Source organism: Schistocerca gregaria, chromosome 3 (assembly GCF_023897955.1).
Source record: "Schistocerca gregaria isolate iqSchGreg1 chromosome 3, iqSchGreg1.2, whole genome shotgun sequence".
Taxonomy (NCBI): Eukaryota; Metazoa; Arthropoda; class Insecta; order Orthoptera; family Acrididae; genus Schistocerca; species Schistocerca gregaria.
This window is the reverse complement of record NC_064922.1, coordinates 641,721,656-641,792,724: the sequence shown is the minus strand read 5'-3', so window position 1 is coordinate 641,792,724 and position 71,069 is coordinate 641,721,656. Positions and strand designations below refer to the sequence as shown.

Below are 71,069 nucleotides of genomic sequence, written 5' to 3'. Positions count from 1 at the left end.
CGCATTTGTCTCTGGGTTGACGTTAAGTCTACAGCCAACCAATAAACTCTCATTGATACTTACCCACTGCCACACCCAAAAGATCTGATGGACAGATTAGGCACTGGGAGCTACTTTTAAAAAACTGATTTGCGCGACGTGTATCTTGAAATACCTCTCGATGAAGAATCTCCAAAAGTGTGTGTGGTAAACACTCATTTGGGCTTGTTTAAATATTCGCGTTTTTCTCTTTTGGGAGTGCTTCTGCACTTGCCATTTTCCAACGGTATTTCGAACAGCTGACTGCACAAGTGCCAAACTGTTCAAACTATTTGGACGATATTGCCGTAGCAAGTATTACACCTGAAGATTATCTGAGACAGGACTTAAGTGATGTTTTTAAACCTGAGTTGGAGTATCTTGGTGATGTCACAAAGAGTAAAGGTGTACATCCTCTTCAGTCGCAATTGTTAGCTACACGCGATTTGCCAGTTCCAAGGCATAACACAGAATTGCAGTCAGTTTTAGGGAAAATGAACTATTATATTTCGTTCATACTGATGGTGAACAAATCGTAGCTCCATTGCATCGACTGCGTCGCAAGGATGTCCCCTTTGTTCAGACAATGAGTGCGAAGCCGCTTGTTAAACACTTAAAGATGAATTGCTCAGTGATCGATTATGAGTTCAGTTTGATCCCGGCAAACCAGTTGTATTGCGAGTTGACGCTTCCTCTTACGGTATCGGGGCAGTGCTTTCGCACAGGATTGGCGCTGAAGCAAATCTATTGCTTTCGCATCAAAAGTGTTGTCCAAAGCTCAGTGTAATTATTCACAAATTGAGAAAGAGGCTTTGGCTATTGCGTATGGTGTCACCAAATTCGACCACTATTTGTATGGCAGCCTTTGCAGTTCTTGTTGCGTCCGACGAAACCTGTTCCTGCGCGAACTGCCAAAAATTGCAACGTTGGGCTTTGTTGTTGTCTCAGTACCAGTACGAGATTGTGTATCGTCCGACAACTCACCATGGTAATGCGGACGCCCTTTCATGTCTTCCGACTGGCCCTGACGCAGACTTTGACGCTTCTACTGCATCTTGTTGTCACATCGATGCTCAGGATTCTCAATTAATTCAGTCTTTTCAGCTTAACTATAGGGAAATTGGACAGGCCACGGAAGATGATCCAGGTTTGGCCATTTTGTTCAACTACATTCGCACATCTTGGCCTTGTTCCTTGGATAGCAGAAAGAGCTCTGACGTGCGCCAATACTTTGCACGTCGGCATGGCCTCGTTGTACAGAAAGATGAGATCCTTGTTCAGAATGACAGTCGACAGTCACGTGTGTTGATCCTAAAGCTTTGCAAAAATAAGTGTTGCAGTTACTTTACCAAGGACACTGGGGGATTGTTCGTACGAGAGAGTTAGCGCGTCGACATTGTACTTGGCAGGGTATGGACGCCCATATGAAACAGATGAAATCACAGTGTCACTCATGTGCAGAAAATCGGTCCGCTCCGCCACAAAAATTCTCTGGTTGGCCTAAATCGCAATCGCCATGGCAACGTGTGTACATTGCGGGACCTTTTTGGAAAACCCGTTGGTTGATTGTGGTTGACTCGTATAACAAATTTCCTTTTGTTGTGCCAATCCGCTTGAAAACTTTCCGTAGCTCAATTCAGATGTGGTCATCGATTTTTTGCGTCGAAGGCTTACCTGAAGTAATAGTGTCAGACAGTGGACCATAGTTCACGTCAAATGAATTTGGAACATTCTGTGAACACAATGGCATATAGAATCTAACTAGTGCACCGTTTCATCCACAGTCGAAAGTCGAAGTCGTGGATCGTTTTGTCAGAACCTTCAAGCAGCAGATGCCCAAACGTCGCTTCATTCTTCACAAACTTCACCTCATGTCGTTTGCACCCACGAGATGGACCATTGCCGGCTGAACTGATTCACAGCCGCCGCAGTCGGACACTGCTCCACCTGCTCCATCCTATTCAGCAACTGGCGTCGAAGGAAGGCCGCAAGTATCGATTCGTGCCGTATGATATTGTCTTTAACAGGGTTTTTAACAGCAGCAGACGGTGACACGAGGCGGGATCGTCCGTCGACTTGGCGCTTGCATGTATCTTCTTTCAGATCCAGATGGCTTGCAGCGTCGCAATCAAAATCAACTTCACCTCTGTCGTGTGCATGATGATGTTTCAGTCTCTCTTGCCCCAAATTCACGGGTTCAGAGGACAGTGCGGCCACAGCAGCCGCCAGAGGGTGTCCTCACGACACTCACAATGGAGACGGAGCCTTCACCTCCTCCGCCTCCTCTCGTCCTACCGATGGAGCTGGTCCTTCTCACACCGCAGCAGTCGTCGCCTTCATCTGGTTCACGGCAGCAGAACGTGGACTCTTACCCTTCTGGTCGTTTACCGGGAGATGTTTCTGCGAGAACGCAGGCTGGATGGTGGGGTACTGCCGGAAGCTTGATGTCCTCTGCAGCCACAGCTTCGGTCTCGACATTGCGCCCGTACTCCTGCCTCCGCCGCCGTGGTCGCACTCCCTACAGGAAGACTGTCCGTCGCTTTGGAGGGGAGGAATGTTCTGGTTTAGCCACAAGCGCCGGAACGAAGATGGAAAACGCAAGAGAAGAGAAGGAGGTGAAATGACGTCGACCAGTGGGGCCCTGATTACGACTGCACGACGACAGGAGTAGCCTCTACAAGAGGAGAATATAAGCGCTGCTCCTGCCAACTTCGATCGGCTCAGTAAACGGACAATTGTAGAACGGTTTTCACAGAACAGTTATTAGTGATCCATATCCATTGTTTGTTTGAACATATTCCATAGCGAACAGAATTACTGTTTGCATGTCGTCCACCGCTTGAGACACTTGTTGCAAATACAAGTTTAATATTGTCATTCTTCCTATTTGTATTAAGAACTACTAATGTGATTTGCTTGAATTGTAGAGCATTCCAAGAACGCAGCATCCTTTAGGCATCCTATAGACGCATGGGCGAGACCCCACAATTCTAAAATATTTCCGTTTGTTTAAGACAGTAGCTTGGTAATAAAGGATGTTGTAGGCATTGTTTAATATAGTGCAGTTAATGACATAAGTTCATGGCTTGTAGAAAACATGGAGTAGGTGATAGTTCGACACGAGAACTTTGCTTGTTTATATTCTGGGGGTAACTCTTCCCATCCTCAAAAGATATTTTTGGCTCAGAAGTGGGCGGTTCAGGCAATAAGTGTTGTAAGTTGGTGAACCTCTTGTCGACCCTTGTTCATTAGCCTGGGTATTCTCATATTGGCCTCTCGATTTATGTATCATTTACTGTCGTTTCTTGTTAACAATATCAGCTTATTCCCAAGAAGTAGAAGCTTTTACTCAGTTAACAGTAGGCATAAATCCAATCTGCATTTGATAGCACTTCCTTGACTCTAGTGCAGAAAGGCTTGCAGTATACTGCTCATGGGTCACTCCTATTCTGTCAAGGAGTTCCTTGAAAAATTAAGCTGATTCCTGTGTTATACTGTTGACTGCGTATACACAAATTTACAGCATGTCATTTTTCTCGGATTCACAAACATTTGATTTTATCTGTTATTACATTTCCGTTGTAATTTCATGTACTGACATGTTCCACGACCTTGGAGATTTGCTACTCAGTTTAATCCCACGAATCCAGACGTGAGAAAGGGGAAATGTGTACGTTGTTTGGAATATGTGGACAAATATTTATATAAAAATATTAGACAGGTGCTTGTGTCATGTCATGGATAAGAACTACCATCCACATAGGGAGACGTGCTCCCTATAGACTAGCTGCTTCAGTGTGAACTTACAATGTAGGAGAAACCGTATCCTCTTATTCTTTGCTTTCCCCCGTGTCTCGACGAGATCGTCATTGGTACGTGCATTTGGTAATGTTAGTGATAGTTAGTGGGTGGGTATCATTCCTGGCGGCACTGCTAATCCCTCTCCCCCTCTCTCCCCCGCCCTCCCACCACCCACAGGGAAGAAATATGCGTACCCCTCCTCTTTACGCCTAGAGTAAATAGAAACTTCAGCTGAGAAAAGTTTCCTAAATGTTTGCAAAATGTGGGTACCAGCCCAGTATTTACTTAGTTGAATGTGAGGAACCGCATAAAAACCATATCCTGTATGGTAATTCTTTGCCGAGGTGAATTCGATCCAGGGAAGGGTAGACTACTCCTCTGATCCTGGAAGAACTTTAGACTATCCAAATAGGTCGCAAGAGAAATAGTATGGTAAAAGATAGGATTCCGCGACTGCCTAAATATTCCGTTATTTACACTCCTGGAAATTGAAATAAGAACACCGTGAATTCATTGTTCCAGGAAGGGGAAACTTTATTGACACATTTCTGGGGTCAGATACATCACATGATCACACTGACAGAACCACAGGCACATAGACACAGGCAACAGAGCATGCACAATGTCGGCACTAGTACAGTGTATATCCACCTTTCGCAGCAATGCAGGCTTCTATTCTCCCATGGAGACGATCAGAGGTGCTGGATATAGTCCTGTGGAACGGCTTGCCATGCCATTTCCACCTGGCGCCTCAGTTGGACCAGCGTTCGTGCTGGACGTGCAGACCGCGTGAGACGACGCTTCATCCAGTCCCAAACATGCTCAATGGGGGACAGATCCGGAGATCTTGCTGGCCAGGGTAGTTGACTTACACCTTCTAGAGCACGTTGGGTGGCACGGGATACATGCGGACCTGCATTGTCCTGTTGGAACAGCAAGTTCCCTTGCCGGTCTAGGAATGGTAGAACGATGGGTTCGATGACGGTTTGGATGTACCGTGCACTATTCAGTGTCCCCTCGACGATCACCAGAGGTGTACGGCCAGTGTAGGAGATCGCTCCCCACACCATGATGCCCTGTGTGCCTCGGACGTATGCAGTCCTGATTGTGACGCTCACCTGCACGGAGCCAAACACGCATACGACCATCATTGGCACCAAGGCAGAAGCGACTCTCATCGCTGAAGACGTCTCCATTCGTCCCTCCATTCACGCCTGTCGCGACACCACTGGAGGCGGGCTGCACGATGTTGGGGCGTGAGCGGAAGACGGCCTAACGGTGTGCGGGACCGTAGCCCAGCTTCATGGAGACGGTTGCGAATGGTCCTCGCCGATACCCCAGGAGCAAAAGTGTCCCTAATTTGCTGGGAAATGGCAGTGCGGTCCCCTACGGCACTGCGTAGTATCCTACGGTCTTGGCGTGCATCCGTGCGTCGCTGCGGTCCGGTCCCAGGTCGACGGGCACGTGCACCTTCCGCCGACCACTGGCGACAACATCGATGTACTGTGGAGACCTCACGCCCCACGTGTTGAGCAATTCGGCGGTACGTCCACCCGGCCTCCCGCATGCCCACTATACGCCCTCGCTCAAAGTCCGTCAACTGCACATACGGTTCACGTCCACGCTGTCGCGGCATGCTACCAGTGTTAAAGACTGCGATGGAGCTCCGTATGCCACGGCAAACTGGCTGACACTGACGGCGGCGGTGCACAAATGCTGCGCAGCTAGCGCCATTCGACGGCCAACACCACGGTTCCTGGTGTGTCCGCTGTGCCGTGCGTGTGATCATTGCTTGTACAGCCCTTTCGCAGTGTCCGGAGCAAGTATGGTGGGTCTGACACACCGGTGTCAATGTGTTCTTTTTTCCATTTCCAGGAGTGTATCATACCGGACAGAGTACATTAATCCGCCACCAGTGACTGCATACACTCTCGTGAATAAAACTAAGTGACAAATAACTACTGTTAGCTGACAGAAGACAGAAATGTCGTCTACACTGAAAAACTGTAGCTGTCGAACTATATGAACAATCAATAACAATTGTCATTAGACCACTGTAACAGTTAACGCTAAAATATGAACAGCAGTATACCCTATTAGCACTGCAGCCAAAATTAACACACACAGTCGAGCCATATTATTGTGACCACTGACTGTGTTGAAAAACCACTCACAGACTGCTGGAGCGTATATAAAGCATATCGGAGGGATGCGGATAACAGTGTAGTCTTTGTGGCAATGCGGAAACGGAGCTATCTGACATCGAAACGGGCATGATCGTTGACTGTCGGGCCAAGTGTGGAAGCATTTCCGGAATGGCTAAGTTTGTAAATTGTTCGAGTACCGCAGTGGTTAAAGTATACCGCATGTGGCAAAATGCCGCTATTCAAAACCGGTGACAACGCAGCTTTGAGGCTCGATGGGTCAAGGACGAGAGGGGAGAACAACGGCTGCAGGAATGTGGTATGTTCGAATAGACGTGTAACTGTTGAGAAACTGGCAACCGTGATGAACAGAGGGACTACCAACACCGTCTCCTCGACAACCGTTCAGTGAACGTTGCTGCCTCCGCAGCAGACACGTGATTCATGCACCCATGCTGTCTGCTGTTAATTTACTACGTAGATAATAGTTAAATGAGCGACACATCTCCATTTTTAACATTACAGACCGTCCTCTTTCTACTTGCTCACAGATTTTAATCGCCATAATGTTATCGCAAAACGGTTCTGAAATAGGTGTAAGCACATATACATTCTTCTTGCGAAGTAGATTACCATTTTCGGTGTTCTGGGGGCGGGGTTGGGCGTGGCCGAGGGCGTGATTGGGCGGGGATGTGTGGGGGCGGGGGGGATTAATTGATAAATTTAATTATTTTTCATATCAATTTGATATCAAAATTCCACCGAGGGCTCAACTACCCTACTGCTAACAGAGCAATGAGTCACGTAGCTCGCAATGCATTTGTGTGGTTCGAAGATCAGCAGGATGATTTTACCATACTCCCCTGGCCACCAAACTCTCCGGATTTAAAGCCAGTCGAGAATCAGTGAGATCATTTCGATAGAGCTGTAGGCGCCATGGATCCTCAACAGATAAATCTGGAGCATGAATCGCTCCGCGTCCCTGTCGGTACCGGCGAACCGTTTTACCAGAATTTCATATCACTACATTCAGTGCATGTCATTTTCTTGACCTATAGACACAATTACAGCACCTAGGCCAGCAGGAGTGGCCAAGCGGTTCTAGGCGCTACAGTCTGGAACCGCGCGATCGTTGCGGTCGCAGGTTCGAATCCTGCCTCGGGCGTGGATGTGTGTGATGTCCTAGTTAAGTAGTTCTAAGTTCTAGGGGACTGATGACCTCAGAAGTTGAGCCTCATAGTGCTCAGAGCAATTTGAACCATTTCATTTTTACATGATCTCATGCCTGAGCGTGCCGCGGTAGAACCATGGGTACAAGTCAGTTCTAGCTGTTTGTTACGAAGTATGCGCGCACTTATAGTTGAATGATTCTCCGGACTGCTGACATACATTTGAACCTGTCTCTTAACCTTGAGATTTTATTATTTCCACTCGTTGTTTTCTAGTTGTACGGTGAATGATGCTACATGGTAATGGCAAGTTACGAATATGTCCGAAACACTCGAGGTTGCTCGAATTGTCACGGTGGTTTCCAGAGGTCTCCAGGTGCATGACGGTGCGTGGTAGCACCCCTTCCCTCCCACACTTTCCCCCTGTCATCTCCATTCAAAAAGGGCTGTTCGCACTTGGGACTTCGCCGATGTATAGATGTGCTCACCTTGGACCAAGCTCTGTAGGTGATGGAGATCGTGGAAGGTTTGTGCTGTTGGTTTGCTATATCTGCACAACACTTCTGGTGTCACGTGAGCGTCTTAAACTATTTGTGGTTGTTATTGTGAGAAAAGGGAGGATGGTACGTACTACTATCAGGCCTATATAATTCATTTTTACAAGAACGCGATTAAAATATTTCAACGAATACTCTGGTTGGTAATGTTCCTAATTACTATGTGGACCACTCTAACTGATTCTCGCTGTCACGTAAATGCCCAGCATATAAAAATAGTTCTATAATATTTATATGGCGTCCATTGTTAAAAACAGAAGTAAGATAACAGCACAGCAGCTAAGGAACTCTACCAGATCCTGTGTTTGGCTTATCCACAGCAAAAAAATATCCATTACCTTGTACTCCAATAAAACAGGCAAATATTCATAAATATCATAATATGCTAAAATAGGAGCTACGTGCGAATCATCGACAGCTAAAATGAAGGGCTAGTAAGCTAGCAAATAAATTTTACACTCTCCTGTGTTGATAAACATTACAAAGTAGTCTGCACATCAAATTCACAGCAGCAAGGAGAGTCCTCTCGTCAAAGGAGGAATCCTTCAGTTAGAGGGCAGCCCTATCTGGAGGTGAGTTCAAAGCGCTTCAGCTTACCTCAGTGGTAAGTGGGATGAGCGTCCCGGTAGAATCTTTGACTTGATTGCCCTCTGCTTGTTATCCTAAACCCTTGAAGTTGATCCCCCGTTCGAGAGTAATGCGACAGCTTTTAGAGGCACAGTAAATTATAACACAGTATTTCTCAAGTGAGCAGCCGTTTAGGTGCTTAATCTTCATTTTCGTTATATCCCACTTGCCTGGTATCCAGAACAACGACACCTTTTACCCTAGCTTTATAAGGCTAAAGCCAGTCTTGTAACGTTTCGATATATTTATTTGTTGGTTACGAACCAATGATAGCGTGCAAGAGTCAAGCGGAGGTCAGAACCGGAGAGGAGTTCAGGAACACAGACCAGCTTCATCTGCTGTAGTGCTATTAAGATTGCCTATAATTTAGCATGCAACACCGTAAATCCACTTGTCGAGTGGCTTTTGAAGAAACATTCAGGTAAGACTGAGAAGACAGCTAATGTCCTCTGGATTCAACCTGTGTCTAATCGCAATTGCGGTTCTCGGATACCATTTTTTAGGACATGAACCATCTTCTGAGACTGAGTTCTTTATGTATTCAACTGAATTTAGTCGTCGGTTATGTACACATTGTCGGTATCGTCACTTGGCCTTGCTTAGCGTGAATCTCAAACATCTTCATTTCCCATAGTCGATTCTTGAATATTCTGTCCATTGCATTTGGAATGCCAATGACTGCAAAGTTTATAATATGCTCCGTGAATGACCCATCATAGTGACTTCCTGCATCTTAGAAGCGGCAGCTCAACACAAAGGCTATGCGATACTATTAAGGTTTATAGTAGGCCACATGAAAACCCACTCACCATCAAGAGATGCCGCTGTATTGCAAACAGCTGCTCGTTAAGCTGCAGATTGGGAGTAAGGCTGGCCTCACAAGTCCTTGTTGTCTATCTACAACTCTCAAACGTTGTGTCTGAAACACAAGCCATGCAGCAAAGTTGGACAAAGACGGTATGAAAGCCGTGATGAAATGATATTGTTCAGTGTATTCCCTGCGTCGAGTGGCTGAGGAACATTAATATACTGAACATTACACCGAGAACGTCGAAGAATTCTAGAGGATCTCTGTAAGCCCATCTTTGTAGAAGATTGTTGAGGGACTTCGGCTGTTCGGCGTAAAATGTAAAACTAAAAAAACCTGCAACCGTCTATATTTTGAATGTAATTTATTTATGCGATCGGTTTCGGAGTGTCACTACGCCATTTGCAGAGGTAGGGGGGGGGGGGGGGGGAATCTAACGTCATGAGGACATATTTTACTCGAAGTTTGTCTGTATCGTTTTGTTAAATCCTATGTACAACGTCTTTAGACAATTGTTCTTCATATTATATACGTTTGGTAACCATGCAAACCTTCTATCGAAATTAAGACCGAGAAAGGAAATTTCAAAATATGGGATAGTGGCATTCATCTACAGCAGGGGTATTAAAAAAAGGCAGCTGTGAAAATTACAACTGATGCGGTCACGTTAGTACGACAAGCTTTGAAGCCAATGAAATCAGACCGCTTGCACTACTGTCATATCGTCAGTCGCAACTGACGAGCAGTTGTCGCAAGGGTGCAAGAAGAGCAGAATACACCAACGGAAACAGCAAATGTTAAACAGCAGCTTTGACACTGGAAATATCTGCGAAGAATTGAGGAATATACGAGGCTGTTCGGAAAATAAGGTCCAATTGGTTACGAAAGGAAAACCACTAGGAAAACCTAAATATTTTATTCGCAACAGTTATCTACAGCTTCCAACTACTACTCTACATAATCGCCGCTCGGATTTGGACGTTTGTCGTACGTTGTACCAACTTTCCAATATCCTCGTCGCAGAAGGTAGCCCCCTGTGGTTACCGTCAATTCTGTACGCTGATCTGCAGCTCCTTGCCTGTGCCAAGATGTTGATATCATAGCCAACGGTTCATGAGAACAGAGACGAATCTCAAGGGGAGCCAGTTGCGAGCTGTATCGAGGGTAGCCAAACGACGTTTCCGACTGGAAACGGTGCAGGAGCATTTTCATTGCCCCTGCAGAGTGTAGCCAAAAACTGTCATGAGGGAGATCACACGTGACAGTTATGTTATATGGGCTGCATGACGTTAGGCAAAATCTTTCACCAGGCACTCCTACTAAGCGTGAGACCCTATTTTCTAGGAATCTGTACGTTCTTACAGTGCGCTCAGAATTGAAAAGAGCAACATGACACGACAGACGGGTACGTTAGAGATATTGCCCAACACATCTCTGCAATGTTTCATCGGATTCTCTCTGTGGTTTCCATTTCGCTCCCGATCGGACGTTACGTTTCGAATAGCCCTTGTATTACAATATGATTGCATAGTTCACATTGTTTCTCTTAAAAAGATCTAATATGATTGTGGTATGTTACCCCACAATTTATGTGCAGTTACTGAACTTACCATATGCTTTCAGTGAGATCTTGTAAGATTCTCGAGCTTATTTTAAGGCTACGACGAATGTAAGTATGTTTCAAATGTTCAAATGTGTGTGAAATCTTATGGGACTTAACTGCTAAGGTCATCAGTCTCTAAGCTTACACACTACTGAATCTAAATTATCTTAAGGACAAACACACACACCCATGCCCGAGGGAGGACTCGAACCTCCGCCGGGACCAGAGACACAGTCCAAGACTGCAGCGCCCAAGACCCGCGCGGCATACGTGTGTTTCTAACTTACTTGATAAAGATGGTTGCTAACAAGCTACATTTAATTCTGGAGACAGATCTAAAACAATATGATTTTGCCTGTTTTAGGTATACTGCTGCTTCTGTTAACGGTCGTAATTAAAAAGATAGCTTCTACTTGGAAGAAAACCCGCAAACTGGAACAATGTAGTTTCGCTGCTTTGTATACGCAGCCTGTATGAAACTGTCGTCATAAATGATTTCTATCGTCGTCTATCCCGCACCTTAGGAAATACTTCCACGACAGGCAGTCAGAGAACATTGTCCACTAGCGTCAACACGCATCAGCAAACAACCTCTATTCTCACAACCTCTATTCTCACCGCTGTTGTTCCTGCAGAGAATTTCTCTCCACACCGATCTAGTCATAAAGACAGGATTATTCATATGTACCTCCGGGGCTCTAGAAAACGACCCAGAGAAAACTACATAACATTGTAAAAATGACACGTATCAGTGGGTAGAGAATCTTCGACAGTTCAGATTCGTAATAAGCGCCGTGGAAAAGTAACACCAGGAAGGAGGAGAATTCAAATTGGTTCAAATTGCTCTGAGCACTATAGGACTTAACGGCTATGGTCATCAATACCGTAAAACTTAGAACTACTTAAACCCAACTAACTTAAGGACAGCACACAACACCCAGTCATCACGAGGCAGAAAAAATCCCTCACCACGCCGGGAATCGAACCCGGGTGCGGGAAGCGAGAACGCTACCGCACGACCACGAGCTGCGGACTGGAAGGGAGTCACAGCGCTTCATATTGTCGCAATGAATTAGTTTGTGTCTGGAGACAGGCAACCCAGAAACAGGTACCTGAAGTGGCCTGCATTCTCTCCTTCCAGAGCAGCTCGCGTCAGCGACTTCGATTAATTCCACATACTTATTGACGTTTGCCTCGTCAAAATATTGAGCGTATACAATGTGAGAAGTTTCAAAGTGGCAGGGAAAATAGAAAATCTGCAAAGGGAAATGCAAAGGCTCAGTCTAGATATAGTGGGGTTAGTGAAGTGGAATGAAAAGAAGATAAAGGTTTCTGGTGAAACGACTATAGAGTAATAGCAACAGTAGTAGAAAATCGCAATCAGAAGATGAAGGGATAGAGATAATTTATGTTGGCATTAAAAGTGTATTTCAATATGTAAGAGGAGATGAAAATTTAATAGTCATGGGGGACTGGAACGCAGTTGTAGGGCAATCAATAGAAGAAAGAGTTATGGGAGAATGTTGACTCAGTAGCACAAAGATGAAATGAAAAAATAAGAAGAGAAGGAGACACATTTCGAAAAGTAACAGAAATCACGTTTGTAGCACAGAATTGTATGGTAGCAACGTTTGAGATGGAGCTAGAGAAAAACATTGGAAATCTGGTGAATTGATAACGTTAGGTCTGAGGAGATTTTTGAGAATAGCCCGAAGAAAGGTAGGTGTGGGAGACACTGGAAAGAAGAAGGGCCAGGATGAGATATAAGGGGATAACTTCCATGGTACTAGATGGAGCTGCGGATGGTAAAAAGCAGTAGAAGAAGCCATATATTGGAACACGCCCAAGAAATAACTCAGAACGTTTGGTTCAAGTGCTGCTCTAAGATGAAGTGGTTGGCTCAGTATAGAAAATATTGGCGGACCTAATCAAGCCAGTCATAAGGCTGATGTCTCAAAAAGAAGTAAAAATTTTCTTATGTGTCTATTTTCTGTATATGTTAAATTTTCATGCAGTCGTCAGTCAAAACAGGGATGTACTGTCAGATAACCATGTATCTACAGTCTAAGGGAATCATTATTTTAGATTTCCACCAAGTGATTTGTAAACGGTCATCCAAATGATTTATATTAATATTGTGATATATATTGTTTACTGGGTAAAAATTAATTATGCTTGATTGCTTTGTTGCTATGTTTCTCTCCATTTCAACATGTATTTGTAGGTATAGCATAAATTGTGTTTGTTGTAAACTGAATAAAATACTGAGGAGCACTACTTAAGTCTGTCTTCTTGGCGCATTGGTTACAACCTTTCGTAATTGCGACTATTTCTTTAAAGAACAGAACAACAGCGTTATTTTAACGACTCGGTGAAGTGATATAATTAAATAATAATAATTATTTCGCTTAGAAACGATATTAAAGTTTTGACTAGGAAATAAAAGACACTAAAAGTGTTCATTTCTTTTATTGTTTAACAATATAAATAAGTTAAGATTACTCGAACAATTAAGTTTCAATACACACTATACATTAATAGATAAATAAATGCGCAGACTGTTGATTCTCAGGAGAGACCACACGGGCCCCCCTTCGTGGCGCTGGCCTGTCTCACTTTGTACTGTTCTGTTTTGCCGCCGCGGGTGACCCACCGCTTTTGCGGACCGCCTCTGCAGTCGCTTCACCCGTAGCCACCATGCCGTCTCCACTGTCGAACAGTGACGATTATGAACGTGGTTTGGAAGAGGAGCACCTCCTTGCCATGTCACGTAGTCTATCAGTCGTACCGCATCGTGTTCAGCGTCTTTCTGTTCCGTCAGTTCGTCGTGCTACGTACAGAGAATCTGTCCATGTCTATTGGCTGCCCACAAGTCTTTGTCCTTACCGAGATATTTTTTTTTTATCTGTTGTGAAAGTTACTTTTGTCGACAGTGTTTTGAGTCACTACATTTGTTTTAAGGTCCTGGATGTGACTAAAGTCATCGATGTTCGAAATATATGGTCAGGTCATTTACTTCTTTTTTCTTACTTTCTTACTGTACGAAGTAAACAAGGGATTGCTGATGTGCTACAAAGCTGTCAGTTGTCAAAATTTCGTATTAATGTCGAAAAGATTAATTTCTCTTCTTCCTGTCTTCAAGAGAGAGTGCTGTGTGGGCGGCCAGCAGGGAGAGTGAGGATGTGGGTGAGGAGTGTGTGGTGGCAAATTTGATGTCAACATTAATTCATGATATTTAAGATACGCACGCAGATTCTGACTGTCACTTGTACTCGTCCAGGCAAGTAGGTTCTGTCCTTGTCAGAGGGCACCTACGACGAGGGCAGTCTGTATGTCGCAGAGTGGAGCTCGATGGAAGGAAAGTGGATGATGCGAATGAATTGCTTTCTCTGTAAAAGGACATGGGCGATGTAGGCGGGAACCTGATATACGGGGAGTTCGCCTACGGATCGTGAGTGGAGTGTGACGTACGCGTGTAACGGCCGCCACTGGTCAGGTGAAGCTCTGGAGGCCGCGCGTGTAGGAGCGGCCTACTCCGCCTTGGCGTAGGCGCTGTACGCCATCTGGTGGGCGTCGGCGGCGGCTGCGCCGTCGTCGGGCAGCGACCGGCCGTAGTGGCCGTGCTCGTCGCCGTAGGAGGAGACGTGCGAGTGCGAGTAGTGTGGGTGCGCCACCACCTCGTAGGTCTGCGTGCCCTGGCGCGAGGCCAGCAGCTTCTGCAGCGCGATCAGGCCGGCCAGCACGAGCGCCAGCTTGCCCACGATCAGCGCCTTGAGCGCCAGCAGCGCCAGCGCGCCCAGGGCCAGCGGGATGATGGCCGCCGCCTTCAGCTTCATCAGCAGCAGCAGCGGCAGCAGCATCTTCAGCTTCTTCTTCTTACCGCGAGCTGCAACAGCCGAGGCGGATATCAGACTCTATCACCCAGACAATAACAATGTGCAGGAACGACAGTGTAATTCCGACACTGCGATTGCATACGGGACCATTTTCCTCTCACTTCCAAAGACTCCGTCATCATTTGTGACAGTGACTAAATTGCATTGTGAAAAAAAATGGACTGGGTAAAAATTTACGCTGATAACCGCACAGTTGAGCGCCCCACAAACCGAGCATCATCAGCAACATCCAAAGACTCCATTCATTTTCGTAACATTACTCCGATTTTATCACCTGACTATAAAATAAATACACTTTAATACACACTAAGACGAGAAGTCATGGGTTAACGATATACACGTAATCGACATACCGGGTGACCGAGCGAGGTGGCGCAGTGGTTAGACATTGGACTCGCACTCTGATTTAGGTTTTCCGTGATTTCCCTAAAACACTCCAGGCAAATACCGGGATGGTTCCTCTGTAAGGGCACAGCCGACTTCCTCCCTATCCTTCCCTAATCCGATGAGACCGATGATTTCGCTGTCTGATCTCCTTCCCCAAACAACACAATCTCCCCTCCCCCGGGTAATCAAAAAGTCACTACAAATTTGAAAACTGAATAAATCACGGAATAATGTAGATAGAGAGGTACAAACTGACACACATGCTTGGAATGACATGTGGTATTATTAGAACCAAAAATATACATAAGTACAAAAAATGTCTTACAGGTGGCGCTTCATCTAATCAGAATAGCAATAATTTGCATAACAAAGTAAGACAAAGCAAAGATTATGTTCTTTACAGAAAATGCTCAATATGTACACCACCATTCCTCAACAATAGCTGTAGTCGAGGAATAATGTTGTGAACAGCGCTGTAAACAATGTCAGGAGTTGTGGTAGGCATTGGCGTCGGATGTTGTCTTTCAGCATCCCTAGAGATGTCGGTCGATCACGATACACTTGCGAGTTCAGGTAACCCCAAAGCCAATAATCGCTCGGACTGAGGTCCTCTGGATCAGCTGAACCGATCATTGACTGGAAATTGTTAGGTTCAGCTCCCTGGAGACCGCTTGCAGTCATTTATGGAATTCATGCTCGCAAAATGGTTCAAATGGCTCTGAGCACTATGCGACTTAACTTCTGAGGTCATCTGTCCCCCAGAACTTAGAACTAATTAAACCTAACTAACCCTAAGGAAATCACACACATCCATGCCCGAGGCAGGATTCGAACCTGAGACCGTAGCGGTCGCTCGGTTCCAGACTGTAGCGCCTAGAACCGCACGGCCACTCTGACCGGCCATGTTCGCAAAGAAAGATGTAATGTCACAGTCGTGAGAAAACCGGCAAAGGATAAAGATGTCGTGGAGCACAGCAGGTCAGGTGAAGCAGCCACACGAGGCGGTAGTTGCGTTGTTTAACATTAGTTACGGTTTAAACAATACCGGCCGTAAACGAGTCGGTCCGATGTTGGACAGGCAATTCTCTCCAGTCCACAGTTGTTCGCGACTGGTTTGGGAAATTTTCTGGACAATTTGAGCGAATGATTTGGCCACCCAGATCGCCCAACATGAATTCCAACGAACATTTATGGGACATAATCGAGACACCAGTTCGTGCACCAAATGCTGCACCGGTAACACATCCACAGTTACTGACAGCCGTAGTGGCGCGTGGCTCAGTATTTCTGCAGGGGATTTCCAACGACTTGTTGAGAACATTCCACCTCGTGTTGCTTTACCACGCCGGGCAACAGGAGGTCCGACACGATATTAGGATGCATCTCATGTCTTTTATCCCTCTGCTTAAAGGGTACCTGAAAGTCTTTGCGACAGATATCTAAGGGTTGTAGATTACCTCATGTGGAGCAACTTTTGTTACATAGGAGATGTCGTCTGACACTATCTGGTGGCTCTGGGCGTCATTTAAGACTGCCTGTGCCCCTGAGAAACGGCAGGACGAAGGCACTTTGCGGTGTTCGCATGCAAAGAGTGTTGGGAACTATCCAGTTATCTGCTAGCATGAGAAGCAGTAGGCCAGGCCTATTAAAGCTCCTGATTTGCTGAATAAAATATTTTTCTCCGCTTAGTGACTCTCATTGTAATGGTTTTCTTGTTAAAAACCGCTATCAGTTTACTAGTTAGCGGATCCTGTTAGTTCGGTGAAATCTCGTCGTCCTAGGGACGCGAGAAACGGAAGGATTACTGGCGTCACTGGGAAGCGTCAGCCAACAATCTTTTAAGTGAACGAACTTAAGCCCTTCACTGTTTTACAAGATGTGTTGAACTAGATTCATCTGTCACGTGGCTGTCGTAATGTACTTTACTGCGCAGTTTATTGGATGATTTGATAATGAGTTTAGGCCCCTCGCTACTCATCAACAAATAAGGAAAATTCATATCGCTTCTTCAACTGTACTGTGCAGTTCATTTTTTAAGTTGGTAAACCACACACTTACTGACGTCATACCTTCCTGAAAGCGGGACATTAGAAAACATTTTGTGTCTAACGAAAGTTGTTCCCCACGACGTGGTCTACCACCTGTAGAAGTTTGTCGTAAAGGCTTTGAAACACGTTGCGTAAAAGTTTTGTTCTCTCCTTGCAGTGTACATTCGAACTGTCTGTCTTTTGAACAACCGACACTAGCTCAACTTAACAGATGTAAACCACATTTACTAAGTTGTCGTACTCCAGAGATTTCAGCTGTGGCAACGACAAACATTTCGAATGCATACCGAAAGAACAGAACCAAACTTTTATTTATTACACAGAAATTATTTTACAATCACATCATAAAGACCCTGGCAATGGCTCAAAAATGAACAGACTCATTCTAAACTAGCTACAATTAAGGAATGTGAAAGCAACTGTGACAGGAAACTAAATAAATAATGAGAATAGTGTTGGAGCCAGATGATTTTTCGCTCTGCTGTGGAGCGTGCGGTGATACGAATCTCCGTGGGTGGATCGGAGCCCTAAACTTGCTCCTTTTCGTTTCACTGGTTTGTGCTCGCCGACTGATCTTTCCGAGCACAACTCAAGACCTGCCCTCACAGCTTCATTTCCGCCAGTTCCTCATCTCCCACCTTCCAAACTTTATAATTCTCCTGCAAGTTTTGTGGGACTAGGACTCCTGCGAGAAAGGATATTGCGGAGAATAGCTTAACCACAGCCTAGTGGTTTGTTTACAAAACAAATTTTGATATTGTAGGGGAATGTGCACACACTTGAAACTTCCTGGTAGATCAGTGTGCTGGAGAAGAACTCGTACCTGAGACCAGGTTCCGCACACAGTTTTAATCTGCCAGTAAGTCTCGATAACATATGAGATTCCGTGAGTCTAGTCGCTGACTTTTAAAGGTTTCATTTCCACAATAGTGCCGCAAAATACAGGAAAATATACAGAGGATCGAAGAATGGTATAGAGGTTGACAGTTGACACTGAACGTAAATACATATTGTGTATACCCCGTAAATAGGTGAAGACATCCATTACTCTTCGAGTAGACTATTGGCGACAAACCACTGGAGAGGCTAAACTACCGTAAAGTACCTAGGAGTAATCATCCGGAGCGACACAGAATGGAATCATTACACAAAATCAGTAGTGGGAGAACTAGATGCCAAACTCAAATTTACTGCAAGGATCTCAAGAAAATGCAACGCGTCCACGATGGAAGTGGCCTACAGAATATTTGGTCGAGGAATTCCTGCGTAGTCCCCATCAGTATGAGATCCTTTTCATGTAAGATTAATACAGGATATACAGAAGATGCCACCAAGAGTACCAAGTTCGATATAGAGATTCATAATCAACAAACTCCATCAGCATTTGTTACAAACGAGGCATGCCTCGCAGAGAGGTTTACCGTTGAAGTTTCGAGAGCGTACTATCCAAGGAGCGTCGGGAAATTATAATTTCCACATACATCTTACGAAACGACCACGATGAGACAACCAGAGAAATTTGAGATTACCAGCAATAATTCTTCTCAAGAAGCCATCGTGAATCGATGAGGGAAAGCACAAGGAAAATAGTGCTCAAAGAACTTTCGGAGTATAGACACAGATGCGGTTATTACACTAATGACATAACACCTATGATTTAGACACGTTTTCATCAGCTTTGCCATCATCGCGATATGGTGGTTAGCGTCGCCGGATACTAACCCGGAAGTCCCTAGCTTTTCTCCCAAGTACCATTTCAGATTTTGCAGTCATGAAAAGGTCTTGGTCGGGATCCACAGTCTCGTGTTGCCAAATGAGAAGCCGCTTCACAAAATAAGGGGCGAGGTGGACACACAATCATCTACGTAGCGTCGAATACAATAGGACTGTACCACGCAGGTACACGCGCAACATTAAACATATTCAAAGCACGAAAAACTAGCCACTTGGAGGCACGAACGTATGCAGGTGGTGAAAATAGACATGCAGACTTTTGCCGTGTAATATGCAATATGTGGCAGCGTCACTGCCACTTTCAAGCCACAATAAACGAGGATTGTCCAGTTAAGCTTCTTCCATGTCGTTAATGCGTAAGTCATACCGTCAGAGATAGGGATCAAAGCAGGGATTGGCTGCTGATATTATCAATCAAAAGCACTTCTACGATCTCACGTTCGTTACTGCTCATATCTAGCTACATACAAGCTAGTAAACAAATGTCTAGTAGTGGGATTAAAACTCTGAACGAATGGGTATTAATGATAAGATTCACTCCTGATATTTCTGTTAATTATTTGTTGCACTTACTCCAACCTTTGCTTTTCCTTACAGTTTTTACACTCTAGAGCGGCATTTAGTAACATGGAATTTATCTCTGATCTCCTAACATATCTTTCATCATCCTGCCTGTTCTACGTATATTTGATTTAACGTATTTCTTTCCCCACTTATTCCACGGAGAATCTCCTCTCACTTCTTATTTTATATCCACCTAATTTTCCAAGTCTTTGTGTAGCAACACATCTCAAACCTTCTGAGTCTCTTATTACTGGATTTAACACAACCCATAATTTAGTTCCAAATAATGCTGTGTTCCAAACGAACATTCTCAGCAACTTCTTCCCCAAATTAAGACATATTTCGATACTAGTAGACCACTGTTATCGGGCTCCTTATAGTCTGATACTTATAACTTTCCTTGCTTTGTCCGTCATGCGTAATTTTACTACCAAGGTATTTTAATTTCTTTACTTCGTTTACTTCAATGCCCTAATTCATAAACTAAGTCAATGAGCTAATGTCATTTCTGCTACTCTTTATCACTTTCATTTTACTTTGGTTTACTCCCTAACCCTACTCTGTTCTCATTAGACTACTCCCTATATTTATAGGTCCCTTATCTCTCTCTCACACTAGCACAGAGGATAGTAATGTCATCATCGAATCTTATTTTTGATAGCTTCTCACTCTGGACCTTAAGCCAGAATTTTATAAGTAATTTGCATTTAGGCTGTTCTAATTTACTAGCCAATAAATCTCCTAGTCCATGTATTCTTGCTGCATGGTCGCTTACTCGCAGTCTTGGGATAGTAACCAAAGTGGTATAGTAACCAAAAGAGTAACCACAAAAGTTCAAACCCGAACGCTATAACGATACTTTCCCTAGTATGACCACTGTGAATATGACATTGTATCTTTTTTCTTATTAGGTCGCTTAGCTCACTAAGGACTCAATATTCAATATTGGCTTTCAAATAAGTCTGTTTAACCGTCTCTCGATTTACATAGGAGTAATGCAGTTAATATAAATGAGCTCAGCCATCACCCCATCCGAAGATGGAGTGAGCGTCAGAGGGCAATGAGTAATAAGTAGCAAATGGTACTACATGTGTGTAAGAAGTTCATGGAGACTAGTGCATTACAGGTATAATTGGAAGAACTAACACTCCTACAAAAAGACCAGTAAGAACTGTGAGGGTCATACGTAAGCATCAAAGCTCTTGCTATTATGAAGTTACGTTTCAATTCAGATTGAAATAAATGGTTTTAAAAGCCATTCGATTTTAAATATTGCCGTGCAGGGAATGGATCTTTTATAAGTTCTCGGACTTCATTGGATAATACTCTATTTCACAATCTTCTTCCATCTCATGTAACGTATGGTTGTAAATGCGTGTGACGAATAATCGATCCACTACTCTCCAGGCAGTGAAGATAAATATGTGGCAACAGAAGGATGGAAAAACTGGTAGAAGCCGACGTCGAGGGAGTTCAGTTTGGATTCCGAAGAAATGTAGGAACACGCGAGACAATACTCAAACTACGAATTCTCATAGAAGATGTGTTAAGGAAAGACAAACCTACGTTTATAGCATTTGTCTAGAGCAAACTTTTTGCAATGTTGACTGGAATAGTCCTTTCAAATTGTGAACTTGGGAATGGTAAAATATAGCGAGCGAAGGCTATTTACAATTTGTAGAGACACGAGAAGGCAGTAATAAGTGTCGAGGGACACGAAAAGGAAACAGTGGTTGGCAAGGGATTGAGAGAGGGTTGTAGCCTATCCCAGACGTTATTCAATCTGTATACTGAGCAAGTAGCAAATGAAACAAAACACAAACTTGGAGTAGGAAACAGAATCCATTGGGAAGAAATGAAAACTTTGAGGTTTGCCGATTACATTGTAATTCTGTCAGAGACAGCAAAGGACTTGGAACAGCACTTGAACGGAATAGACGGTGTCTTGAAAGGAGGATATAAGATGAACATAAAAAAGCAAAACATGGATAGTGGAATGTAGTCTAACTGAATCCGGTAATGCTGAGGAATTACATTAGGAAATGAGACACATAAAGCAGTAAATGAGTTCTGCTATTTGGGAAGCAAAATAACGGATGATGGTCGAAGTGCGTGGGATACAAAATGTAGACAACGGCAAGAAAAGTGTTTCTGAAGAAGAAAAACTTTGTTAACATCGAGTGCAGGTGCAAATAAGTCCTTTCTGAAAGTATTTGGATGGACTGTAGCCTTGTATGGAAGTGAAATATGGACGATAAACAGATTAGACAAGAAGAGAACAGAAGCTTTCGAAATGTTGTGCTACAGAACAATGCATAAGATTAGATGGGTAGACCACTTAAATGAGGAGGTACTGAATAAAACTGAGGTGATTTGGTGCAATCTGACTAGACGAAGGAAGTGGTTGTTAGGACGCATTCTAAGGCAGCAGGGGATCAGTAGTTTAGTACTGCAGGAAAGTATGTGGGGCAAAAATCGTTGAGGGAGACCAAAAGATGAATACATTAAGCAGATTCAGAAAGACTGGGTTGCTGTAGTCTCTCGGAGATAAAGAGGCTTGCGCTGAGTAGAGTATCATGAAGAGTTGCTTGAAACCACACTCCGCACAGAAGACCACAACAAAAACAAGCAGCATATAGGTCGTTAACAAACTGAAACTTGCCCCAGAAGTTTTTACAATTGCTGGTGGAAATATAACACATGCAGCACATAGGTCATTAGGAACCGGAAGTCATGCAGTTCGTTATGAAACCCCTAAAGAACAATTCTCCTGTTTCTAAAGTACGAGGGCTATTCGTTAATTAAGGTCCGATCGGTCGCGAAATGGAAACCACTGTTAGAATAAGAAATGTTTTATTTCTAACAGTTAGCTACATCTTCCATCTGCTTCCCTTCATAGCCGCCGCTCCGACTTAAACATATATGGTAGCGATTTTCAATAGCCCCGTGATAGAAGGCGCCCATCTGTGTTTTCCAACAATTCTCTATGCTGGTTTTCAGCTCGTTGTCTGTGCCAAAATGTTGTCTTCATAGCTAGCAGTTCATGTGATCAGACAAGTAACTCACAGGGAGCCCATTGCGGGCTATATTATGGATGATCAAACGCCTCCCATCGAAAACGCTACAGGAGCGTCTCCATTGCCCCTGCAGCATGCGGCCGATAATTTTCATGAAAAAAAAAGCATGACAGTTGTGTTACGTGGGCTGCTTGAAATCAGGCGAAGTCTTTGAACAGTCACTCATACTTGGCGGGAGACGCTATTTTTTTGCGTGTTTACGTGCTCACTGTGCTCTCAAAAATGAAAAGGGCGACGTCACGTGATCGACGTGCACAATATAGACACAGTCCAACACCCCTGTGCAGAAGTTCATCAGATTTGCCCTGTGGATCCCTATCGCGAACGATCGGACTTTAAAACCCAAACAGTCTTCTATTTTTAACTCAGATTTATTCACATTTTCCTGGTCAGTCTTATTTCGATGATATTGTGCTGTATGAAAATGAAATGATTCTTGTCTACCATTTTCTGTGATGACACTGTGTTATCATTTACCTAAACATCAACACTCCAGATGGATCAGAGAAAACAGAGAGCCTCACCTGTATGAAGATGTGGACCATGGAATTTTCTAATTTGCGTAAATGTCGCCACATATTATAAAAGTGTACATATGTATGTACAAGGTGAGATCAACAAGTAATGCAATTTTTTTCCCTGCACAATTTCAGTTGAAAAAGTTAGGAATTTGCTGTCAAACATTGTGGAATATTACCGCTTCAGCCGTTACAGCTTTATGAACTTCCAAAGGGTGGAGCCGCTATACATAGTCGTCAAAATGGCATCTGTAAAGGAGGTGCGTCCCTAGCAGAAGTCTATCTCTGAGTTTATTCTGACGGAAAACAGAGCTTCGCAGATATTCACAGGGGCTTGCAGAATCTCTGCGGAGACCGGTAATTGAACAAAAGTATTGTGGGTCGTCGGGTGACTCTGTCATGATCGCAACAAGGTCGCGAAAACCTTTCATATCTTCCATGTGCCGGCCAGACGCACACAGCTGCGATACCTTCAATGATAGAACGGGCGAACACTCTCATTCGAAGCGATCCTTCTCATTCTTCTCCTATTCCTCCTTCTGCATGACCACACAAGGCCTTACAGAAATCCGCGCGACAGAGAGAAGCTCGCAAAACTTCAGTGGACTGTTATTCCCCATCCACCCTTCAGCCCGGATCTCGCACCTTTCGACTTCCATCTGTTTGGCCCAATGAAGGGTGCACTCCACGGGGAACAGTACGTAGATGGTGAGAAGGTTATCGATGGAGGAAGGCGTCGGGTCCCAGAAAGGTGGCGTAAGGCCATCGTATTGAATGCAGGTAATGTTGAAAAACAGCGTTTTCTAGCCAAAAGTGTTGAGAATAATATATTGCGTTTGAACACTGATTTAAAGCAACTTGCTTTCTGAAAAAAAGTGACGCATTACTTATTGAACGCCCCTCGTATGTGTGCATGTATGTATGTTCAACGTTTCCTCTTAAACCAGTGAACCACATGTGGTATACATATCCCTTACTATCAGGCAACAATCGTTATCGGGGTAAGAACCATCTAGCGATCGTAATTTAGGGGATATGACGTCATAAACAATATGTGGAAAGCTGCGGCATTGTGCATGGCATTTAAATTTATTACTTCATTGCTACTAACTCATTTTGAGACAGTATCCGAATATAAAGCGCTGTATGTACCTACAGAGTTATATCTTTGCGTCGCACATGGATCAGGAGATACGACGTCGTAAACATTGAGATGCTTGGGCATGCATGACGTTTAAATTGGTTATTCATTAGCTACGAACTCTGTTCACGACAGACTTCGCATACAGTATCCACATATGCCGCTGGGTTTATCTACAAATGTATATGTCTGTACGATACCGAAATAAGGAAATATTACATCGTAAACACCGAGACACGTAAAAAAATTACGAATCGTGCATGAAGCTTTAATACATTCATTATTTACGCAATTACAGTCGAATCAACGTAAGGAAATACCTGAGACCTGGCAGTGGTTCTGACAGATTTCAATTACGAAGCGCAAACGGCTGTAGACCAAAACAAGTAGCAATTAAGGAGCTATGAAGACGCTTTACCATAGATACGTTTACAAAATAGCGTTGTAGAAACCCGAAGCTGCGCCCAGCGTACAGAAACTGTCGGGTGTCACATTGCATCGTGTCTACTGCAGAAGTACAGATAAGTTTAAATTTCCAACAGAAAACTGGTAAAATGGGTACTCGAGCAATGCTGGTTTTGTCAACTGGTGCCTCTGTATGGGCTGGCAATGGCAAGAAGAGAAGGTTTTGATGTGCGGTGCAACAGAATGAAACTGAAAAGTAGATGGGTAGGTCATATGACTAATGAGGAGGTACTGAATAGAAGCGGGGAAATTAAAGAAATTGTTGCGCAACTTGACTGAAAGAAGGGATCGGCTGGTAGGATACGTTGACACACTCTCTGATTGAGTAGTGGAGGGAGGCGTGTGCGTCTGTGTGTGTGTGTGTGTGTGCGTGTGTGTGTGTGTGTGTGTGTGTGTGTGTGTGTATTCGGTTGTAAATTACAGGTAAAGTTTGTTGCCGGAAGTATATAGGGACCTAGGTCATTGCAACTAGGCCAGCGTCAAGCTTGCCGTCAAAGCGGATCAAGTGAAATAAACAAACACAGCATTGTCCATAGTTAGAAGCCGTCTCGACACACTAGAGTGAGCTGTGATTTCGTCATGTACAGGCTAGCGAACTTCAATAAAAGTCGTCAGCACCTGCCCGGCAACGTGAGGGCAGTAAGCGTATCCGGAGCTGGCGGCAGTGGAGGTGCGGCGCCCGCATACCAGTAGCCGTAGCGGTCAGGCGGCATCTCTGCCCAGATCACGTTTCCAGGCTGGACGTCTCCGCTTCCGGAAGAGCCGCCGCCGCCGCAGCAGCAGCAAGTAGGTCAGTCCGCTGCCCTTGAACCGGAGCACCGTCCCGATCACTGACTTCTCGGAAACCTGTCTTAGCCCCGCTTCGTCTCGGCTGAACCATCCGAGGCCGTCAGTGCTCCCACATCAGAACATGATACTCTACATTTCCAGGTCAGACGGAAACCTCGTGAACTTTCGCGTAATTGATGACTACCTTATGGAACATCATGTTCTCTATTTATACAAAAACCTTTTTTAAAATCCAAACGAGTTTCGGCACATTTAATCTGTCATCAGTGAGTATATTTTTCCAAGTCTTACTTTCTACAATCTGGATTGTGTAGGACCTTTTACCGGTTTACACAGAACCCAACATTCTAAACAAAAGATACAGTAGGCCTTTCTTTACATTATTATATGGAACCTAACGATCCGTGGAAAAAGAATTCAATAAATATATCCATTAGTTGCACGAAGCTCCCGAAAGACGATTAGACATTAAATAACAGGTGGAACCGAATTCATATAATTTAGTGAGCAGACACGGCTGCTGTTGGAGATTCAAAACAGGACGACGACTGTTTGCCATAACTGGGAGACTGATATCAATACGTACCAAGAATTACAAAATTCTTGGTTGTAATTGTATTTTATTATTAATGTGATAACATCCTGTCCTTTTTTCAGAGCCAACGCTTTCAAATTCTAGTTGTTCTTCCGCACATGTCTTACATCGATTTATTTCAAGGATTCCTTGAACTGGGTCAGGGGCTAATTTTAGTCCGTCTTTTCCAGTTCATAGACTAAGCCTTAGTTTGTAGTCCAAGAGAGAAAAAAAAAACCTTCTGAATTTTGTACTTAATTTCAAAGTGGAATAGTAAGATTCTGACACCAGAATAACGGTGTCGACTATGTTGTAGTATCCACGTGATATGTCGGTCTTAAGTATCACAATGTGGGGAGTATCCTAATCCCCACCCTGTTCTTTTGCATCAGTGGCCATAAAACTGGCAGTTCTCTGACTGAGGCGGTTCACAATCTTCTTAACAGTAAATCAACTTCTTCGTAGATGTTTCCCTTTTACTTCTCGCTTTGCCACTAACCCACTGTGTGTACATCTACCTATAATGTCGCCCGTTCTTCCCCACTACTTTCCTTTCTATCATATTCTATCACTACATTGTTATCTTCTTAACTAGAAGTGTTCTGCTACGTTTATTTTCCACTAATCGTGAAACTAATCAATGAAAAGCACCCAAGGTTTGTGATCCCACACTGTCATCATGTATGGCGCTACATCACTATCCTTGTTATTTACCACAAGCTCCAATTCCCTGTGGCTCATCAATTTCGCTGTCTTAGTTTGTCTTTCTCATTTCGTTTCTCTCTTTCCTATCCATTAATGAAATTTTAATCCTCTGTTTCCTTTTATGAAATGCTGATTTGCTTCTTTATGGGTAAATCCAAATGTCAGTCACCATAACAACATAATTTACTTTCACTGTGTTTTACCTTCTTACGAATTTTTTCCTTGCTCCAATTCCCTGTCGCTCATCAATTTCGCTGACTTACTTTATTTGGCTTTCTCATTTCCTTTCTCTCTTTCCTCTCCACTAATGAAATTTTAATCCTTCGTTTCTTTTTATGCAATGCTGATTTGCTTGTATATGGGTAAATCGAACTGGCAGTTACCGTAAGAACATAATTTATTTTCACTGTGTTTTACTTTCTTACGAATGTTTTCTTTGCTGTTTTCACAACTTAACGCAGTATAGATTTCAATACTTATTGTTTCAGTATTTTTTTATTAGTAGACTATTGATTGAAGCGAGAAGTTTTTTGGTATGGTAGAAATGTCTCGTCATCTGTTCTTGTTGGTATTTTTATTGAACAGAGTAGTGCAACGCACGTGACCGACGAGTGTATTAAGTATTACAGAACTTAATCTCTGACTACACATGAAACACCAGCTTGCTGTTCTGGCTCTGTTGCGCTGGTTATGATCGGAGTCCAGATCCTTTATATTGAAATATTACCCACATGATCAAGTGTCGGTCCGTTATTTGATATTGGTAGGCGCAGAACACTTTCCCTTTCCATTCGTAATATGCCATTATTCGAAACTTGAGGTCAACTTGTTTCCTTTCTGAACCAAGTGATTCTTTTGCCTCGACGACCACGTACGCTATTTTACTTTGACCTATTAGCAATTGGAGCCTGTATCTCTAGGTTTGCATCATGTCAGAGCTATGACATTCAAGATTTATGACGACGTCGGTAATTTTTCTAATTTACCTCCACATTTTGCACTTATGGCTTGCAGTCAGTCCATGATCGTAACTGTATATATGAATTTTAATTTTTCTAACTCAGTCTGGACTGGACTGCTGTCTATTTTGCACCTTTTTGTCAACAGCTGTCTTCAGAATGAAAAAAAAAAAAAACAGATTCAAAATATCTCATATAAATAGAACATATCTTCCATCCATTGGTTTCTTTTTGGTTCCGATTTCGATGTTGACTGAATCACGCGATATGTTTAAGTGTTTTCAATGAACTGCGTTGCCGTTGTGTGAGTCAGGATTTATGACACAGCACAGTCTGGGCCGTGGCCGGTACGTTAAGGAGAGAGGCAGCACGGCGCTTCTTTGGCACCAGCGCCATTCAGCAGTAGTCAAAGGCTCTGGCGTGAAACATCCTCTGTTTTTCAGACGTCCTTCGACGTCAGAAGCTCAACAGTGCCGGCTGAGTGCAAGTGCTAGCTGGATGAAAGTGCAGCTAATCCACTTGCGTAAGGCGACTGTTCCCTCTCGACACGATGTTTATACACGGTTCGTCACGCCGAGCAGTACCGTACATCGCAAAACGGATGACTCTGCATAAATACGTTCAAGAACGAGACGCGTATTTTCTCTCTGGAAGTAGGCTAATCGGAAGGGAAACTGTGGTCTAGGACACAAGCCTACTCTGACAAACATCGCAGAACGAAAACTATGAACGAGTCATTTGATGTGTAGTAATTATTCTGTTTCAAATGTCTCTGAGCACTACGGGACTTAACTTCTGCGGTCATCAGTTCCCTAGAACTTAGATCTACTTAAACCTAACTAACCTAACGACATCACACACATCCATGCCCGTGGCAGGACTCGAACCTGCGACCGTAGCGAGCTCGTGGTTCCAGACTGTAGCGCCTAGAACCGATCGGCCACTCCGGCCGGGGTAATTATTCTGGATTCAGTAGTAAGAGGACTTCAAATTTATGTTATTTCAGAATCTGAATTTCCGCTTGGAATTTTTCTAATATACACGCGAGAAGAGAACTAATGAAGTATTTACTCTTTACATACGTACTAACTGATAAATGTTCTAATAAGAGAGAACAGCACATTCATTTTTGTAATGTTTGAAAAAAATTGGTTGTTGAAACTCAGGTTCTTACTTCACAGTATCGTTTCACTTGGTGTTCCTAGAGAAATAATTAAGTTACACTGTTATGACACTTTAGTAGTCTGTAACTATCTGAATTGATTGTCAAATTCTGCGTCTCCCAGTTACCGGTGGCGCACATGAGCACGGACAAAAAGTTAACTGTTCTTTGGCGATGCTGCACACAGATGTTCCTGTAGCAGTCTACTCACCAGAGAACTGAGTATCCGGCTTGCCATTCCTTTAGTATTTTCATGCTTTGATGGAAGATAATTTGCAAGACAACCGATGTAAAATGATTATTGAATCAAATGAATGGTAATAAGTTATATTCTCAGGACGGGTGTACGTGCAGACAGCCGATGAACACGGCACTAAGAAATTGATATGGAACAATTTCTAAAATGGCTGTTCCCTAAATGAAAGTCTTATAGAGTATTCAGTGGAAAAAAGATATCCAGTAGCTATCAGATTACCGGCCGCTTGTATTCCTTACCGATCGTGAGCGTCATATGATACAAAGTTTATTAATGAGCTTGTGTAAGGTGGTATAATTTTTATAAGACTCTTCCCTGTGACGCAGATGAAATGTCCACTGTGTGTGTGTGTGTGTGTGTGTGTGTGTGTGTCTTTGTGTATGTATGTATGTATGTGTGTGTGTGTGTGTGTGTGTGAGAGAGAGAGAGAGAGAGAGAGAGAGAGAGAGAGAGAGAGAGAGATTGTTTCTCTTATATTTGTGAAACATTACAAAACAGGTATTTACGTCATCTCGATGTAAGATTTCTACTGCTGTTGTTGCACAGAATATCAGTGACGTTATTACGTATAGTTGGTATTAGAAGGTGTAGAAGTTGGATCTATCTAATAGTGTATCACTAGTCTAGTGAAACTAAGTGTAAGACCACAAAAATTATCGAGTTCATTACATAGACAGAACAACATTAAACTGCAATCCCTAACTCAATGAAACTCCTCGTACCTATTGATAAAGAGATTGGAGTAACAGAATGGGATTTGGACCGTATCAGCTGTAGTCAAATGAGAATAAGACAGATAAGAAACAGTAAGTAAATTGTTCGTTATTCAAAAGTAATCACCATAACTATGGACACTTTTCAGAAATTGAAGAGCACCATCAAGTCCAAACGCCCTAAAAAGTTGACGGACGGCATCATTGTGTTGCATGATACTGTCCGCCGACATGTGCACCTGGTTTTCGACTACGCTGTCGACGTTTTGCTGGGAAGCCCTTATACATCCTCCATACCGACCCATCTGACTCCATGCGATTTTCATACTACTGGAACCCTCAAGAAAGGCATCCGTGGCCGCCGAATTACTTCGGACACAGAGGTACCGACTGGGTATATTTTCGCAGGCATCCGAAAACATTTTCGTATTAAGGCATTTATCGTCTTGAAGCAAGTGTCACAAATATATTAAAATTTATAGGATTACTTTTGAAACTATAAACAGTTTACTTACTTTTCTCCGTCTCGGTCTCATTTGACAGCCCCTTATAGCTGTAATAGATAACTTGTAATATATAATCAAATGATCGTTACATAGAGCTATGAGTTTACTATTCTGTGCCCAAAACAAAGAAACAGTATTGCAATATTTGACAGTTCCATTCGTGGAGATAGCTCTAGCAATTATTTGTTTAACAGATTTGATACTCAGCTTTAAGACGCATTATATTTTGTGCCTTTGATAATCAGATTGTTCTGATCAATAGTGGTATTAACCAACAACTTGAAGGTTTTTGTTAGATACCAGTCGATGAGTTACATACATAAAGACATCGACTATGAGGATTTAATAATTACCATAGAATGACAAAATCGTCTTGAAACTAGATACTAATCCAGTGGATATCGGTGATGCGACAGTCTAATATTCATATGTAAAGAGGAACAGCAGTCATTCACATAATCCGTATTTTTTTCAGTTCTAGAATTCAACTATAACAAAGACATCATCTGTGCCTTACCAGAAGAGTCATATAGACATAACCATGTCTGGTCAAAACGTCTGACAGTTGACTCTAGCAGAAACAAATGAAACCGTAATCTGCAATAAATTACGGATTCTGCGAGTGACTGCTTTTCTTCTTCACTTTTGTATCGTCTATAAAGCTGAATATTTATTGAGCTATTAGGAGGAGTAATCACTAGTGATTTGCTGGTCGGACCAAACGTACAAGACAGGTTAAAACCGCGTTGTAGCTCACGCCTGAGTGGATGGTACAAACTGATACGTGCAAAACTGGAGGAAGTTTGAAAATTTTCTTCGATATGGAGAAGAGGTAGTAAGAATATATTTTCAGAGCACAAGAACTGACTGAGAGATGGAAAGGAGTTTTAACGTGTCACGAACGTTCAAAATGCAGCTTGTTACAGCACTAGTGAAATGCATGCGGTATATAAGTAATAAAGAACAAGAGGGCTCCTTGTCGTACCTTCGTCGAGTGTCCTGCGGACTTCGGAGATGGCGGAGTCGGGCACCTTGAGCTGCAGCGTATGGCTCTGCAGGAAACGCGCCACCCGGTCGACGAGCATCGTCTCCACCTGGGCGTCCTTTTCGTCGGCGTCGCGCGGCAGCGTCGCGTCCAGCTCCTCCTGGGTGAGCGCCCTGCCGGTGGCGGCGCCGGAGACGGCCGTCGACCGCACCAGCGCCACGCCCTCCAACAGCGGCAGGTCGCCCGGCTGCCTCAGGGCGCGGTCCATCAGCGTGAGGGCGCGCATCTTGAGGCAGGCGGTCAGCGGCCGCTCGCCGCAGTCTTTGACCAGGCGGTAGGCGCCCTCGATTCCCTCCTCCAGCAGCGACGTCGCCGAGGCGGACGCGTCGGCGTCGGTGTCGGCTTCGCCGGGGCCGACCGGGTAGGACGCGGGTTCCTCGTCCGCCGCGGGGAAGGCGCGGCTGCCGGCCACGGCCAACAGGATCAGCAACCACCTGGCCAGCATGGCTGTCGCTCGCATTGTGGGCGCGGAAGGCGTGTGTGTGTCACGTCGGGCCCTCACCGGCTCTGTTCGCTCGACGCTGGGCCCCGTCTGCTGCTGCTCAGTGACGTCCCTAGCCGCTCGGCTGTGAATGACCTCCCAGGAAGGCGCGTCTCCGTCTTTTATTTGTAGCGGGACCGCCGCGCTGGCCGAGAGCTTTGGCTGCGGAGGAAACGCGGATACGTGAAAGACAACGTAAAATGTGTCAGCAAAGTAGAGGTGATATATATATATATACGTATATACGTGTCGTCTACTAGAAAAAAAAGAGCCACGGGCCGGGGCGAAATGTGTGTTTGGCGGGGGGAGTCTCGGCTTGGAGGGGGAACATCTGGGCCGGCGAGGTACTCGGCATTCCGTTCGTTCGGCAGTTCACTCCAGACGCGAGGTGGAAGGGACACAGGAGTGAGTAAACGGACGATCCAGCCAGCGTGGTAGGGGAAGGCGGCCACGCTGCGGTCTGGTATATGGGTTGGTCAAACTGGTCTGGATGTGTGCCCGAGGCCTACGCCTCCCTCCCTCCCTTCCGCACTCCCTCCCTGCCCGAGCGTCTCACGTCGCTTTCTGCGCGCCGGACAGCCGTCCTGCTCTTTCACTCTTAAGGTCAGCCGTGGCTGGCGGCCACGACCAAAACCCACCTGCTTGCACCGCAAGTGCCTCACATCTACGGAAACGAAAACTGCCATGTTTCGTTACTTGTTTCGCTGTCTACAGCAACATAAAGTGGTGCTTCCAAACCATCAGAAAACATTGTTCACTTTCAATCGTACGTCTATAGCCCGAGAAAAAAATGAAGAGAAAACCAAGAGTGGAGAGCACACTTAGGTAACACTGTCGAATTCACGTTAAGCCTGCGGCAAACCTAAGTCTTAAGACAGCTTTAATTCCTTTAGAAGATTAACGACTAGATGAATCTATCAGACAAGGCCAATACCTTCTCCGTCCTTAGCTGAGGGAGTCACACAAAACTTTGGGCTCACTCCTATTCGTTGTACATGTGAATGACATTCTACTTAACGTTCATCGAGCCGAATTCGTACTTTTTGCAGACCATACTAGTATCTTAATGAATCTCATCAGAGAGACAACAAATTGTTAATAATATCTTTCAAAGAATTACTAAGCGAGCTTCTGAAAATGGACTCTCCCTTAATATTAGAAAACACATTATTTTATTTAGTACAACAATTTACGTGGCACGTCAACTGGAGGCATTAAACACATTAGAATTCTCGAAATTAGGGGATGTACAAATTACAGAAAACGTGAGGACGCATATTAGTGACGTGCTCAGACAATTAAGTTAAGCTGTTTTTCCTGTTCGTATAATAGTTTCTGCTGGAAGCAAACAAGTCAATTTCCTAAACTATTTTCAATCCTTTCGTTGAATAATGTCTAATAGAATATTTGTTTTGGAGGCTTCATCATTTAGAAAGAAAACACTGATTTCACAAAAGTTAATAGTGGTAACTATTTATTTACAGCTCATAAAAAACAGATATGTGTTTCAAAGTTTTACTGACCTTCGAAGTAGCATTGGGTGTATAACCCTTTGCCAGCCATGTGGAAGTTGTTGGATACTCTTAGCACTGCAATTGTGTTGACAGTTCGAGCGGCGCGGTCTGCTGCCCGACGAATTTGTAGCAGTTCTGAAGTGAATGCCGTGAAGTGCTTCCTTCAGTTTAAAAATCGAGTTGAACTCACTTGGGCTTAAGACAGGGGAATGCAGTGGTTGTTATAGCACTTAGCACCCCCATCAGTCAAACAAATCTGTAACAGCTTGCACTGTACATGCTTGAGCATTTTCCTGCTAAATGATGCTCAGGTCCTGCAGAAAGTGTCATCACTTTTGTCTCTAAGCTGTTAATTTTTGGAACAAAAGCTACGACCTAAAAGAGACACTTTCTGCATGACCTGACAGAGCTCAAGCTCGTACAGTGCAAGCTGTTACTGATTTGTTTGACTGATGGGGCTGCTGAGCGCCATACGATCTACTGCACTCTGCTGACTTAAGCCCTCGTAAGTTTAACTCGATTTTTAAACTGAAGGAAACACTTCATGGCATTCACTTGAAAACTGCCACAAATTTGTCGGACAATAGACCGCACCGCACGAACTGTCAACACAACTAGCACTGCTAACAGTATCCTACGACTTCCACATCGCTGGCAGCGGGTTATACACAATGTTGGTGACTTCTTTGAAGGTCAGTAAAACTTTGAAACACGTATTTATTTTGTACGAGCGGTAAATAAATAGTTGCTACAGTTAAAGTTCCAACCCTCATATATATTGTCACTAATGAAATTCGCCACATCGATTGCAGTTTAATAGAAATAGTGATATCCATTTCAACAACACTAGAAGAAAAATGTCCTTTATTACCCTTATTAAAACTGTCAGTGGCGCAACACCCACAAAAATTTATTTTGATCATTTTCCCAGTGACATAAAATATCTGACAGGTGGCAAACCTGGTTTTAAATTTAACCTAACATCATTTCTTCTGGACAATTCCTAAGCAATGAATGACATTTTGTTTCAAAGCTACTGGCTGGTAAAAAACTATAAAACTATTTTTAAGTATAACTGCATTAGCAGGACTAGAAATAATATGTTCATTAATATTAACAATTAATTACAGGAAATCTAATCATGTACACATCTCCTGTAAACTTTCTCGTTCCACTTCATTTAGATAAGAATCGCTTAAATGATCTATGAAACATTTACTTTCTAATTAACTAAGTAAGTAGCTTCATGAAAAGCGACCTCTGTCGACGAGAGCTTACACGATGTCCTTCGTTCCAGCCTTCCACTTTGGACTCTCATTTCTTACTTCGTTATTAAAAAAATTGCTCTGAGCACTATGGGACTCAACTTCTGAGGTCATTAGCCCCCTAGAACCTAGAACTAGTTAAACCTAACTAACCTAAGGATATCACACACATCCATGCCCGAGGCAGGATTCGAACCGGCGACCGTAGCGGTCTCACGGTTCCAGACTGCAGCGCCTAGAACCGCACGGCCACTTCGGCCGGCGCTTCGTTATTAGACTCCTTCAAGAGAATTATGTTGATACTGGGTCAATAGTGTAGTGATGTCGCTGTCAATGGTATTAGAGCTTTTACAGTGGTCACACAGAATAGTCATGGGGCTACCAGCATGTTTGTCTCCATCTTTAGACATTAAACTCATATTTTCCCAAAAATTTAATACTTAGCCATAGATGACACGATGCGTTTGTATGATGATTCTTTCCTAGATTAGCAGTGTTTGTCAGGACTTAAGTACCAAGTCACTGTCTCTCCAATTTCCACATTGCAGCACTGGTCGCAACCATTTCCAAATAGCAGATTGAAGTGTTTGCTTGGGAGATGTCTTAAACTTCACAAAGCCATCAAGCTATTCTGATTACTGATTTGGAACGCAATTATATAGGTTTCTTTCATCGATTATATTCACAAACGATGATATCATTTTGCAGATGAGACAAATACTGCAATAAGCAGCAGTTCGAGTACATTTTCATACAGATTTGCTAATCAAATCTACATTGGCATTAAATGTGTTCTTTATTTAGTTATCAAAGCTTGAAAAAGGTTTTTTTTATAAAACATCAGGATTTAAGATACATGATACTGAAAGCTTTAATTTCCTAATGATATGAGCTTACAGTTTTCTGAAATGTGAATGTGTTCAGCCGTAGATGTCACAGAAGTAAATGACCTCGTCTAATTTTCTCGGTTGCATTACATTACGTGTATGCTTCAAATTTTGGGGTAACCCCCCCCCCCCCCAAGTTAAGTTTTCCAATACCGGAAGTTAGGTGAAAGTAATGTACCTGGGGGACAGCAGCAGCTTTTGATGTTCCCTGGTCGCTGTTTCAGTCTAGTGACTCTTTTAGAATACCACGAAGAATGCTCACTAGACACTGCCATAAGAAGTACTTGACCTTTCCTAGTGTATTTGTTGTTATGCAACATGAGGTTATAAATATTGCAACTTCCCCATGTTTAAGGGCTGTATAATATACGCATTAAAACGGTTTGGAAGGTATTCTCAATTCTTCAGTTACAGAGTCGTACTGTGAGTAAAATTCTGTACTTTTTAAAACAAGTTGCAAATTTTGTGTAGTGTAAAGCCAAACTTCGTAAATCGGGCACCATTTTGTACCTTGAAATTGTTTGTCTCCTAACATAGAATACGTGATGTTTTTTTAAGTGAACTGAGTTTCTTTGATGTCTTAACAGTTTCTCCGTCATGAAAATGAAAATTTTCCTTAGTTTCCAGTCGATTCCAATTCAAAACGTTTTTAATACAAGTACCTGGTGTTCGATAATACGTCTTTAAATTCGAATTCAGTAATCTGTGTAACACATACACTATTAAAGTGGTAATAAGGTTCTCTCGAGTGCAACACTTTAAAATTTCTGTATAATATTTATTCTTAGGTATATGACCATTTTAACGCTGACAGTTTTTCACATTTGAAGAAACCTCACTTTTCTTACTTTTTCGTACTTTTACGGAACAATTTTTGTAGTTTCAAAAAAAAAGGAATACTCCATACATGAACTAGTAGTCTATCATTTCAAGATGGAGTAAGAAAGCATATCAACCTGGTATTACAGGGCTGACGAGAGGTGAAAGATTGGAAAGTGCTCCCAGGTACAGGATTCTCCCCTATAACATGAATTACATGTGGAAATTGAAGAAGGTGGAAAGCATTTGTTCCATAAATATTGCCTCCCAGTATATATGATTCGTAGTGATATCTGTAGATTTGCTCTAACACCACACGCTTCCTTCCAATCAACCCCCACGAATAAGAACACTGGAAACAATGCGTTTCGAGAAACGTATCAATTTCAAATAAAGAAAAGGGGGGTGACCCCTTCTAATGCACAGTTTAAGAGGAACCTCGAGGACTTTTACTAATGGCTGGCCGCTTCTGCTTTAGCGATAAAAATCGTGGCGGAGCTTCCTCGTAATAGATGTATATATGTCATTAATAATGTCACACGCTGCTAATGCTATTTTATATTGATTTGTAATGTTTATGACCATTGTAATCTTATGTTCATTGACTTCTGCAGCCTAGAAATCATCTTATGTACATATTTAGATTAAATTGACAACTAAACTATAAATCTACAAATAATTATTAATTTTAAGGACATTAACATGAACCACATTGGTGAGGGATCAAAACGTGAAAATCTATAGATTAACCTTTAAATCTATAATTTCTTGTGTGAAATATGCATCTCTTACACTATGTTTTCCTGACATTGTACACCACTTGACATCGCGCCGAGAAAATTGAGAAGAATAACTTGTCATAAAGGATATGATTTCAAAATAACACGATTCCCCTTTGCTGACAGTAAGTGTAATGACGATTCCGTTAGGGGAAAGTTATTTCATTGGTTATGTTTGACCGGAGCGTTTGTTTTCACTGGCGCGGTTACTGCAGCGGCTGACTTTCGCCGCTTTCTCGCGCTTGACCCGTAATTTCGCGGCGACCGGTTTTCTTTTCTTTTCACGAGGCCACCGCCCCCGCCCCGCCCCACCCCCGCCTCCAGCTGCCCAGTGACACGCACACACGAGGGACCTTCAGCTGAACAAGTCTCGCTGTGTCGGCTCATGTGGTTGGCTCTCTGCAGTTTCTCTCTCGCTGGTGCACTTGTTGCTGATGCCACAAGCTTCCAGTTGCTGAAACTTTTCAGTTTTAATGTTTAGATCGCTACATTTTATTTTTATATGGTGCCCTGTTTCCAACGCATTTCGCTGGCATCTTCAGGGCATTTCAGTGTGGAAAGTTGTGATATACTCTACAGACAAATTACTGGGGTAAAGACTGTTTGACCTGAAGATAGTAAGAATTGTGATTGAAGCCACGTTATACGTGGTGTAAAGAGAATAATTACTTAGATTAGTGTTGGTGACTGCGGACGGCGTACTGGAAAACACTACATCAGTATTTATTTCATTTGTACACAGATAATTAGCTATTAATTAGCAATTGGTGATTGAGGATGGCGTACTGGAAAACACTACATCAGTATTTATTTCATTTGTACACAGATAATTAGCTATTATAAGTTTTAAGGCTGGGTAGTACCTCTAAGTACAGGGTGACAATTAATGAACAATGTGAAGAAAAGTAAATTAGTGACATACTAAGATGTGCACGCGCTTCATTCAACTCGTAAACGTCACTACACATATTCGGACTTGGATTATGAGATTCCTGATGTACCAGCCGACAATGGCGATGATGTGGCGCAGCCGAGTAGCGAAATTGTGCATGACCAGCTGAAGTGACGGAATATCGATGGTGTCGATAAAATCTCGAATGGCTGTTTTCAGCTCAGCAACGATTTTGAAGTTTTTGCTGTACACCTTTTCTTTAATGCAAAAAATGGTTCAAATGGCTCTGAGCACTATCCGACTGAACGTCTGAGATCATCAGTCGCCTAGAACTTAGAACTAATTAAACCTAACTAACCTAAGGACATCACACACATCCATGCCCGAGGCAGGATTCGAACCTGCCACCGTTGCGGTCGCTCGGTTCCAGACTGTAGCGCCTAGAACCGATCGGCAACTCCGGCCGGCTCTTTAATGCAGTCCTTCACAAAGGAGTTGCTTGTGTTCAGATCCGGAGAATATGGCGGCCAATCGAGGCTCTTACCAGTGGCCTCTGGGTAACCCAGAGCCAGAATGCAGTTCCCAGAGTGCTTCTCCAGGACATCAGACACTCTGTTGTTTCGACGCAGTCGATATCCGTATTGCATGAATCACATCATGTCGAAATCAGAGTCACTTTGGATAACATAGAGCCGGCCGTTGTATCCGAGCGGTTCTAGGCGCTACAACGAATTGCAAAATCATTAGACAAGATATCTGTATGGTACGAAAAGTGGCAGTTGAGGCTGAATAAAGGCCGCTCGTTGTGACCGTGAGGTTCTAGGCGTTTCAGTCTGGAACCGCGTGACAGCTACGGTCGCAGGTTCGAATCCTGCCTCGGGCATGGATGTGTGTGATGTCCTTAGGTTAGTTAGGTTTAAGTAGTTCTAAGTTCTAGGGGACTGATGACCACAGATGTTAAGTCCCATAGTGCTCAGAGCCATTTGAACCATTTTTGAACCTAGCTGCGCCAGTTTTGCTTATTGACGAATAATGCGCATATTAATTCCCTCATACCCCGCGGCCAACTGTGCAGTTTAGAAATCCTAACGCAACCCTTCAGAAGTTATGACAATTATATTTCATGTAGTTCAATAATGCTCACCCTGTACATGTGACAAGGGAAAGCAATTAACGCCTATATGCGCCTGAGCAACAGGTCAGTGGACGCAAAATGTGTAGTCTGTATTGACATGCGTGGTTCATTTGGTGGTGCAGTTACGACCGTGCGGGAAACATCAGGTAGTGGCGAATTTGTGGGAAAACTGTTAGACGCATAGAAGAACAGCCGGCACACTGAATTGCGTACATGGTACGGTATCACACACAAAAATATCTGTACCTATACTCTTTACGCCCTGTGTAAACTGCTTATAGCGATCTAGACATCACAGTAAAAAGTTTTATCCATTATTGAGCTCGTGTGAGCGACAATTTAGCTATGTTAAATATTGTAGTTCGAAAGAAGTCCGGACTAAACATTCAGCTTGAATAACTCTGACATAAAGGAAATATTACAAAGGACACTTGCTTCGATGTTTGTTTATTGACAGCAATAATTTTAAATGCGAGCATTTTGGTATAAGATTTACCGTGACCGTTTTTGATATCGAATGAAACCACAAGTTTACTGTTACCAAAATGTTCAAATGTGTGTGAATTCCTAAGGGACGAAACTGCTTAGGTCGTTGTCCCTAGACTTACACACTACATAAACTAAGTTAAACTAACTTACGCTAAGAGCAACACACACACCCATGCCCGAGGGAGGACTCGAACTTCCGGCGGGAGGGGCGCGCAGTCCTGTACCTGACTCAGCGTGGCTTTACTGTTACCAGTTACTGTTTATTTATTTCCGAAACGTGTTTGGAAGGTCAAAACATCCTCGATCACTTTGATTTAGAAGTATTAAATTGCATGTTAATGTCGTGTTATGACTTTGAGGTGATCTGTGGCAGTGTGTAATCTATGGCACAGCCCCCGGTGGTTGCAGTAACCTTCTCAGTCTTGATGTATCACATATAAACCATCAAAGTTTCTACAAATTTGCTACTGCCCCTTTTAACATTTTTATAGCTTTCTTTTCATCTTTCTGTACTTTTTTCTATAATCCCGTAGTAAATTATATTTGTTTCTTCATCGCACTTTAGCACTGATATTTGTTCCAATCGCATTCACGTTGCAGGTTTTCTGTCTTTCCCTTGATTGTTCAACATGTAAGTCAAGAAAGTGCATTGTACACTGCTAGCCGTCTTATATTATTCTCAACTCATACTCCCCACTCTACTAGCCAACATATACACACTGGTGCTGTGACACTTGACATGGGAAATAAATGATTATCGAGAATCTTTAAAAACACTGAAAATGGTTCAAATGGCTCTGAGCACTATGGGACGTAACATCTATGGTCATCAGTCCCCTAGAACTTAGAACTACTTAAACATAACTAACCTAATGACATCACACAACACCCAGCCATCACGAGGCAGAGAAAATCCCTGACCCCGCCGGGAATCGAACCCGGGAACCCGAGCGTGGGAAGCGAGAACGCTACCTCACGACCACGAGATGCGGGCTAAAAACGCTGACATGATGTGTGTAGCAGACAAGCGTTGGCCACTTTATACGTTTCTTTCATTACCTTCACTATTTGTCTGTACGGCAAAACGGTATCTTTGTCAGTTTCAGCTTTGCTCAGGCAGCGCTTACTCAGTTGATATTCTGGGTTTGACGGTAATTGTAAACGACATTCTTAGTTGCGTAACTTCAGGGACCACAGATATCAAGCTCGGTTTATCTATCGGAGACAGGTAGTGATACACATTAGAAGGACGGCGGTACACGTTCCTGACGAACCATTATATGTAATTTTCCTGTGATTACCATTAAATCACTTAATGCCAATGCCAAAGTGGGTGATTTAGGAAGATCACATCCGATATCCTTGCGATACTACTACCATCGAGATTGTGCTCCTGTTACAGCTCTTCGTTAATGGAATATTAAACTATATTAAACTCTAATTCTTCTTTGTTACGATGACCGTCCGACATAATCTGCTAATAAATCATTGATAACAATGTACTAATTTTTCTTAATTCTTTGCCCTCGTGATCGTGTTCGTGTTCGTCACTAACTGACATGAATGAAATTATGACCGCATAGAAGTGTGCGCTGATATGAAACTTCCTACCAGATTAAAACTGTGTGCCGGACCGAGACTCAAACTATAGAGTTCTAGTATCGGTCCGGCACACAGTTTTAATCTATTAGGAAGTAGTTTCATTAATGTACATGATTATCGTCAATGTACATGCTGTTGTATTCATTGGTGCGAGCACTCTTTTGATGCAGCTCTCGATGCTCTCTACGCAAGCTTCATCGCCTCCGGTTATCTACTACAATCTACATCAACATGAAACTGTTTAATGTATTCGTGCCTCGGTGTTCCTGTACCATGTTTACAACCCCCTGCCGCCTCCGCACCTCCCCCGCCTCCTCCAAAATGTTTCTAAGCACTATGGGACTTAACATGTGAGGTCATCAGTCCCCCAGAACTTAGAACTACTTAAACCTAAGTACATCACACACATCCATGCCTGAGGCAGGATTCGAACCTGCGACCGTAGCGGTAGCGCGGTTCCAGACTAAAGCGCCTAGAACAACTCGGCCACAACGGCCCGATCCACCCCTTCCCTCCGTGCCGCACCACACACACAGACTTCTCTCAGTTACCAAACTTATTATTTCTTTATGTCCATCAGGTTATCCCTGCCTTTGGCGAAGTCGTGCCGCAAATTTGTTTTCTCCCACTGTCGTTTGAGTAGCTATTCGTAAGTTATTTTCTATGTACTCATTTAGTCTTCCTCGTTTTTATGTTAACACCCCACTTCAAAAGCATGTATCCTCTTCTTGTGAAATAAGGTTTACGTTTTCCGTCTTTTCCCTAAAGAGATCCAGGCAAATGCCGGGATGGTTTCTTTTCCATGGCGCGGCCGATTTACTTCCCCATCCTTCAAATGTTCCAAGCGTGTTCTCCATGTCTGCTTACCTCAGTGTCGTTGCGACGATAGCCAAGCTGTCTGGTCTGTGGCGGCTGCTTACGTCGTAGGTTCGAGTCATCCATCGGGCATGGGTGTGTGCCTGTTGTTATTAGCTTGAGTTAGTTTGATGAAGTAGTGCGTAAGCTTAGGAACCGATGACCCCAGCAGTTTGGTCTCATAAGACCTTACCAAAAATCTCCAATTTTTTTTCCTGATGATCTTCGTTCTTCTTGTTAAGGCCTATACCCTAATCTTCATCTAACACGTTTCACTTCTATTTACGTATGACCTACTAAGCATTCAGAACACTTAAATTTTTGTTAAACGACCACAAATTTCTGATTTTCGGAAACATTTGTGTTGCCATTGCCAGTCCGTTGTCATTTATGATTCCGTCAAAAATAACAGAGGTCTTCTTCAGCTTTGAGTGTCTCACCGGCCGATGTGGCCGAACGGTTCTAGGAGCCTTAGCCTGGAACCACGCGACCGCTACGGTCGCAGGCTCGAATCCTGCCTCAGGCATGGATGTGTGTGATGTCCTTAGGTTTAATTAGTTGTAAGTTCTAGGGGACTCATGACCTCAGATGTTAAGTCCCATAGTACGCAGAGCCATGTGAACCATTTTTGAGTGTCTCATTTCCCAACCTACTTTACCCCGTCAAGTTTTACTTTCGTAAAGACCCCATCCATTCCTTTTAACCGGTGTTAACTAGAACTGGCAGAATTCTAATGCCGTCGGCATATCTCGGAGTTTTTATTTCTTCCCTCCGAACAATAATTTCCTTTCCAAATTTCTCGTTGATTTTCTTTAAGGCTTGCTCAGTGCATGGAGTGAATAACATCCTGGTCCTCCTTAGCGGAATGGTCAGCAGCCTGACTTCCATTCAGCGGGCTTTGCTTACGGAAGGATGATGGTACCCGAGAGCGCACCTCTTCGTCAGAAGTAGATCGACGCCCACGAACGTCTGTCTTCAGAGGCCCAAAAGCATAGAAATCACATGGACAGACGTTGGGCCGTATGGAGGATCTATAAGAGCTTCGAAGCGAAACTTCTGCAGCGTAGCCGAAGCAAACTTGGCAACATGTTCCGGTCTCTCCCAGTGCAATTTCCATGTTCGAAGCATATTTTAGGCCGTCGATTTGCTTCAGACGAAGAGGTGCACGCCTGGGTAGAATCATGATTCTACATATTTACATCTACATTTATACTTCGCAAGCCACCCAACAGTGTGTGGCGGAGGGCACTTTACGTACCACTGTTGTTACCTCCCTTTCCTGGTCCAGACGCGTATGGTTTGCGGGAAGAACGACTGCCGGAAATCCTCCGTGCGCGCTCGAATCTCTAATTTTACATTCGTGATCTCCTCGGGAGGTATAAGTAGGGGGAAGCAATATATTCGATACCTCATCCAGAAACGCATCCTCTCGAAACCTGGACAGCAAGCTACACCGCGATGCAGAGCGCCTTTCTTGCAGAGTCTGCTACTTGAGTTTGCGAAACATGTCCGTAACGCCATGACTCTTACCAAATAACGCTGTGACGAAACGCGACGCTCTTCTTCGGATCTTTTCTATCTCCTCTGTCAACCCTACCTGGTACGGATCCCACACTGATGAGCAATACTCAAGTATAAGTCGAACGAGTGTTTTGTAAGCCACCTCCTTTGTTGATGGACTACATTTTCCAAGGACTCTCACAATGAATCTCAACCTGGCACCCGCCTTACCAATAATTAATTTTATGTGATCATTCCATTTCAAATCGTTCCGCGTGCATACTCCCAGATATTTTACAGAAGTAACTGCTGCCAGTGTCGGTTCCGCTATGAGATAATCATACAATAAAGAATCCTTCGTTGTATATATTCGCAATACATTACATTTGTCTATGTTAAGCGTCAGTTTCCACTCCCTGCACCAAGTGCCTATCCGCTGCAGATCTTCCTGCATTTCGCTGCAATTTTCTAATGCTGCAATTTCTCTGTGTACTACAGCATTATCCGCGAAAAGCAGCATGGAACTTAACGACACTTCTGCAGGTAAACACAGACATTTTCCATGAAGGTACTGACTGTCTTGCCTCACACTACGATAAATAAGTATAAATTTGAAAACTGAATAAATGACGGAATAATGTAGATACAGAGGTACAAATTGACAGACATGCTTGGAGTGACATGGGGTTTTATTAGAACCAAAAAATTGCAAAAGTTCAAAAAACTTCCGATAGATGGCGCTTAGTCTGATCAGAATAGAAATAATTAGGATAACAAAGGAAGGCAAAGCAAAGATGATGTTCTTTACAGGAAATTCACAATATGTCCACCATCATTCCTCAACAGTAGCTGTAGTCGAGGAATAATGTTGCGAACAGCACTGTAAACCATGTCTGGAGTTATGGTGAGGCATTGGTGTCCGATGTCGTCTATCAGCATCCCTAGATATGTCGGTCGATCACGATACACTTGCGACTTCAGGTAACCCCAAAGCCAATAATCGCACGGACTGAGGTCTGGGTACCTGGTAGGAGTCCAAGCATGCCGAAAGTGGCCGCTGAGCACACGATCATCACCAAACGACTCGCGCAAGGGATCTTTCTAGCAATACTTTTTTTGTTGTTGTAATAAAACCCCATGTCATTCCAAGCATGTGTGTCAATTTTTACCTCTGTATCTACATTATTCCGTAGTTTATTAAGTTTTCAGATTTATACTGTCTTTCTGATCATCCGATATGTTATCAGTTAGTAATAGTAATTTTGAAATGGTTAACAGTTTACTTTGTGTTCTGTTTAGTTTTCATTTGAGTGACAGTTATACATATTCTAGAGCCTGAGTGTACGTGGTCGGTTACAAGTGACGCTACGGTGCCGTTACCACCGTCGTGGCCACCGACTGAAGGCAGTCGGTGCCGGGTGGCGGGAGCCGGCGGAAGCGGCAGGCAGGCCAGCCGGTGCGGCCTCACTTTCCCGCGGCGGCCACCTGGACCGCCGGGGAGAGCAACGGCACGCCGCGCCGGCCGCCCTTGACCCAGAGCGGCGAGCGCAGACACGCTGCCGGGACGGGCCGGGGCCCACTTTCTTCCGGCGGGTCCGGGAGGACCAGACGTCTGGCCTCTCTTCTTTGTCCGCCCGGGGGATGACTCGCCGACGTTACGCTGTCTTCGGAGCGGACCACCGGAACGCACTCAAGATTACTCGAGCGTCAAACATTACTCCTACGACAAATTTACAGCGTCATATGAAAACGGAAGGTATCTGTCTAACACAGTGATTGCCGACAACGTCTTTATTAACCGTCCACTGCTGTGCAAAACTTGAGGACAAAACTTACTTTCGCGTGATGTCATATAGTAACATTGCTCCATAAATGACACTACCAAAGACAATGATTACACGAAAGTCAGTGCCATTCATAACGGTCCTCTGGACATTACAAACGCCGGGACATGGCTATAATAGGGCGTGTGATCACCACGGTTCGAAGTTAATGTTCTGCAACGTAGTCCCATCTCAGCCACAGAGTTAGTAAAGGCTTGTACATACTAGACCAAAGAAGGCATCTTTTATTGTATGATTATATGATAGCAGAACAAACGCTGGTAGTAGTTACTTCTGTAAAATATCTTTGAGTATGCATGTGGAACGATTTGAAGTGGAATGATCATATAAAATTAATTCTTCGTTAGGCGAGTGCCAGGTTGAGATTCATTGGGAGAGTCCTTAGCAAATGTAGTCCATCAACAAAGGAGATGGCTTACAAAACACTCGTTCGACCTATACTTGAGTATTGCTCATCAGTGTGGGATCCGTACTAGATCGGGTTGACAGAGGAGATAGAGAAGATCCAAAGAAGAGCGGCGCGTTTCGTCACAGGGTTATTTGGTAAGCGCGATAGCGTTACGGAGATGTTTAGCAAACTCAAGTGGCAGACTCTGCAAGAGAGGCGCTCTGGATGAGGTATCGAATATATTGCTTCCCCCTACTTATACCTCCCGAGGAGAATGAAAAATTTCCGGCAGTCGTTCTTCCCGCCAACCATACGCGACTGGAACAGGAAAGGGAGGCAATGACAGTGGCATGTAAAGTGCCCTCCGTCACACACCATTGAATGGCTTGTGGAGTACAAATGTAATGTACTGGGCCGAGTATTGTCGCCAGCACGCTAGCGTTCGGTCTCTCATCTTCACCAAGCCAAGGGGTTAGGCGTCGTGGGAATCAGGCGATGTGATACACCGATTGCCTCTTACATCCTTCCGTGATTCTTCTCAATTTGTTATTCTTATAATGTTGCGTTTTAATTACACTTTCACCTGAGGGGGGAAGAAGGCTTTAGCAGTCATCGCATGTACAGCATTTATTTTACTGCAAGAAGCTGATCATCAGGAAAAGAAGAAAAAGGAACGAGACTGGTGGACGACGTCTCTTTTAAAAAGAAGGAAGCAACGAGACAAAATTAATGTATCATCTTAAAGCTTAACTTCTTCCCAATGAAAGTTACAGATTTCGCACTGATATTGCATTCAGCAAACTCTAAAATTTCCAACGCCAGCACGTCTTTTAGAATAACTGCGCCTGCAGCAAAGCGATGTCAATGGAGATTCAATTCACCGTTTCACACCGTGGACACTATTTTCTATCAGTTGACTTATTGCCCTGCAAGCAGCTAATCTTCCCAATTTGCTTTCACAGCCACTATTACTACGGTCCAAGAAATATTCCTGCTCACGATAAAACTCTACCAACTTTATTGTCATCTCTGTATTCCACTCGGTACTCCAATATTTTTAAGCACAATAAATTCAAGCCCGTTTAATAGACACGGCAAATCGCTAATGACACAAGAAAATTTGGTGTTCACACTTTCGCAGGAGACCCAAGCCCAACCCAACACTAACAATTTGATGCTACCACCGCACTCGGAACCGTAACAAGGTCAACGGCTTCGTGGGCTCCAGTTTGCCGTCCGTAGGCACTAAGCAAATTTCGGCCAATGAAGCGACTGGTTTTCGTTCGTTGGCCTTTGTTGAACACCAAGTTCACGTAGACCAATGACGGTCCAGCAGTTTACAACAGCACTGGTGAAGGAATGGCATACCTATCACAGCAACTCCTTACGAACCGTGAGTCCAGAATCGGAGCACGTTCTAGAGCAGGCATTGCCGTCCCCGGTGATCGCATACAGGGGGACAATTATTGAAGGATATGAAATAAAATCGTCATACCTTCTGAACGGTTTGCGTTAAGGCGTTGAAACTGCGCAGTTGAAATCTGGGCTCGAAGGGAATTCATATGTGCTGTATGGTTTGGTTTAGCGACAGACACCACTTTCATTTGGATGGTTCATCAATAAGCAAAGCTGGGGGACTGAGAATCCGCATTTTACGATCGAGAAGTCTCTTCACCCTCAGAGGGTGTGGTGTGCAATGTCCAGTCACGGAATAAGCGGTGCGATATTCGTTGATGGCACAGTGACTGCCGAATGGTTACGTGAGTGTCTTGGAAGGTGATTACAGAGTGATGGGTAGACCACATAACTAATGAGGAGGTATTGAATAGATTTGAGGAGATGAGAAACTTGCGGCACAACTTGACTAGAAGAAGGGATCGGTTGGTAGAACATGTTCTGAGGCATCAAGGGATCACCAATTTAGTATTGAAGGGCAGCGAGCAGGTTAAAAATCATAGAGGGAGACCAAGAGATGAATACAATAAACAGATTCAGAAGGATGTAGGCTGCATTAGGTACTGGTAGATGAAGAAGCTTGCACAGGGTAGAGTAACATGGTAAGCTGCATCAAACCAGTCTCAGGACTGAAGACCAGAACACCAATAACATGCATAGTGACCCTGGTTACCACAAAATGTGGTTCACGCAAGATGGAGCTCAACCCCATCGATGCAGAGGAGTGTTTGATGTGCTGGAGCAGCACTTTAGGGACCATATTCTGGCTATGGCAACCCAGTGGCCACTCCTTTCTGTGGGTCTATATTAAATGGCAAATTGATCTGAGCACTATGGGACTTATCATCTGAGGTCATCAGTCCCCTAGAACTTAGAACTACTTAAACCTAACTAACTCAAGGACATCACACTCATCCATGCCCGAGGCAGGATTCGAATCTTCCACCGTAGCGGTCTCGCGATTCCAGACTGTAGCGCCTAGAACCGCTCGGGCAGTCCGGCCGGCTGCCTATATTAAAGACAAGGTGTACAGAAATAACCACAAGACCATTGGTGAGCTGAAAGCAGTCACTCAGGACGTCATCGACAGCGTCGATGTTCCGATACTTCAGCGGGTCCTACAGAATTTCGATATTCGTCTGCAATACACCATCGCCAATGACGGCAGGCATGTCGTGCATATCATAATATAACTCCAAATATCTATAATGACGTTTGGATGTTGAATAAAGTATGTGTAATCGTAACTAATTTACGTTTGTTTTTTTTCATATGGTTCAATAACTGTCGCGCTGAACATCAGGTGTTGCTGTTTCTAAGATTCGTTAGGTTATTGAGATGTCTTTTGTAAAACAAGAATTTGAAAATATATCAGACTGTCACCCTGTAAGAACTGGGGGACCATCAAGAATAGCAGGCTTTTATTGTAATTGTTGTTTATGAATAAAACTGCCATTTAGGTTTGTATTCGAAGTACCATCGAACTCTGTCAGTCGGCAGTAACATGTCATGCCATTTGTTGACCAGCGTATTTAAAATCCAACGTTGCAATACCAGAAACATACGTGTATGTTTTCTCATACGTGTTTCGACTGGAAGAAGAGTTTGCTTAGCTTGCCTGACGATGACTGGTACAAGAATGACAGAAAGGACCTGGTAGGATTTATTGACTGGGAGAAGTCAGTCGATAGAGTCAGCTGGAATGTGCTGCTAATAATTTTAAAAAGTTTTGGTATATACTGGAAAGATATAAGGTTGATAAACAAGACGTACATACATCATAAAGTGACGGAGTGGGAAAGTAGAAACGGAAGAGATGAGCACTGGAAGGGATGCTGTTGAACATATTTGTATTTTCTGTGCCTTGCATCATTCCTGGCCTAATTTCACATTAGACTACAGTAATAATTATTCCTTTACGTGAAATACTAGATAATAATTTACGTCAGAAATGTAAATTCCTGCCAGTCAACGCGAAATTAGGCCAGACACGGTGCTAAATACAGAAATATTTGGAAATGAGGAAACCTATGAGACATTTAAATCAGCGGAAACTGCAAAAAATGCTGTTTGTAAACATCCCACTTCTACATTTTCCATAACGAAATGTTATTAAATCAAAAAACAAATCATAATTGTAAATACATTTCATTCTCAGTCAATGACCATGTTTTAAATCAATAAACGAAACAGGTATGGTAAAACAAACAAGCTATATATTTTTATAGCAGTCGAGAAGGCTGATTTCAAATACCTTCAATAACTGTACATCAACTAATGACACTAAGGCCAACACACTGATATAGTCTACGCTCGAAAACTGTTAGAGTGTATTTCAGGAAAGACTCGAATGACTGACTTGGGGAATGTCGCAAACCTATTTAAATACCTAGAAAAATATTTTCAGTGTACCTACGTTTCGTTCCCTTAGGGGTAGTCAATAAAATTAGACTAATAGCAGCAGTGAAAGGGACATGCAAATTCATTCTTCCCTTTAACTGTACATAGAAATAAAAAAGAACCTTACGTTATCGCACAAAAAGTACTTTTGTCATTCACTTCACATTGCTTTTCTAAGTACAGCACTAAAACTAGTTTACTGTGCATAGTCACAGGTCGCAATTTATAATGCGGAAATGCGCCCAATTTCCTAAGCTATTCGAGTTACCAAATGATTATTGTTTGTCAGTATATAGCAAACTCTCTCTACGTCTGACCCAGGTATCGTAACGTCCAACGGTACCGACCGACCACTGCGTCATCGCCAGCAGATATGTGTAACTGGGTGTGCATATGGAGGGGCGTGCAGAGTCACACCACTCTCCCGGTCACTGTCAGTTTTCGTGAACGGAACTGCTACTTCTCAGTCAAGTAGCCCTCAATTACCCTCACGAGAGCTGAAAGCATGCCGCCTGCCAACAGCTCTCGTCAGATCCGGATGGTCACCCATCTAAGTGCTAGCAAAGTCCGACAGCACTTAAATTCGGTGATCAGACGGGATCTGGTATCACCACTGCTGCAACGCCGTTGCCGGATAGTGTACAGAACGGCCGCGTATTTTACTATACTCTAGAGATTCGTTTTTCTTATACCTACCGAGATGCTGAAGGAAGTATAGCTTTTTTTCAAATAAACTTCTTCACAATTTTTGATATAATTAGTGAATTCTAAATAAACAAGACTACTATGATATGCCCTAGTCTTCTCAGTTAAACCTTTCGCAAAAATGACATAGAAAGTTGCAAATACAAAAGCCCAGAATGTGGAGAAAGACTGTATTTCGCACTGTTTTATTTACGCCGGTGCATGTAAAATTTCCCTGTGCTAGTTGTCTTACAATACAGCATTATCACATTTCCGACACTTCTGGTTAATATTTTCATTACAAACAACAAAAATCGCCATTTAGCTATATTCAACTTTCCAAGGGACATTGTACGGCCCATAAAAAAGCATTGTTGCTTCAACTTACGATTACACAAGGTAACAGGGTGAATAAAAATTCGCACACTCGGACTTCGGAGCTCGATTTCTCAAATACTCGCATACAAAAAAGTCACTCACAAAATTTCGTGTTACGCATATTTCAAGCAGTAAATGGACTTTAAAGTTGGGCATGTGTAGACAGTCCCAGATCTCAGATCTTCGACATATCCGAACCGCCCCCCCCCCTCTCACCATCCATCTCCCACCTCCCCGTCTCGAGCTATTTTTCACAGATATTTTCATTCTGTAACGCACGTCTTTCGGAAGATTTTGATATGTAAAACGTATACGTTAGAGGAAATGTGAGATATGTTATTTATTTCTAAGTGGGCCAAAGTGTAATACCACGGCTCTTCACACAGCATTCTTCTATCGCACGTCATTGTATTTCGCCTGAAAAATTGGGATGGAAGGCATTAAACAAATACTCGGGAAAGTGGAAATGTCCTGTGGTGCCTCACTTGCTCCCAGTCGGCTGGTCTGACATCCTACCTCTCTTAATAAAAACTTACAGTTAATACTGGGTGGAGTTGTATGTGGCTGGGATGTAGTATAGTTGTAAGTATTGCGCCGGCCCGGGTGGCCGAACGGTTCTAGACGCTACAGTCTGGAACCGTGCGACCACTACGGTCACAGATTCGAATCCTGCCTCGGGCATGGATGTGTGTGGTGTCCTTAGGTTAGTTAGGTTTAAGTAGTTCTAAGTTCTAGGGGACTGATGACCTTAGAAGTTAAGTCCCATAGTGCTCAGAGCCATTTGAACCATTTGTAAGTATTGGTATCAGCAGTAACTTGCGCTAGTAATTTGTTTCAACATACACGAATTGGACGATCCTTTGATTAAAAAGTATAGTTGGTAGTGCCACCTGGGGGACTGTTTTTCAGGTTTTGAATGATGGTTAGTTCAATTCTTACTGGAAAAATATTAATACTAAATGGAGCTTTAGACAAAGAGTAGTAACACTGAATAAGATTTGTGTTGGAAGAAATCATTAATGTAAATCGAATTGTAATAAATATGAAATTTTGTCAGAAAGAAATTACTAAATATTTTTCTGAAACCTTGTACTGTAACTCTCGTACTGCAAAAGTTACCCATAAAGATTGGTTGAGCATACCGATTGTGAATAGAGTACACACACATCATTTAGATTTTTGCATCACCTCGGTACAGAGAGTTCCTGAACATGCACTGAAAATAGGAATAGAGATCATGTCCGCTTTTTTTATTGCTCATGAAAGCCACACATTGCATGTTGCACCACCATACAGCGAGACCTTCATAGGTGGTGGTCCAGATGGCTGTACACACCAGTACTCTGTTACCCAGTAGCACGTCCTCTTTTATTGAGGCATGCTTGTATTCGTCGTGGCATACTAGTCACAAGTTTATCAAGGCAATGTTGGTCCATATTGTCCCACTCCTCAACAGCGATTCGGCGTAGATCCCTCAGAGTGGTTGATGGGTCACGTATCCATAAACAACCCTTTCCAATCTATCCCAGGTATGTGCGGTATGGTTCATGTCTGGAGAACATGCTGGTCACTCTAGTCGAGAGATGTCGTTATCCTAAAGGAAGTCATTCAGAAGGTGTACACGTCGTGGCCACAAATTGTCGCCCATGAAGACGAATGCCTCGCTAATATGCTGCCCATATGGTTGCATTATCGGTCGGAGGATGGCATTCAAGTATCGTACAGCCGTTACGGCGCCACCCATGACCACTAGCGGAGCACGTCGGCCCCACATAATACCAGCCCATAACAGCAAGGAACCTCCACCTTGCTGCACTCGCTGGACTGTGGGTCTAAGGCGTTCAGCCTCACGGACGATTGTGTGGTTGACGGCACTGCGAGACTTATCGGTGAAGAGAACGTGATCACAATCATTAGTGGTCCATTTGGAATGCTGTTGGGGGGGTCATCTGTACCGCGCTGCATGGTGTCGTGGTTGCTACGATGTATCTCGCCATGGACGTCGGGAGTGATGTTTCGCATCATGCAGCCTGTTGCACACAGTTTGAGTCCTAATACGACGTCCTACGACTGCACGAAAAGCATTATTCAACATAGTGACGTTGCTGTCAGGGTTCCTTCTAGCCGTAATCTGTAGGTAACAGTCTCCCACTGCAGTAGTTGCCCTTGGTAGATCTGAGCGAGGCATGCCATTGACAGTTCCTATCTCTCTGTATCTCCTCCATGTCCGAACAACATCACTTTGGTTCACTCCGAGACCCCTGGACTCTTCACTGGTTGAGAGCCCTTCCAGGCACGAAGTAACAATGCGGACACGGTCGAACCGCAGTATTGACCGTCTAGGACTCTAGGCGTTGTTGAACTACAGACTACGCGAGCCGTGTACCTCCTTCCTGGTTGAATGACTGGAACTGATCGGCCGTCGGGCCCCATCTGTCTTATAGGTGATGCTCATGATCTTTGGGCGGGTTTAGTGACATCTCTGAACAAAGGGACTGTGTCTGTGGTACAATACCTACAGTCAACGTCTATATTCAGGAGTTCTGGAAACCGGGGTATGCAAAACTTTTTATTGATGTGTGTATATAGCACTCTGTCTTCAGGCCAAAAGTAGTCCATCAGGACCATCTGACCGCCGTGTCATCCTCATCTGAGGATGTAGATAAATGGGCGTGTGGTCAGCACACCACTCTCCCGGTAATGAGGATGGTTTTATTTGACCGGAGCCGCCACTATTCGGTCGGGTAGCTCCTCAGTTAGCGTCACGAGTCTGAGTGCACCCCGAAAAAAGGCCACACTGCAAGGTGGCCCGGATGGTCGTCCATACAACTGCCAACTATGCCCGACGACGCTTAACTTCGGTGATCTGACCTGAACTGGCCTACCTACTGCGGCAACGCTGTTGTCATGTTTGTATATAGGGTGAAGAGGTTGTAAAGAATTGGTTCAGATGTACTGTATTGTGCAGGTACAAATTCATTATAGAACCGGATACGAGACTCTTAGAAGGCAGATTGAGGACACATGATGGGACGCTGGATCTCAGTGGAAGTCCCATTGGTGTAAACGACATATAAGAGTAAGAAAGAAGTAAGTCCTCTACTGTCATGGTGCCAAAATAAGCGTTACACTGTCACATCAGATTTTCGCTGACGTCAACCACAGCGATTTCCTGAATAATAAGTGACGGCAGTGTAACTGTTGCGGAAAAAAGAAAGTATTTTCTACCCGATGAAGCGCGAAGGAAGTCAGTGTTACCTTGTTAGAAAATTTTTGTTGAACGACGCTCATTAACACGAAGTTCTCTATACTAATGTGATGGGTTTTCAACGACGCCGACCATAGTGTTATGTTTATAATTGAAGTGATTTATTTTAAAAAAAACCGGTGGATGGTTTAAATTTAATTATTTAAAGGAAAAGTAATCTTGGAAATGTTTAAAATTTGCAAAGGTACTCTGTTTGTTAAAATATTTTTGTTCTGAATGCGGATAAAAAGATAAATTTTGTAAAAAGTATTTTTTGTTAAAAATTTTGTAAATTAATTTCGATCTACTGCTATCGAGCCCAAACCAGGATTATACTGTCTTCCATATTTGGTTCCTTTTATATCAGATGCCGCCTGTAGCAGTGACAGCCTGACAGTAGAATGCTACGAATGTTTAATTTCCCTACGAATCTGGATAAACCACATTAGTCATTCTCCTATTTTTCGGACTTCACACATAACTCTTTGTTATTACTAAAATCATGCTGTCCAAATTTCATTACGTTGTTGGTCATAGTTTCAAAGATAGAACATTTTACCGAAAACTACAAAAAAAAACATTCTGGTATTTCAAAACTGAGCTAGTAACGGCAATAATGGGTCAAATGGCTCTGAGCACTATGGGACTTGACTGTTGTGGTCATCAGTCCCCTAGAACGTAGAACTACTTAAACCTTACTAACCTAAGGACAGCACACACGTCCATGCCCGAGGCAGGATTCGAACCGGCGACCGTAGCGGCAGCGTGATTCCGGACTGAAGCGCCTAGAACCGCATGGCCACAACTGCCGGCGGGACGGTAGCGGTCGCGCGGTTCCAGACTGATGTGCCTAGAACCGCTCGGCCACACAGGCCGGCTAGTAATGGCAATAGATAAACTTTAAACGTCATATGGAGCTTTTATGAAAAGTTTATCTCCTAAAAGTCACTTAAGTGGAATCTTACGTTTTATAAAATCTGTAATTTTTATTTGATGTGATATTGGAAACTTTTAAAATTAATATTCAGTTATATTTTGGTATGCGAGTCCGTTGGAGTGAGGGAGAGTGAATGAGGGACATATGAAAATTGGAATAGTTTTATTTTGTGAAGATCTACGTGAAATCCAAACCGTGGGAAACATTCCTGGGGAGGACGATGAGTCATGTGACGTATGTCTGAGTGAGCACACTTCAGTAAAAGGCAGTTAGGAAAAAAGTTAGGTACGGAATTAGTGTGTTATTTTATTCTGCAATTAATTCATACTTTATTTGGTTTATAATTCAATGTAATGTAATAAACTGAAACTTCGCTGACATAAAATTACTTTCTAAATTGTGATTGTATAAGAGAGGATTTTGCCGTGAGATTCATCTAGGAAGAATGTTCTAATTGGTTATGCAGATCAACAGCCAATCAGAATTGCGAGCTTCCCGCGCGGAGAGGGGGAGTCTATAGGCACGACGCCATTTTCTAGGGGAGTCGCTTCGGAACCATTGTACCGAACGCATCGTGTTGGATGCCTCTTCGCAAATAGTATGCAAACGAAAAGTTAGGGACGTAAATTCAGTTCGCTTATGGCTGACAGAAAGCGACCTCAGTGAGAATTATTTTAGTGAACGTTTGGTAATTTTATGCGCTTCCGTGTGAAAGACAACCGCGTGTGAAATATTCTGGTCGAGCTTAGAAAATCTATGTGGCATTCGTGACGGAATACAGTGTCGAGCATTTCTGTAAAGGAGGATCACTGAATCGACCTAATGTTTAACTCGCGTAAAGTTGTGAGTCAGTGACTGATAAATCGTTAATAGTGTTTGTGCCGAACGTTCAAAATTCTGGCTGCTTCTGTGTTGTTATGTGTAGCGCTTCGTTATAACTGTAATCTTGCAGAGAAAATATTAGTGCAGGCGTAAATGCGGACTTGGTAGCCATTTCGTGAGACTCAGTGGCAATAGATGGTCAATAGAATTTTAAACATTGTATTATAGAAAAATGCAACTCGAACACCCGATATTTATCACGAAGTTTCAAGAACTGGATTTTAATTAGAGTTTTGCAGGCTGTATCTGGTAGGTATACTTTGCACCACCTAGAGAGTACCTTCTACAACAGAGTGAAGGGACGATGAGCAGACAAGAAGCCTATCGAGGTAGGTTGACTAAAATGTGTGAATGTGACAACAACACGAAGAAAATCGAATCCCGCCCGACCGCTGTCTTTGGAGACGCCCCGGAAAGCCTTGAGTTGCAAACGTGACTGTCACTCGCCATAAGGCCCAACAGCCAGGATTATCTGGTAACACTTCTTTTCATAAAAGAACCCCTTTGATCATCGTCTGCGGCACCTTTAAAGCACAGCGGTACGTCGACGATATCTACCCCTCGTTTCATCGCTCTTCATGGCAAGCCATTGTGAGCTTATATTTCAGCAAGATAATGCACTCCCGCACACGGAGAGACTTTATACTGCTCGTCTTCATGCTTCTCAAACCTTCTCTTGACCAGTAAGGTCAGTGGATCTCTTCTCAACTGAGAATGTTTTTGAGCATTATGCGCAGGGTGTTTCAACGAACTCGGGATTGGCACGATGTCCCTCAGGAGGACATCCATCTCTCTCAATGATTTCCCAGACCATGATGTTTTAATATCAATCCAAACACTGGACTGGGATAATTCATAAAACGGCTTTTCTGGTGCTGTGGTCACCGTGTTATTCATGTATCATAGCAACTATAAACACGTGCCGGACTGTGCCGTGTTTTTCAGAGTAGGCTAGAGACCGCCGCCACCTGCGGTGACACGGATCACAGGTCGTTTGTTCTCGCTGGCTCCGCATTCCTCGGCCCGAGGTTTGGCAGCTGACTGGGTGCCGCCTAACAGTACCTGCCGTGGGATCTTGTGGGTCACGGCAAACACAGGTGTGCTGGCCCTAACCACAAGACGCTCCCCGTCTAAGTATTCCCACGTCCGGACGAGCGCTCCGAAAACTTGGAGACGCATCACACGCATTACCTGTAAAGTTAACACCCTGAGCCATAGATACATGGTGTCCCCGGAAGAATGGTCAGTTTTTATGGTTATGGCGCGAACGGTCATGTCAAGAAAGGACTAACGAACCATTCCGAATGGTTTCCGAGCTAGAGCACATGTAATGTACATATGTCTTAGCGCTAGTGGCGTGTGTCTTGCCGACCCACCCTCTTTGGCATTTTATAGCCGCACCCACCTCGTTGCTTTCAGTTTCTTTGATCAAGGGGTCTTTATGCCATAGACATACAGGTGGACCTAAAATTGTGGGTCCAAAATTGTACCCTGACGGATTCCCTATGTAATTTCTTCCGTCACTAAAATTTTCCACCTTTTCATCATTGTTTGAGCTATTCAGAGACCTTTCTGCATTCTGTTTGTTAAGTATGATTCAAACCTGCTCTGTGTAAAGCCAATAATTCAATAAACAAAAATGTACAATAAACGTGTTCTGACTCGGAAAATATTCGGAAGACGACATACGTCCATACGAAGTTTTTTGCTTCAAATGAGCGTTCCTCTCATTTACGTGAATACTGACCATTTCTACGAGGGCACCCTGTGTGGTAGAGACTTGACACGATGCAAGTTTCTTTCTGAATTCTATGACAGTACTGCATCCGTAGGCACAGTTGTGATGATTTCATTTCCTAATTATAATCTTCTGAGGTGTGAATAAATACCCTGTGACCTCAATCTGTGTGAAAATACCTTATCAATAGTGAAATTGCTCGCAATATCTTGTCACAAAAACATACAACACAGTACACTGTGCAACGCATCAACCCTCAGACTATGGCCTTGTGACGCGACTGCCGTCGCTACTCGAACAGCTCAGCACAGCGCCGCTGAGTCTCTCTTCCGCGGCATTCTGTAAATCCATATACGAGGTACCTATCAGCCACGCTTTCAACGGTAGCATCGCGTACCCAAGGTATGAAAGGGAAGTGCATTGGCGGAGCTGTCATTTGTATTCAGGTGACTCCTGCGAAAGCTTTCCGACGTGGTTACGGCTGCACGACGGGAATTCGCAGACTCTGAACGTGCAATTGTAGTTGGAGCTAAAGACATTGGACATTCCACTTCGGAAATTGTTAGGAAATTCAGTATTCCGAGATCCACGGTTTCAAGTGAGTGCCGAAGGTACCAAATTTCAGGCCTTACTCCTCATCAGGGAGAACACAGCGGCCAACGGCCTTCACTTATTGACCGAAAGCAGCGGCGTCGAGTATCTACATCTACATATCTACATCTACACCTATACTCCGCTAGCCACCAAGCGGTGTGTGGCGGAGGGACAATTCGCCACCCCGGCCGGCTATCGCGCATGGGAAAAACAACTGTGTGAATGTCTCAGTAAAAGCTCTAATTTCCCGTATCTTTGAATGGTGATCATTACGCGATTCGAAAGCTGGTTGTAATAATATATGCTCTACATCCTCGGCGAAGATCGGATTTCGGAACGTAGTGAGCAACCCCTACCGTTTAGTATGTCGTCTATTTGCAAGTGTGTCGCACTTCAAACTTTCTATGAGATTTGTAACGCTCTCGCGATGGCTAAATGTACCAGTTACGAATCTTGCCACTCTTCTTTGGACCTTCACAATCTCTTGAATCAGACACAACTGGTAAGGATCCCATACAGATGAAAAATACTCTAAGACTGGACGAACTAACGCATTGTAAGCTATTTCCTTTGTTGAAGGATTGCATCTCTTCAGGATTCTACCAATAAACGGCAATCTAGAGTTCGCCTTACCCGTTACTTGTGTAATCTGATCATTCCATTTGAGGTCATTTCGAATAGTCAAACCCAGATACGTGACATCTACAACTACATCTACAGCTACATGATTACTCTGCAACTCACATTTAAGTGCTTGGCAGAGGGTTCATCGAACCACAATCATACTGTCTCCCTACCATTCCACTCCCGAACAGCGCGCTGGAAAAACGAACACCTAAACCTTTCTGTTCGAGCTCTGTTTTCTCTTTATTTTATTTTGATGATCATTCCTACCTATGAAGGTTGGGCTCAACAATATATTTTCGCATTCGGAAGAGAAAGTTGGTGACTGAAATTACGTAAATAGATCTCGCCGCGACGAAAAACGTCTTTGCTTTAATGACTTTCATCCCAAGTCGCGTATCATATCTGCCACACTCTCTCCCCTATTACGTGATAATACAAAACGAACTGCATTTTTTGGCACCCTTTCTATGTCCTCCGTGAATCCCACCTGGTAAGGATTCCACACCGCGCAGCAATATTCTAACAGAGGACGAACGAGTGTTGTGTAAGCTGTCTAGTGGACTTCTTACATCTTCTATGAGTCCTGCCAATGAAACGCAACCTTTGGCTCGCCTTCCCCGCAATATTGTCTATGTGGTCTTTCCAGCTGAAGTTGTTTGTAATTTTAACACTCAGGTTGTAATATCCTACAAAATAAAATAATATGAATAATACTCTCATTTAGCGTAACTACCTAACAGTGAAAATATAATACAATGTGACAAACCTATAACCTTTCAATAATTGACAGTCAATTTTACCTGGTAAATTTTGGACGTCAGCAATGCTGCGTCATGGCCCTGATACACCATTCTGAATAAACTGAAAAATCTTACGTTAATTAGATCGCCGGATAAGGCGTATATACACTCCTGGAAATTGAAATAAGAACACCGTGAATTCATTGTCCCATGATGGGAAACTTTATTGACACATTCCTGGGGTCAGATACACCACATGATCACAATGACAGAACCACAGGCACATAGACACAGGCAACAGAGCATGCACAATGTCGGCACTAGTACAGTGTATATCCACCTTTCACAGCAATGCAGGCTGCTATTCTCCCATGGAGACGATCGTAGAGATGCTGGATGTCGTCCTGTGGAACGGCTTGCCATGCCATTTCCACCTGGCGCCTCAGTTGGACCAGTGTTCGTGCCGGACGTGCAGACAACGTGAGACGACGCTTCATCTAGTCCCAAACATGCTCAATGGGGGACAGATCCGGAGATCTTGCTGGCCAGGGTAGTTGACTTACACCTTCTAGAGCACGTTGGGTGGCACGGGATACATGCGGACGTGCATTGTCCTGTTGGAACAGCAAGTTCCCTTGCCGGTCTAGGAATGGTAGAAGGATGGGTTCGATGACGGTTTGAATGTACCGTGCACTATTCAGTGTCCCCCTCGACGATCACCAGAGGTGTACGGCCAGTGTAGGAGATCGCTCCCCACACCATGATGCCGGGTGTTGGCCCTGTGTGCCTCGGTCGTACGCAGTCCTGATTGTGGCGCTCACCTGCACGGCGCCAAACACGCATACGACCATCATTGGCACCAAGGCAGAAGCGACTCTCATCGCTGAAGACGACACGTCTCCATTCGTTCCTCCATTCACGCCTGTCGCGACACCACTGGAGTCGGGCTGCACGATGTTGGGGCGTGAGTGGAAGACGGCCTAACGGTGTGCTGGACCGTAGCCCAGCTTCATGGAGACGGTTGCGAATGGTCCTCGCCGATACCCCAGGAGCAACAGTGTCCCTAATTTGCTGGGAAGTGGCGGTGCGGTCCCCTACGGCAGTGCGTAGAATCCTACGGTCTTGGCGTGCATCCGTGCGTCGCTGCCGTCCGGTCCCAGGTCGGCGGGCACGTGCACCTTCCGCCGACCACTGGCGACAACATCGATGTACTGTGGAGACCTCACGCCCCACGTGTTGAGCAATTCGGCGGTACGTCCACCCGGCCTCCCGGATGCCCACTATACGCCCTCGCTCAAAGTCCGTCAACTGCACATACGGTTCACGTCCACGCTGTTGCGGCATGGTACCAGTGTTAAAGACTGAGATGGAGCTCCGTATGCCACGGCAAACTGGCTGACTCTGACGGCGGCGGTGCACAAATGCTGCGCAGCTAGCGCCATTCGACGGCCAACACCGCGGTTCCTGGTGTGTCCGCTGTGCCGTGCGTGTGTGATCATTGCTTGTACAGCCTTCTCGCAGTGTCCGGAGCAAGTATGGTGGGTCTGACACACCGGTGTCAATGTGTTCGTTTTTCCATTTCCAGGTGTGTATCTGGTCCTATAAGAAATTTTCCTGGCGCAGCTAAGTGCAATGCAGGCTGATAGATTTGTCTTATATAAAAGGAAAGAACTGATTTTTCTTTTCAATGATCGTATGGCCAAGGATTGGAGAAATTAGTGAATTCTTTAAATTGAGATGAATGTCAAAAGTTACTTTTTATGAGAAAGATTATTATTAACGGATTTTTTTTAACATTTACATGGGACTTGATGTAACAATACTACATATGCGCGAGGCTGCTTTTACCTTATCCTACAACGCTCAGGCTCCGCCATCGCTGCACACGACCGGCCGAGCCAACACGATTCACCAGACACGACTGCTTGCTAGCAACAACTTACTCCTACTAACACACAGTTCTTACGGCAGTCAATACTGCTCTTTGGTCTCAGATTCTCTTCTAGCTTACATATCGCAGGCAGTGCGTGAGCAATACATCGAAATTACATCAGCTCGAGTGCGCTAGCAACAAATTCTTTAATTATGGACCTCTTACATAACCCTCCACTGGGGGGCAAAAATTTGGCAGCGATGGTGAGTCAGTTGGACTTGCCATGAGCAACAAATTTTTCTATAGTCTATTTAGTTTACTAAGGCTACAATCACAGAGTACATACATCATTGATAAGTGCAGAACATATTAAGAAATTAAATAAAATGCTCACGCACTTAGTACAAAACATATTCAGAAATGACAAAGTATATACGCAATGAGTACAAAATATATTAACAAATGACATAAAGTGCACACGCAGTGTATACGTGTTTAGCATTTTTACATGAACTGATCACATTAACAAATGAAATAAAGTGCTCATGCACTGTATATGTCTTCATCATTTTACAAGAATTTAAATGCACTGTATAAGTTTTACCATTTTTTTTACATGAACTGAAAACATTAAGAAATTAAATAAAGTGCACACGCACTGCATAAGTCTCTACCGTTTTACAAAAATTTAAACGCACTGTATAAGTCTTCACCATTTTATAAAAACTAGGAAAGGAATGGGAAGGATTGCATCATGGTTGTAGCACAGTAGGTTGCACGTAGCTGCACTGAAAGTCCGTATCTTTCTACAGAAGCACAACACCAAGTGAGACAATCTGAAGTTCTCTTCCCTGAAGTATTTATCAGTGTAGCCAAGACACTGAAATGTTGTATTAATACTCAGTGTTGTCATTTTGGTAGTACATTAGGTACACCAAACAGTGGGACCATAATAACATCTCCATCGTTCAAGGTGGTGGACAGCTTGATATGTCAACACCATATTCTTGTAGAATCCATACTCTTACAGCAACGTAGAATTAGTGCAAAAACCAATATAGTGCTCCATGATCATGAGGATGGACAGGATAAACGGTTAATGCAGTAATTAGGTCAGTAGGTGAAGGACATATTAAGTCTTATGCTAGTCATCATAGAATTACACTAGTGTATCAACCGATATGAACAATTATTGGCACTCATTGGCTAGTTACTATAGATGTAGTAAGTATTGAGTGTTACAAAACACTAATCATAATTCATCTGATTGAATCAGTGGCATTCATTGGCCAGTTACTAAACATGTAGCAAGTATTGAGTATTACAAAACACTATTCATAACTCATCTGATTGAATCAGTGGCATTCATTGGCCAGTTACTAGACATGTGGCAATTATTGAGTATTACAAAACACTATTCATAACTCATCTGATTGAATCAGTGGCATTCATTGGCCAGTTACAAAGTATTCATATAGTGTTACAAAACATTATTCAGTGTTATTCACAAGTCATCATTTAAAACAGGAGCTATTGAGTGTAGCATCAAGCTACTGGTGTTTATATATGATATCATGCAAGTGACATAAGACATATTTAAAATGTAAGACATTGGAACTATTACTCAAGGTCGGTAGTCCAATAATACATAAAAATAATGGAATCAATACACAGAACATTTGCATTATCTTTAGGACTAAAATATATCTTAAACTGGTAGCATTATTTAGTTGTATACTGGTAATAGTTGGGACTTGTAATAATTTTTTTTTCCTAGCATAATTAATTGCTGGGGCATGAAAATATTTGCTTTTGACTTATTGCTGGAAATAAGGATTATTAACGTCATTCGTCATGAGTCAGCTGTAGCAAGGTTATGAAACAAGTACAGTATATATGATCACATTCATAAATGATAGACACAACTGGGTAAAAAAATGCAAGTACTAGAACAGGTTTAATAACTAACTACTTATAGCATGTTATGTCACGAAAAGCTTCTCCTGGCAAAAATACAAAATGGATTATTGAGCTGAAAGAAGAAATGCATATTATGCTGAAAAATAGTGAACTTCGAATTAACAGGTAATGAAACGTGTACTTAATATGTATGTACTCTAGCTGCCTTTCCCAAAACATTCAGTCATTATACTATGCGACATAAGACATACAGTCAAAAGGAACTGCAACAAATACTTAAATAACTACAAAGCATTTCTTAACTAACAGTAAATATATAAACTTCATCATTATCGTCATCTGCAAAGAAAAACTTCATTATTCGTATTAGCATATTCTTCATATAACTATTCATCATCATTTATTATCATCTGCAAAAAATAGACACTTCATTATGCATATTCATATTACCATTTACTTCATACAACTATTCATTAACATTCATTACTTCATATAGTACAGAATTTCTTACTTCTAGCATATTTCATCACTAAAATTAACATCTGTAGTTCTGTCTGACAGTCTGCATCAATCGCCTTGTATTCTGAAAGAAAAGTAATTACTCAAGACTGCTATCATACGATGTGTACAGTATATTCTGGTTAATGCTTGTTAATTCTGACCCATTTACCCTTCATGACAAGATATTGCATTTTCTTTCCTTCATTCTGATGGTAAAATTTCCATTTCATAGTAAACCACTGTGGTTGTTTAATTCATTTCTTTTACACGGAATGCTTTCTTATCCTACAACGCTCAGGCTCCGCCATCGCTGCACACGACCGGCCCAGCCAACACGATACACCAGACGCGACTGCTCGCTAGTAACAACTTACTCCTACTAACACACAGTTCTTACTGCAGTCAATACTGCTCTTTGGTCTCAGATTCTCTTCTAGCTTACATATCGCAGGCAGCGCGTGAGCAATACATCGAAATTACATCAGCAACAAATTCTTTAATTAGGGACCTCTTACTATGTACTTAGTTGAATTGACAGTCTTGAGAATTGTACTATTTATCGAGCAATCGAATTCCCACAGAATCAAGTTGAGATCCCCTTCGATAGCGGCCATTACTTCGTGCGAATAAAGAGCTAGCTGCGTTGCACAAGAAGGATGTTTTCTGAAACCATGCTGATTACGTATCAATAGATCGTTCCCTTCGAGGTGATTCATAATGTTTGAATACAGTATATGCTCCAAAACCCTACTGAAAACCGACGTCAATGATATAGGTCTATAGTTCGATCGATTACTCCTAGTACCCTTCTTAAACACTGGTGCGACCTGCGCAATTTTCCAATTTGCAGGTACAGATCTATCAGTGAGCGAGCGGTTGTATACGATTGCTAACTAGGGAGCTATTGTATCAGCGTAATCTGAAAGGAACCTAATCGGTATTTAATCTGGACCTGACGACTTGCCCGTGTCAAGCGATTTGAGTTGCTCCGCAACCCCTAAGGTATCTACTTCTAAGATACTCATGCTAGCCCCTGTTCGTGTTTCAAATTCTGGAATATTCCATTCGTCTTCCCTGGTGAAGGAATTTTGGAAAACTGGGTTGATTAACTCCGCTTTAGCGGCACAGTCATCGGTAACAGTACCATTGGCACCGCGCAGGGAAGGTATTGACTGCGTCTTGCGCTTGTGTACTTTACATAACTCGCATTGAAGTCTGTGCCAAATTTCGCACGTCTGTAAATTTTAGCAAATCTAAGGGATTTCGCGTTCTTCTGAACTTCGCATGTTTTTCCGTTGCCTCTGCAACAGCGTTTGGACCTGTTTTGTGTACCATGGGGGATCAGTTCCATCTCTTACCAATTTATGAGGTATGAATCTCTCAATTGCGGTTGCTACTATGAATTTGAGCCACATCTCATCTACACTAGCATAATCAGTTTGGAAGGAATGGAGATTGTCTCCTAGGAAGGCTTCTAGTGACACTTTATCCGTTTTTTTAAAAATAATTTTGCGTTTGTTTCTGGTGGATTTGGAAGAAACGGTATTGAGCCAAGCTACAACGACCTTGGGATCACTAATCCCTGTATCAGTCATGATGCTCTCTATTAGCTCTGGATTGTTTGTGGCTAAGAGGTCAAGTGTGTTTTCGCAACCATTTACAATTCGCGTGGGTTAGTGGACTAACTGCTCGAAATAATTTTCGGAGAAAATTTAGGACAATCTCGGAGGATATTTTCGGCCTACCACCGGTTTTGAACAAGTATTTTCGTCTACATATCGAAGGAAGGTTGAAGTCCCCACCAACTATAACCGTATGAGTCGGGTATTTATTTGTTACGAGACTCAAATTTTCTCTGAACTATTCAGCAACTATATCATCGGAGTCTGGGGGACGGTAGAAGGAGCCAATTATTAACTTACTTCGGCTGTTAAGTATAATCTCCACCCATACCAATTCGCATGGAGTATCTACTTCGACTTCACTACAAGATAAACCACTACTGATAGACACAAACACTCCACTACCTATTCTGCGTAATCTATCTTTCCTGAACACCGTCTAAGACTTCGTAAAAAGTTCTGCAGAACTTATTTCAGGCTTTAGCCAGATTTCTGTACCTATAACGATTTCAGCTTCTGTGCTTTCTATCAGCGCTTGCAGCTCAGGAACTTTCCCAGCACAACTACAATTCCGACTGTTCCTTGATCCTAGCACTTCCTGTATTTGCCATGCCCCCTTTGAGATTGCAGCCCAACCCGTACTTTCCCGAGGCCTTCTAACATAAAAACCGCCCAATCCACGCCACACAGCCTCCATTACCCGAGTAGCCGCCAGCTGAGTGTAGTGACCTCCTGACCTATTGAGCAGAGCCCGAAACCCTAACACCCTATGGCACAAGTCAAGGAATCTGCAGCCAATGGTCGCAAACGGTAAGAGCCTCTGATTCAGACCCTCCACCCGGCTCTGCACCAAAGGTCCGCAGATAGTGAGCTCTGCCTTCATATCGTAAGCAAGACTGGCAGCGTTAACCAAATCAGATAGCCGCTGGAATCCAGAGAGAATTTCCTCAGATCCAAAGCGATACACGTCATTAGTGCTGACATATGCCACCACATGCAGCTGGCTACACCCTTTGCTCTTCATGGCAGCCGGAAGAACCCTTTCCACATCAGGAATGACTCCACCCGGAATGCACACGGAGTGCACCCTGGATTTCTTCCCTTCCTTAGCCGCCATATCCCTGATGGGTCCCATCATGCGCCTAACATTGGAGCTCCCAACTGCCAATAAGCACACCCTCTGCAATTGCCCGGACCTTGAAGGCTGAGAATCATCCTCTGAAACAGGGCAGGCAGCTGCATCTGGCTCAGCCAGAGACAGTACCTGAAACCTGTTTGTCAGACGCACTGGGGAGTCTTTCTGATCAGCCTCCGGGGACGTCTTTCGCTGCCTGCCGTACTTAGGAACGAACTCCCAATCAACCACAATCAAGGGCTCAGCCCCACTGCGGGCAGCAACCGGGGCAACCACAGCGGCAGACCGATTTGGGGACAGACGGGACGAGGTTGACATCCCCGTGATACCCAAGTCCGGCTCCCCACAGTGGTGCCCATTGGCCACAGCCTCAAGCTGTGCGACCGAAGTCAGCGCCGCCTGCAGCTGTGAGCAAAGGGATGCCAACTCAGCCCTCATCCAAACACAGCAATCACAGTCCCTGTCCATTCTAATCGATGTTGAACAACAGTTACTGAAACACGAGTCCGTGGCTAGATAACGCAAGGGAAACACGCAAAGAATGTATGAACTAACCTGTACAACTACATAACGACTGTGCTACAATCTGCCTGAATTTACGATTACAGCAACTAAAACTCGAAGCTACACCTCCTATACGAAACTATGTAACAAATAAGTGAGCTAGGAGTATACGACTTGCTGCTGGCAACTGCTTATCCAATGGCGGCAGAGAGCACACTGGCTGTGACCAACCGACACTGGCTGTTCGAAACAAAAACAGAAGACAGACGACTACACGAATGTACACTATTCAGGTACTAAAGCGCGATGCTACAACTCTCAAATGCTATAATACGGCCGAAATTTATGAATTAAATAATGCAAGATGTTACCACTTCCAAAGACTGGGCATTAATTTGTTCTCGTACATTAATGGGGATTTTCGCCTTGTTATACGTGGTGGCTTACACTTACTAATATTGAGAGATAACTTCCACGCATTACACCATACATTTATTTTCTGCAAATCCTTATTGATATGTTCACAACTTTCGTGTGATACTACTTTCCTATAGACTACAGCAACATCGGGAAACAGTCTAATGCCTCTGTCAACACCATCAACCAGATCGTTTACGTAAATCGTAAAAAAGCAGCGGTCCTATTACGCTGCCCTAGGGTTCACCTGATGTCACTCTTGATTCTGTTGAAGTCATCCCATTCAGGACAACATACTGCTCTTTGTCAATTAGAAAACTTTCTAGTCAACCACATATGTCATTGGACAGGCCGTAAGCTCGCACTTTTGGGAGCAAGCGATAGTGCGGAACTGAGTCGAACGCCTTTCGAAAGGCGAGAACCTGGGAGCCGGTGTCTAGAGCCTGTTGAATATCATGCACGAAGAGGGCCAGCTGTGTCTCGCATGACCGCTGTTTCCTAAAATATTGCTAGTTTCTGCAGATCATCTTCTGAGACTCTAGAAAGGTCATTATGTCTGAACACAAAATATGTTCCACGATTCTACAACAAATCGACGTCACTGAAACTGGCCTGTATTTATGTGCATCCGATTTTCTACTCTTTTTTATAGATTGCTATGACCTGGGCCTTCTTCCAGTCCAGTGGAACTTTCCGCTGTTCCAACAGTCTTTGATAGATGATGGATAATAATGGTGCTATATTTGTAGCATAGTCAACATATAATCTTACGGGGATACCGTCAGGGCTAGATGCCTTCCATGTGAGTCTGACAGACAAGCAACACGGAGTGCAATAACCTCAAAATCGATGTGGTATGTAAGATGAACATCACCCGCAGCCCCTCTTCCGTCCTCATGACCATATCGGTTGGATCCTAGACGACTGGAAAACCATGGCCTAGTCAGATGACTCGCTAACTGAGGTGGTAAGAGTTGATGGTAGAGTTTGGTTGTGGTACAGACCGCACAATCCATGGACTGAAATTGTCAACAAGGCACTGTGCAAGCTCTGAATGGCTTCACAATGTTTTAGGCTCTGTTTATATGGAATATACTTGGTCCTCTTGTCCAAATGGACCGTCATTGATTGAAAATATTCATGGACATTCTCTTACCAAACAACAAAGTCACGTCAGCGGGCCTCAGTTGTTAGCGACTGATATGAATAGGATTATGGACTGTTGGAGCTAATGATTTGGCCAAACAGATTTCGTGAGTAAATCCATCGGACATTTATGGGATATAACCAAGAGGTCAGTTCGTGCACAACATCCTGCACTGGCGATGCTTTCGTAATTGTGGAAGGCTATAGAGGCTACGTGAGTCAATATTTCTTCAGGGGACTTGCAAATACTTTTTGACTCCATACCATGCCGAGCTGCTGCATTATGCCGGACATGGAGGTCCGACACGATATTAGGAGGCATCAAATAACTTTTGCCACCTCTATGTAGGACCTGAGACAGAACCGAAGAGTACTGAATGCAAGTTTGAAGGCGAAAAAACAAGTGGGAATTACTGTTGTGAATAGCGTAATCTGTGAACTAGTGTAAAAAGTTTCATTCCAAATAAGACCCACAGCGCATAACGGCAACATTTGCAAAGTTGTGGAGCTACTTTCAGTGTAACAAAAAAAAAAACCTGGGAATTACAAATAAATTAAATGCAATGTGATAACGACCCATCGCATGCATCGGGTTCCTTATACAAAGTACTCAGAAAATGGCCTAAACAGCTCGGGTAATATGTTCGTGGGATTTTGGTTCAATTTGTACATGTACGTACTTCTCATGTCAAGGTCATAAGAGGTTCTTTGTAGCTGAGTGCCTCTCTAGAGCAGTTCAGCTACTCGAGATGTGCACTTTCGGTTCTGAAGGTTATAGAAGACAAATTCACACAACTGCTGAAGAAAACGAAGGAGCATCTTAAACACACTAACTTCAGTAGTTGTTGAGAAATGAGTGTACGCTGTTTTACGGTTACTAAAAGAAGCAAAGTGACGTCCCTTCTGTGTAAGTTATCCATTTATTTTGTGATGAATAAGTTATCCATTTACTTTGTACTGAAGAAGTAAATTAATTTTTGTCGCGTCGTGTCAGTATTGAATTAGTAGGCAGACACAACTAGTTCTCTATGGATTTTTCTACCCGTAACTCAAAATATATGGTATTCTGCTTATGAAAGCTATTAAATCTGCCATTTTTGCAAAAACCTTCATTTGGGAAATGCAGTAGACATGTATGAGGACGGCATTACAAAATAGGACATCATTAAGTCGATTATAGTTGAGACTGAGAGACGGAATTGGTCATTTTGTTGTTGAGCTCTCACAGGAGTTTAGAATTCTTTAAAGGGGTCGTGTTAGAACTAAACTTTACGCCACTGAGTTACAATGGCGATAGTGTCTCTCTGTGTGCACGTATGCGCCGTTGTAGCGAATGTAAATGGTAATTATTTTGTGCAGATACTCTCCACAGCACATTATTACGAGACTGTAACACCCCACGTAAGATGATAACACGTACTAAGTGCACAGTGATTTTATCTTTTACTCGAGAAAGACCATACATGCGTAGGTTGCAGAATGGAACATAATACACAATCGCAACCTGTACTGTCTTTAGTTTCTCAATGATTTCAGTGGGTTACTTCTATTTGGAGATCGAATTAGTGACAAATATTTAGAGGCGGCACTGTGATACTTACTTTTACATACAGCTATGCTTTGAACTACGGATGTAGATTACGTTAGAAACAGTTTTTTAAAACATAGGCGACTGTTTTTTAATTTGTTCTACTGCGCGTTTGCTTTGAAATACTGGTGCTTTCAACTGAGGAACGTATTTTTCTTCTTAAACATGTCTGCCAGCAAGACGGTAAACACACCGATTTAGTGCAGGAGCCATTTGCATAAAAATTGTCGGAGAGAACTGTAACTCGTCGTAATGCAGTTTGCAGACTTATTGAGAAATTTCGATAAGCAGGCGGGGGTGTTAAATGTCGAACGAACTAGAAGATCGCCGAAACTAAACTAAGAGACGTTGTTGGATAGTATCTTTGATTCTAGGCAGCAAAATTACCGCGTAAGATAGCAAAATAAAGCGGTTAGGCCAACACGGAAACTGTTAGCGTATGAAGCAAATGTAGTGAGAAAATTGGAAGATGCGTATCTTGAAAGAGAATCCGTTCCTGTCTCTTCATATTAGCACACAAAACACTATTATGGTCAAAGGCTTGGCTTGAAAGGCCGTTGCTGGATTAGAAAATTGGAGTGTGGGTTCTTCTTTAAAGAAAGCGCGAACAGTGAACTTTGTTGTGTATTAATTCACGATTTCGTGGTCCAGTTAAAGTAAGACGAAATCAACTACACATGGTTTTAAGAAGATGGTGCTTCTGCGCACGCAGCTAACAACACTATGCGTCTTTTGCAAGAGTTTTCTGTGGAACAAGTCGTCTCAAAACCTCTATGACCTTCTCGCTCGCAGGCCCATACCCTACCACACTTTTTTCTTTGAAGAGAAGCAAAACTGCAATGTATCGCAATATGACAAAAATTTGAAATAACTGCATACGTTAGAACCATATCACAGTCATATCAGCGGAAAGTGTTTTCCAATAAAATTAAGCGGATTAAGAATTATATAGACATCCGTGGACA

General features: G+C 43.4%; 1 protein-coding gene across 1 annotated transcript; it reads right to left on the bottom strand.

Moving 5' to 3' along the window:
* Positions 1-13,180: 13,180 nt before the first annotated feature.
* Positions 13,181-31,958, bottom strand: LOC126354680 (uncharacterized). The gene is made up of 2 exons (XM_050004483.1): positions 31,207-31,958; positions 13,181-14,613 (listed from the first exon to the last, which is right to left on the bottom strand). The coding sequence occupies exons 1-2, from the start codon at positions 31,724-31,726 to the stop codon at positions 14,258-14,260; spliced, it is 876 nt and encodes a 291-aa protein (XP_049860440.1). The 5' UTR covers positions 31,727-31,958; the 3' UTR covers positions 13,181-14,257.
* Positions 31,959-71,069: the final 39,111 nt, after the last annotated feature.

Excerpts from the sequence above, each read along its gene's own strand:
- LOC126354680 (XM_050004483.1), bottom strand. The coding sequence starts at position 31,726 with ATGCGAGCGACAGCCATGCTGGCCAGGTGGTTGCTGATCCTGTTGGCC. Across the intron at positions 14,614-31,206 it reads CCGCAGGACACTCGACGAAG|CTCGCGGTAAGAAGAAGAAG; the intron begins GTACGACAAGGA and ends CGGCTGTTGCAG.